This window comes from Cricetulus griseus, chromosome 4 (assembly GCF_003668045.3).
Source record: "Cricetulus griseus strain 17A/GY chromosome 4, alternate assembly CriGri-PICRH-1.0, whole genome shotgun sequence".
NCBI classification, from domain to species: domain Eukaryota; kingdom Metazoa; phylum Chordata; class Mammalia; order Rodentia; family Cricetidae; genus Cricetulus; species Cricetulus griseus.
The window spans coordinates 12,154,967-12,227,055 of record NC_048597.1 but is presented as its reverse complement, the minus strand read 5'-3'; the positions used below and the strand labels follow the sequence as shown (position 1 = coordinate 12,227,055).

At 42.1% G+C, this 72,089-nt stretch overlaps 1 protein-coding gene and 1 non-coding gene across 4 annotated transcripts; one reads left to right on the top strand and one right to left on the bottom strand.

Annotated features, from left to right (window-relative positions):
* Positions 1–21,941: 21,941 nt before the first annotated feature.
* Positions 21,942–63,429, bottom strand: Mrpl39 (mitochondrial ribosomal protein L39). Of its 3 annotated transcripts, XM_035444363.1 has the most exons (12): positions 63,292–63,370; positions 62,922–62,993; positions 62,600–62,806; positions 60,953–61,092; positions 59,623–59,722; positions 58,639–58,706; positions 56,260–56,372; positions 53,347–53,412; positions 51,955–52,108; positions 46,787–46,834; positions 45,521–45,586; positions 21,942–21,960 (listed from the first exon to the last, which is right to left on the bottom strand). In XM_035444363.1, exons 1-11 carry the CDS (start codon positions 63,353–63,355, stop codon positions 45,521–45,523), a joined length of 1,098 nt encoding a protein of 365 aa, XP_035300254.1. In that variant the 5' UTR covers positions 63,356–63,370; the 3' UTR covers positions 21,942–21,960. The 3 variants fall into 3 exon arrangements, with proteins under 3 accessions (XP_035300254.1, XP_035300253.1, XP_027268179.1); XM_035444362.1 differs by lacking the exon at positions 21,942–21,960 and having other exon boundaries at positions 45,483–45,586; XM_027412378.2 differs by lacking the exons at positions 21,942–21,960; positions 62,922–62,993 and having other exon boundaries at positions 45,483–45,586; positions 63,292–63,429.
* On the top strand, positions 41,488–41,577 carry Mir155 (microRNA mir-155). Its single transcript, NR_105132.1, has one exon. It is a non-coding gene; the product is annotated as a microRNA mir-155 (primary transcript).
* Positions 63,430–72,089: the final 8,660 nt, after the last annotated feature.

Here is a 72,089-nt window from a genome sequence, read left to right as displayed (position 1 = left end):
GGCTTGGTACACGCCAGGCAAGCCCTCTGCTAATATATGCTTTAATTTTTCAAAGTTTAATAAACTAAATTACAAAGACAAAACAAGACATAATAATTGCAAACATTCTGATAAATATCCAATAGATAATCTTTACTATTCTTCCTTTATACAAGGTGGTATTTGCTTGTGAGACCATTGTGTCTTCACTCTATGGCCATGAAGACACCTCTCCGATTCTAATGTAGCGGCCAACGTGCTGGCTCAAATCTTGGCTTTGCTTATTTCTAGGTCCTTGGTGTTCTGTTTTCAATGCTTCTCATCTTTTCTGATTGCTTCTTAAATCCTCACTTCATTCTCACTTATATTTTTAAAGGCAATAACAGCATCTGTGTCATGGGCATGGGACAAGGATTACATGATCAAATCTCTGAAAGGACTTAGCCCAGGGCCCAGCAGATTCTAAATGTTCCATAAACCTTTACTAGTTTTTTAATCCCTTTGCTTCGAAAGCTACACCTCTTGTAAACTGAAGCGTCACAAGATAATCTACAAGTCTTTCCACCTTTCATAGGTTAGGAACTAGTGAGAGGCCCTACATAGGAATGAACAAGTGGACATGAGAAGAAATGCCATCCATCCTACCATGGTTGATGATACTTAGGTAATGGCACAAATGATCACAGATACATTTAAGACAACTGGGAGACAGACATATGCAGGCCACTACTACCAGGTTTTCTAAAGTGAAAGTTAAGATACAGAGTAAGAACAATTGTGCTTCTCTGAATGTTGCCATTTGGGAAGGTTTTGAATCAAATCGTCAAGTATAGAGCAGGCTGCTGATCAGAGATGGAGTAGCTCTCTAGTCCGAGAGCTACTGTCATAGCCTGCTTTCTGTTGCTATAACAAAATGCCTGAGACCTGGTACTTTATAAAGAATAGAAATTTCTTTGGCTATAGTTCTTGAGAAAGTCCAAGAGGATATGCTAGCTAGCATCTTGCTGCATCACAGCAGGGCAGAGGACATCATATGCTAAGACAGAAAGTTTGATAGCTTGAGTCTCTCTCTTCTTATAAAGACACCAGTACCACTCACTGTAGGAGCCCTACAACACCTGTAACACTAATTGTTCCCAATGGCCCCATGCCCAAGTATCATCAACATATGAGTTTATTAATTCAGCTTCCATAAATTCTGGGGGAGGGGGGAAAACACTCAAATCACATTAGCCGCTTACGTCATCTACACAAATACTTCCAACTCAGTTTTCTTACCTGTATAATAGTATTAGCCTCCACCTCCCAGCTTGGGGTCTACAACAGTTAATATTTATGAAGGGCTTACAATGCTTAGCAAACTGAAACCATTCGTAGCAATTTGTGAAACACAAGGAAGAAATAAAACTTTCAAGGTTTACTCTGAGCCAAGCTGATAAGTCGAGACTTTGGTCTACCTTCCCTCGGTAGCTCTCCAATGCTTCCCTTCCACTCCCTCTAGACCTCACATGTATGCCACTCTGCCTCTAGTGATGCAAAATGCTCCCTGAAAGACAGCACACCAGACCTGCCCTCCCACATCCCAGGTGCTGTCCCGGAAACCCTGACAAATTAACATATACTATGCTTCATTCCATGTCGTGTGAAAAATTAGTCTTCTCTAATCCATAGTAATGCTTTTCCATAGTAACCCATAGCTTTTCACAGGCGCCTGACATGGTTCCTCCTAACAAAGCCTTCTAAAATCTGCATTATTGCAGGAAGAGACACAGAAGATCAAAATTCAAGTTGGTGCCATTTCTTTCTTTCTTTCTTTCTTTCTTTCTTTCTTTTTTATTAGTTCTAGTTAGGGAACAAGCTTATTTCAAGTCCCTTCTCCCTCTCCCTCCCCTCACCCCCAAACTTCCTCCCCCCCCCAGCCTACCCCCACCCCATCCACCCACCACTCCCCAGGCAGGGTAGGGCCCTCAACAGGGGCTCTGCAAAGTCCACCAAATCTTCCTATGCTGGTCCTGGGCCCTTCCCCATGAGTCCAGGGCCAGAGTGTAACCCTTCATATGGGATGGGCTCTCAAAGTCCCTTCTTGCCAAGTTGGTGCCATTTCTTTGACAACTGTGGGCATTTTCTATCAGAACAACCTTACGATTCTTAATAACAATAAATATCCAACTGATTGAAAAAAAAACAAAAAATCTCTATTCTGCTTCTTTATGTCCAAGTAACAGACCAAAAACACAAAACAAAACAAACAAACAAAAAAAAAAACAGAAAAACTGAGAGGAATATATTGTTACTCTTCCATTGGGTTTTAATTTCTCCAAGGAATAGTCAGGAAACTGCTGTGTGCAACCCATGCCTCCCTATGTTGAAAAGCTTTCTATTTCTCAATGTTCTGCAAGCATCGGAAACATTTCCTCCCTCAGTCCTCACTCTGAATTCCCCTGATTGATTCCAGGAGCAACCACATGGCATGCAGGCACCCAACTGAGTAAACACGTACACACGGAACTGCACGGTCTTCCTTACTTCTGGCCCTGTAATATATTACCCATTTGTTTTTTTTTCTTTTAAGACTATTCTTAATATGCAAAAACTGTGTATCCCTGGTGTCCTTTGGATCAAAAGAGAGTTCCGTTAGAATCAGAGATGAGCCATTGTTGGGCCATGTCAGGTTTTATTGAGGATATAATATACAGGCATCCTGGAAGTAATGAGACAGATACTCAATGACAGTTGAAAGAGCAACAACCCATGGTTTCTCTCACCACCTTTAGGAAGATTCATTTAACCTGCACTTGTATTTTAGAACTCGGGTGTGGACAAATCATGATAAACAGAAGTAAGTCTCTGGTCTTCTGAAAACACTGAAAAGTGAGTAACCCCAGAGTTACAAACCCTTTCCCTTCTCTTCCCCTAAAGGCATCTGACCTATCAAGTATGGCTTATACTATGGATCATTTAGAGTTTGACTCTACCCTCTGGGTCCATGTATTTCAGGAATCTTCTGCAACTTATGAGCACTCTCCAAAGGCCAGCAGGCACTATTCCTGTGAATCAAGGAAACAGGATGCACTCTCGCCATAATAAAATCACAAGAAATGAGTAGAAACTTGAAGATTGATTTTAAAAGAGCACCGCACCTTATGATGTAAACCTGTACCAACCAATGGCTCAGGAAGTCCAAGGAATAAATGACTGCTCACACACAGAAAGCATCTCAATAAAAACTGAGTAAGTTTAGACGAAAAGACATCCAATACAGACCTTTCTTCTTCCTTTAACCCTACATAGAACTGTTTGAAATTCATTTTTTGTCAGTTCTGTTAATTTTTTAATTTAAATTAGAAACAATCTTATTTTACATATCAATCCCAGTTCCCTCTCTCTCCCATCCTCCTGTGTCCCCCACTGACCCCTCCCATCCCATCCCCTTTCTGCGTCCCCAGAAGGGTGAGGCATTCCATGGGGAATCATCAAAGTCTGTCCCATCATTTGGGGCAGGGCCTAAGCCCTCCCCCATGTGTCTAGGCTGAGAGAGTAACCTTCTATGTGGAATGGGTTCCCCAAATCCACTCGTACACTAGGGATAAATACTGATCCACTACCAGAGGCCCCATAGATTGTCCAGGCCTCCTAACTGACACCCATGTTCAGGGGATTTGGATCAGTCCTATGCTGGTTTCCCAGTCTGGGGTCCATAAGCTCCCCTTTGTTCAGGTCAGCTGTTTCTGTGGGTTTCTCCAGCCTGGTCTTGACCCCTTTGCTCATCACTCCTCCCTCTCTGCAAGTGGATTCCAGGAGTTCAGTTCAGTGTTTAACTGTGGGTATCTGCTTCTGCTTCCATCAGCTACTGGAAGAAGGCTCTAGGATGGCATATAAGGTAGTTACTCTTGGTAAACCATTACAGAGATGGAGTTTCTTGTGGACATTTTAAATGTGGAAATGCACTTATCACTAGGTTGTTCTTAAAAAGACTGAATACTTGAAGTCACAGAGGGGCCTGCCTCCCAGAAATGAGTTCACTAGATAAGAGCCATCAACCTGCGTGCCATCACCCAGTGCCTCCGCACTGAGCCCTCTCTGGAACTACCCCATAATTTACTCTGGAAGAAATCCATGGCTAGCTTTGGCTCCACTCACTACACCGTCATGCAAAACTCAACAACATCCATGTCTTTGTTCTCCAAACCCAAGTTCCAAACATCTCATGCTTTCCCATTCCTCAGCACTGGGAAGCAAAGTCCAGGATAGAACATGAGTTGCTCAACCCATGTGGAGAAAAATCAAATCGGGTTTCTGTATGGCGGCTAAAGGTAACATTGTCCTTAACCTGAACAAGAGGCCCCTGGACTGCACCCTATGCCCAGCCTATTTGGGAGACATGATAAGAAATCTGAGACACTGTGACAGTTCCACCTGGCAGCCGGCACCAACAGCCAACCTTGTAAATGAGCTGCCCTGAGTGATTCAGTAAAATTTGCAGGGGCCTCTGCCAGTCAATAACACAAGGCAGAGCCACTCAGCTAATTCCATGAACTCACAGAGTTTCAAAAGGAAACAGGCAGCTATTGGTGTATTAATCCCAGGTTTGTGGTAGTGTTCTATGGAACAATAGGTTAACAAATCGTGGAAAACAGGAGATTTTTAAAGAATGCATTGGGCATTATGAATATATTTTTCTCTAACTTCTATTCTCAAACTAAAGTTAATATGATTTTTCCATCCTGAGTGAGGTAACCCAGACCCAGAAAGACAAACATGGTGTGTACTCACTCACAAGTGGATATTAGCTATAAAGTAGAAGACAATCAAGCTGCTGTGCCAGACAGGCTAAGTAACAAGTTGGGCTTAAGTGAGGATGGAGGGATCTCCCTGGGAAGGGGAAAAGGATTTTGTGGGTTGACTGGGGCAGATGGGGTTGGGAACAGGAGGGATCAAGTTGAAGGCAGGAGAAAATAATGGGAGAAACAACTGTGGATGGGGGGCATTTTGGGGGTGGCGTGGAAACCTAGTGCAATGGAAACTACATGAAATCTACTAGTGTAACCCTAGCAAAGACTCCTAGTAATGGGTGACACACAGCTTGAACCCACCATCTTTTGTAACCAGGCAAGAACTCAAGTGAACCAGGCAAGGCCTCAAGTGGAGGGATTGAGACACCAATCCAGCCACAGGACCTTCATCCTATAGTTTGTCCTGCCTGCAGTGTGTTCTGGGACCAGAGTCTAACATCCTCATCAAAGAAACCAGAGAGGCTACATCCAGGAGTTTGGCTCGGTGCTTAGCTGTGTTTCTCTACTTCTACTTCCACCAGCTACTGTGATGCATTTCCGGAAGTCATCAATCTCATTTTGCCTACCTATTGGACCCCCTTCCTCCTGATGGCTACCTTGTCCAGCCTAGTTCAGCTTTAGTGTGATGCCTGGTCTAGTAGCAGAATATTGTGCCATGTTTGGTTGATGTCCCTGGGAAGCCTGCTCTTTTCTAAAGGGAAATGGGGGGAAGCAGGGGAGGGGATGAAAGGGAAACTGTGATCAGGGTGTAGTATATGAGAAAAGAATAAAAATAACTTTTTTAAAGCGTTAATTAGATTTTCAGGTATTATTTATATCATTTGAGTATTGAGGAAAAATACTGAGCTAGACAAAGAGATTTTTTATGAACTATACATGAAGTAACTACCAGAAATTCTGAATACTTAGCACAAAGTCATTCTTCTCACATCCTTCCCCCCAAAATCTAGGCTTTGTAGTCTATGAAATCAAAAGCAAATTTTCAAAATACAGCAAAGTAAAAAAAAAGAAAGAAAATACTTGGAAAAACTTCCAATGATATATAAAATTTTTAATATTGTGGCTGGAGCTAAGCAGCTGAGAGAACTGGCTGTTCTTCCAGAGGACTGGGGTTTGGGTTCCCAGTACCCACTTGGCAGCTCACGACTATCTGTAACTCTGGTTCCTGGGCATCTAACATCTATTTCTGTCCTCCAAAGACACTGCATGCACACGTGTGCAAATATACATGCAAGAAAAACACAGTATACATGAAATCAGACATGTAAATAAACAAATGAAATCTTTTACAATTTTAATATCTGAAAAAAAATCACTGGAATTTTATGGTTAACTCCATATCCTTTTCCCCACAATACTGCCTGCCAACTTTCCTTGTAAAATATATAATTTCTAAGAAACCATCAGTGGTTATGCTATCGTTAAAAGAAATCACTGTGCATCTAGATTCATGCCTGTATCATGATCTGTTAACAAAGCCCAGGTTCCTGAGTGTACAGATCACATGTCAAGGGTGAGGAAGGAGGACTGTCACTTGTTGAAGCCTACATTTGTTACATGGTAGGTTTTAGGCCAGCCTCAGCTACATGGCAAAACCTTATCTCAAAATAAACAAACAGAGAAACTTGACATGATAGTAAGTACATTTACAGAGCCATTCCATTTTGATTTAGGGGGCTAACACATGCTGTAGGAGTTTTGCATCTCCACCAAATCCTCTTGGCCTCTGGGAAATGACCACACTTGTTCTGAGTCAGTCTCTCTTAACAACAATGTATAATGCTGCCAACTTTGAATCAGTGCAGCTATTTTCTCTCTGCAATTCAGACCATTGGCTAGTTTGCATCCTTGACTGTCCTTCCCTCACGTTTAAAGACCATTTAACTAATGTTAGTCATGGCAGAGCCAGATAAGCACTTAGCCATCCCTGACTCCAAGTAGGAATTCTAACCGGATATTTTTATCCACCCACCAGATAAACTGATAGAGCCATGAAGAACACTGTCACTTTTCCACGAGCAAAATGGCCAGCATTCTGAGCTCATTGGTTGCATCAAGTAAACTAAGGTGGCTGCCTGCTCCTTCTTCGGCCAAACTGTGGTCCACAGGAACTAGCCAGAATCCTAAACACCCAGATATTGCCTCATTGATTGATTTCTACAAAAGAAATGAGCCAGACCTTTGCCCCAGTCATCTCCAGCAAGCACATCAAAGCTGAAACACAAGTCATCCAACTACAGAGCAAACCCCACCTTCAAATATCAGAAACACTTCAATCCCTAATGCTGGCTTGAGCTAGAACTTTAAACTCAGTCTCTGAACAAAGCCAGTAATTTAATTTTTCTTAAAGTAAGTATTATTTAAATACCTTCACCATTTCTTTTACAGGAATATAGATATATTACTTTCCCATTCTCTAAAAGAATATATAACCTATTTTCTTATGTTGATGGTATTGTCTCAATGAAAACATTCATTAAGAATGACATGAAGCCATTTAATAAATTTATGTTAAAGGAAACTGTTTTTGGCAAGTTACACTGTGTATTTTAACTGAGAAAAACTTACAACTATATTTTCATTGTGTCTGTTTAATCAAGGAATTAAGATTCAGTAATAAAAATCAGTCATTTATCACCTTCTGTAACATAGGATTGCGTTCGATTGAATGGTTAATTACATTGTGGTAGCTTTTCAGAAATGATTTAACGGAAATACTATTTTCGAAGTGTGGTTTAAATGGCTAATGAGTACAGGTTGATCTCAATGTCCCATGCCATTTATAATCTCAGCTCTGCTCTGTGTCGCCAGAGGCTAATGGCATGGACAGCAGTTCCAAGCTCTTCTGCTCTCTGGCTTAGATATATCACATGTTTATTTTCCACAATGTCACCACCCCACTTGCTTAGCTGTGGCTCTTGTGGTGGCCTTCCTTTAAAGCCACAAGTCATATAAGGCCACTTACCTTCTATAATTCAAGCACCTGATGACTTCATTGAACACTTTATTCTTACATGGGCCTGTAGGGGAAGCTGCAGCCTACCTGACTCCGTATTGGTAATTTCCTACTATATGGGCCTTTTAACTTCCCATCATTTCTAGTTCCTGGAGGTCTCTTGTTAGTTCCAAATATGGCTAACTATATGTACCTACCTGGATCAAAGGAGATACTTAGTGAAACATGTGTGGGATGGTTCTATGAAGATGTTTCTTGATAAAACTAACATTCAAGTCATAGAAAGAGCAAAGCAGACAACGTCGGTGATGTGGATAGGTCTCAACAAAAGACTGACTTCCCCCCTCACAAGGGGAAGAGAATTCCCCTGAGTGACAGCCTTCAAATTAAGACATCAGCTTTTCCTAGCCCTGTAGCAGGGACTGGGACATCTATGTGGCAAATTTTGGATTTTCCAGCCTCTGCAATTCTGTGAGCCAACTTATTAAAATAAACCTTTTAGAAATCTGTTGACTGTATTTTTCTGGTAAACTCTGACTAACATGTTGCCTTTGCTCTTGCTCCCACCACTTTCTCTTCACTAACTTGTTTTAAATGCCTTTTGGTAAACCCCCTGTGTCAGCCAGCCCCCTGTGTGATATATCAGTGTTGCTTGCTGTGTTTTTCACTCCACATTCCCCAGAGATAATCAATTCCGGTCCTGCAGGACTCATAATGTTACACCTGTATCCCTATTTTGCATCCTTTGCATGAGACTTTTATTATCAGGCTTCCAAAATACACCAGACTGGTAAAACGGAAGAGGATCAAGACTGGAGAGATGAAGCCCTTGCAGCTCTTGCAGAGGACCTGGGTTCAGTCCCTAGCACCCACATGATGGTTCGCAACCATCCCTAACTCCAATGGGAGGGCTCCCAATGCCCTCTTCTGGCCTTCACAGACACTGTATTCACTATAGTACACAGGTACATGTGATGAAAAAAAAAAACTCATATAAATTTTTTTAAAAAATCTTTTTAAAGGGGGCAGAGGAGATGATCAAGAACTTCCCCCTGTAGAAATCTCAAGTTGGAGATCTTCTTTGGGTCCTTACCCTTGGAGGTAGGGGAAACACACAGAAGATGGGGAGGAAGAATTACAGGAGCCAGAGGCATCAAAGACACAATGGGAACAGGCCCACAGACGTCAGCTAAGCAGAGCTCTGATGCAGTCACAGAGCCTGCAGAGGCCTGAGATAAGTCCTCTGCACATATGCTATGGTTGTTAACTTGGTTTCCTGGGACTCCTAACAGTGGCAGTGAGAGTTTCTCTGACTCTTCCATCTGAGCTCGGGACCCTTCTCATCTAACTGGGTCGCCTTGCCCAGCCTTAATATAAGGGTTTGTGCCTAGTCTCATAGCATCGTATTCTGCCTTGTTCGGTGGATATCCCTGGAAGGCCTGCTCTTTTCTGAAGGGAAATAGAAGAGGAATGGATCTGGGGACGAGAGGTGGGGGGAGGGGCTGGGAAAAATGGAGGAAGCAGAAACTGAGATCAGGATGTATTAAAACAAAATGATACATTTAAAAATAAAGAATTTCCCCCCAGCAAAGTTTAATTTAGAGATGCACTTTTCCCCTACGTACTTTAGTTCACTTCCTACTGTCCAAACTGTACGCAAGTGAGCTGGAGACATTAAAGAAATTTCATTTCCAATTTTCTTTTAAACCACCACATTCAGAGTCAGGGTCCCTGAATCATATCCACAACTTTCATGTTGGTGTGACAAAATGCCAGTGATAATTAAAAACTGGTGGGAGTAAGTTCTGGCAATCAGGTTGGGCAGCAAGCACCCTTACCAACTGAGTCATCCTGCCAGCTCAATCTACAGTGTTTTCAAGTGCTCTTGAGCCATAGCTAAAACAAACTATATCCTAGATCAAAAAGCAAGCCTCAATTTACATGTAAAATAATATATAACTATATGACCATGATGTTCAATAACAAAAAGCTATCTGAGACTCTCTCCCTCCAAACATGGAACTCTCTATTATTTATAAATAATTGATGGAACATAGAAAATATGTCATGGGTCATTTAAAAATATTATAAAACTAAATGAAAATTATGCGACTAAAGCACCCCTCAAAAGGACATTTTTAACCACTAAATTCTTGCATTTGAAAATAAGAATAGAGTGGGGAGAAAAACAAATCAGTATCATTCAAGAGTATTGATGCAAAGACTCCCAACAAAATACTGGTAAATTAGTTACAGAAATATATGAAAATCATTCTCTTATTACTAAGTGTATTTTATTCTGGGAAGGCAAGGCTTGTCCAACATTTTAAATCGACCAATGTAATACACTGTTTCAATGGAAATTTTCCTCTTTTATTTTATGTGTATGGGTGCTTTGCCTGCTTGTACGTCTGTGCACCACATACATGCAGAGACTGAGGAGACCTTTAATGGCCCATACCTTTAATTCCAGCACTCAGAAAGAAGAGACAGGCAAATCTCAAATTCCAGGCCATCCTCGTCTATACAGTGAGTCAGTTGGGGCTACACATTAAGGCTGGGGGAGGGTCAGGGAGGGGGGGCGGGTGTTGTTGGTTCGGGTGCAGGGGGAATTACCAGTCCCAGGCTGGAGAGATGGCTCAGAGGTTAAAAACACTACTGCTCTTGCAAAGGACAGGTCAACTTTCAGCACCTATGTCTGATGGCTCACAACTGCTTGTAGCTCCAGCTTCGGCCCCCAGGGGCTCCTCACACACCTGCACTCACGCATGTATAGACACACACTACACACACGTACATAATCATTTTTAAAATCTTAAAACCTCGGCAGTTCATTTTTATCATGGGTTATAAAATATTAGCATGTGATTAAAAATCCACAGAAATGAAATGAAATGATATTTCTCTGGTCTGTTTTGATAAGGAGTCCACAGGGGTGTCGCCAACAGTGGCTAGCTATCACTGCCGTGAAAGAACAGTGACACCTGTATTGAAATCATTGTAAAACGCTTGCTTCTCCAAAACCAACCTCAATCTATATTCCCTAATGAATTTGCTGTTGACTTTTTAAGCCGTGGCATGTACAAATATAGAGAGTGAGAGAAGCATGCAGCACTTTTCCGTTCTCAGGGACAACCCACAGCAACCAGGTACGTTTTATGGCATCAGGGTTCATTCTTGCATGGCTGCACTCTGGTTCTCACCAGATCAGAGAGGGGTACACGCCACCAGCCTGTGTGGAAGCTTAGGGATGCGAGGTCATGCCCAGTAAGGACACGGACTTGGGCCACAGTTCTCGTCAGCTCTGGCACCTGAAGCCCGTGACTCGGTGTCATTTCTGTTGCAGTTTGTCCTCTGCGAGACAGGTAAAAACCGCTCCTTGGCAGCCACGCTAGGGAGATGCGTAGGTAGGGGTTTCTGTTAGGTAAAATGATGGGAGAACTTAACCTCAGCTGCGCAGGGAACCTGGCAAGCCATGTTTCTTCTCATGGTTCAGTTTTCATTGTTACTCAGGTTTCTTCAATTTCCCCCTTGCATCCTTGTGTCTTTTTGCAGGGACGAGCAGAGAGTGGGGGCTACTCAGGCCTGGGCGTGTGGCTGAGTAGGATGGTGGGCCCAAGGAAAATCCCTTTGTGTTCCACGAGTCACCTTAGGGGAAGAGGTTGCTGTCAGTTGGTGGTAATAAAGGGCTTAAGAACGAAATTTTATTTAAATTAAAAACAATCTTATTTCACATTGCAATCCCAGTTCCCTCTCCCTCCCGTCCTCCCATCCCTCAACCATCTCCCCATCCCACGCCCCATCCACTCCTCAGTGAGCGTGAGGCTTACCTCCCGTGGGAGATCATCAAAGTGTGTCACATCACTTGAGGCAGGCCTGAGGCCCTCCCCGCTCTATCTAGTCTGAGAGAGTACCCCTCCATAGGGAATGGGCTCTAAAAAGCCAGTTCATACACCAGGGATAATTACTGGTTCCACTGCCAGAGGCCCCATAGACTGCCCAGGCCTCCTGACTGACACCCGCTTTCAGGGGGCCTGGTTCTGTCTTACACAGGTTCCCAAGCTGTCTGTCTGGAGTCAGTGAGCTCCCATTTGCTCAGGTCAGCTGTTTCTGTGGGTTTCCCAGCATCATCTTGACCCTTTGCTCATCACTCCTCCCTCTCTGCAACTGGATTTCAGGAGTTCAGCTCAGTGCTTAGCTGTGGGTGTCTGCTTCTGGTGTCATCAACTACTGGTGTAGGCTCCATGATGCTATTTAAGGCAGTCATCAATCTCATTATAGGGGAAGGGCATCTAAGGCAGCCTCTCCACTATTGCTTAGATTCTAGTCAGGGTCATCCTTGTGGATTCCTGGGAATTTCCCTAGTGTCAGGTTTCTTGTTAATGGAGTACTACTCAGTGGGGAAAAAAAATGACATCTTGAAATTTGAAGGCAAATAAATGAAACTAGAAGGAACCATCCTGAGTGAAGTAACCCAGTCACAAAAAGACAAACACCGTATGTACTCACCCATATATGGATTTTAGACATAGAGTAAAGGATTACCAGCCTCAATCCACACCACCAGAGAAACTAGGAAACAAAGAGGACCCTAAGAGAGACATACATAGACCCCCCTGAGAAGGGAAATGGACAGGATCTCCTGAGTAATTTGGGGAGGAAGGGGAGGGGGAGTAAGAGGAGGAAAGAAGGTGGAAAGGAAACCATGAGGGATCAGGAAGGTCAAGTTGGAGGAAGAACAGAGACGGAGAACAAGGAAAGAGATACCTTGATAGAAGGAGCCATTACAGTATTTTACATTTTTAATTGTACTTCATAAACTTAAACACAACGTTTGGATCCAAACAATAAATATATTATTAATTTATTTACCATGATGTTTGGTACACAATAAAATTTGGTAATTATTAATACTATTATATTTGAGAACTTTATAAAGAGGAAATAAGTCATGCAGAATAGTCAAAATCTATGCCTCTGTTTATTGGGGAGTGTGTGTGTGTGTGTGTGTGTGTGTGTGTGTGTGTGTGTATGTCTGTGTGTGTATGCATGTGTGTGTCTGTGTGTGTATGTGTGTCTGTGTGTGTGTGTGTATGTGTGTATGTGGTGTGTGTGTGTGTGTGTGTGTGTATGTGTGTCTGAGTGTCTATGTGTGTGTGTGTCTGTAAGTGTGTATGTGTGTGTGTGCATGTGTGTGTGTGTGTATGTGGTGTGTGTGTGTGTGTGTGTGTGTGTGTGTGTGTGTGTGTGTGTGTGTGTGTTTGCTTCTGCGAATGCCCATGTGCATACATATGTGATTGGGCATGCTTGTGCCACATCTTGCGTGTGGAGATCGGGGGACTACTTTCAGGGATTTGTTCTGTCCTTCTACCATGTGGGATGGAACTCAGGTTTCAGGCTTGTGTGGCACGCACTTTTACCTACTGAGCCAGCTCTCAGGTCCTCTATTTCCTGTTTTGATACCTACACTCTTCAACTGCAGTCAGGTTGTGCCTGATTTCTGTGCTGCTATGAAGCGATGCTTATTCCTTTTGAATCACTGCTTTCATGAGTCTTGTCTTCTGCACTGCTTTCTAAATACTCACTAGAGTGAATGTGGTTTTCTATACTTCAAATTTAAATTACCTAAGGAAAAGTCATTCCAATTAGTTAATTTCCTTTTTTTCTTTTTACTCTTTATTATGTATAAAAGAGTGCATGCTGGGGTGGAGGAGGCATGCCACAGCATGCATGTGGCAGTCAGAGGTCAGCCTAGTAGAATTGGTTGACAAACTCTAATTTCTAGTTACTCATCTTCTGGCATAGAAGGCTTTGATACACATGCCCAAAAATTCACAATGGACAAAAATGGGTACTTTACAGGGAGGCTAGTTTATTTACTTGGGGAATGTTTTCCTTCCGTGAATACTACGGGGAGTATGAATCTTCAAACCTTCTAGAGAGATGGTTCTCCTGTATTTCTAAGAGCATTTTGCATTTGTGGCCATAAATGTTCAGTTTATGACATGATACAGTTCAGGCTAACACACAAGAGGTAATGAGTAGAAACTGAGTTGCTCAGAGAAAGTGTGAGGTCCCATGTGTTACTAAAATCAAGGGACTGCCTTGGTTTAAAAAGAAAATTTCTGAGCACACTGTAAGTGGATCACTCTTTGTAGAAAAATCTCCCCACCCACATTGTTCTCTGAAGCATGTCTCAGAGTCCAAACCTGCACCCCCCATTCCTTAGCACAGAAAACATGTTGGTTTCTTATTCTCAGATTACACTGTCTCTAAAGTCAAATATGTCACATTCAATCCTGGGACGTTACAGGAAATGTGATCAAGCTTCTTCTCGCTACTCTGACACAGTGTGAAACAAAAATCCCCCTCAGTGCCCTGCTTGTATTCCTGTTTAAATATCAGCAATTTAGTAGATCTTGCCCCTGTGTGAGTATATAGGGGACACTGCCTTTTACACTGGTATTTCTTATACTGCAGATCAAACTTCAAAGAAATAAAACCAGGTCTGTTCTTTTGAATTAATACTTAATAAGATGTACACATTGTTTCCACAGATAATATGACAAGACAAAAATAGAAATATAGGGAGGTGGTGAGGTGGCTTATTGGAGGAAAGTGCTTGCAATGAAACCCCAATGATCCAACTTTGATCCCTGGCTCATGCATTGGAAGAAAGAACGTTTCTAAATTTATTTTTATTTAAATTAGAAACAAGCCTGCTTCACATGTCAATCACAGCTACCTCTCCCTCCCCTCCTCCCCTGCCCCCCACCATCCTCCACCCCACCCCCCCACCCACCCCGTCAGTTCCCCAGGGAGGGTGAGGCGCTCCATGGGGGACCCCCAAAGTCTGTCACATCATCCTGAGCAGGGCCTAGGTCCTCCCCCATGTGTCCAGGCTAAGAGAGCATCCCTCCACATAGAATGGGCTCCCAAAGTCCATTCACATGCCAGGGATAAATACTGATCTACTACCAGAGGCCCCATAGATTTCCAAAGCCTCCTCACTGACACCCACGTTCAGGGGTTCTGGAACAGTCCCAAGCTGGCCTCCCAGACATCAGTCTGGGGTCCATTGTTCAGGTAAGCTGTTTCTGTGGGTTTCCCCAGCCTGGTCTTGACCCTTTTGCTCATCACTCCTCCCTCTCTGCAACTGGGTCCCATGAGTTCAGTTTAGTGTTTAGCTGTGTTGTCTGCTTCTGCTTCCATCAGCTACTGGATGAAGGCTCTAGGATGGCATATAAGGCATTCATCAATCTCATTATAGGGGAAGGGCATTTAAGGTAGCCTCTCCACTATTGCTTAAATTGCCAGTTGGTGTCATCCTTGTAGATCTCTGGAAATCTCCCTAATGCCAGATCTCTTCTCAAACCTATAATGGCTCCCTCTATTATGGTATCTCTCATTCTGCTCTCCTCTATTTGGAAGAAAGAACTTATTTCTGAAAGTCCTCTGACTTCCATATGCACGCCATGGCATCTATACACACACACACACACACACACACACACACACACACACTAACATACACACGACATTCACAATCACACAGCAATAAAACAAATTTTCTAAAAATCGATTTTTTCCCAAAACTGAGAGCATGTATTAGTTTATTACTTTTATCACTCTCTACTTTTCACTGAAATATTTCACATTTTAAAGAACTGTGAAAGTGGATTGTTTAGTAAGAGAAAATAAACATTGTGAACACTTCTAGCTGTTTAATTTTAGTCTGCAAGAATTTGAATTTTAACTTAACATAGGAATGAACACCAATATTTCATTACTGAGCAAAGTGTTAAGGAAATGAGTAATAGCTCTCATTAAATAGGATAAACCTAAATTGCTCATGTTGCCATCTTAGGAAGCCCGCCTAATCATGATGCTGTTGGGCCATTTTTCCTGTTTACTGCAAATCCAAGACTTCTAATGGAGCTAAATAAAACATTTTACTTATGTTAACAAAATGTCTCTCATGCCTTTGAGACTCTTTTAGCAGTGTAGTCCATAAGCTTGGTGATTTTTTTGCATAAGATATTTGGTGCATTTTTCATGAATACAAATATAATTTGAAAGGCTGTTCACTGTTTACATATGGTTGATGGCTTGCCTGTCATTTCTTCTTTCCTTAAGATTATTTTTCTGTGCCAACTTTCCTGTAGAGGAAAACAGATGTAGCGTCTTTGACTCTAAACCCTTAGCTCACTTAAAATATGAATGATAATGAGCATCTTCTAAACCTGTAACTGCCTATGCTGAAACTAATTGAAGAATAAGGTGAGACGTGAGCCAGTCTTGCAGGGTGAAAACCAGTGGCTAATACTACAGAGCACCAGGCAGAAGGTGATGTCTGCACTCACTGCTGAAACACAAAGGGGTTTGTCACAATTACTCACTGACACAAATTCTACATTTTACCCATGTAACCTTCAACATCAGGAAAAAGTCAGTGGGTTAGAGACAAAGTGAGCTGTGCCTAGAATTGAAAATTACAGTTAATAACAGACCACAGAGAATTGCATATCAGAAAATGTCACTTGGGACTCAGCCTGGCTGGTAGGGAGAAGCGTCCATGAGGTAAAGCAAAAATGGAAGCAAGGATGAGCAGGATGTCACAGACAAGACAGCTACAAAACAAGAAATCAAAGTCTTACATCACCCAATAACTAAAAACAAGAAGCAGGTTCCTAGGGATCATGAAGTGCACAGGTGGTCGGTCCCTGATGATGCCCAACTTCCTATTCCTTGGAACTATCAATGTTCTAGGTCACCTTTTATCACATGCCAATAAGAATTAGGTAATTAGGGTAATTAGGGTGGGGGTTGCTGTTTAGCTGGATATTAGCTGGGAATATCACCTGCAGTGACATACCTCCTCTAACACCTCCTAATCTTTTGCAAATAGTTCCACTAACTGGGGACCACACGTTCAAATACAATACATGAGCCTATGGAGCCATCCTCATTCAAAGCATTATTCTACCTCAATGCCAAACATTTATCAGTCACCCACCAATTCACGCTCTTTGCTCTTTGTCTCCTGAGCTGTTGCAAGCTAACTGAGTCATCCACCTACAGTGCAAGGTTATTTTTCCTCAGAATATGATAGGATGGGGCAAATAGGGTAAGGTAGGATAGGGTAGGGTAAGGAAGGGTAGGGTAGGGTAGAGTAGGGTAGGGTAAGGAAGGGTAGGGTAGGGTAAGGAAGGGTAGGGTAGGGTAGAGTAGGGTAGGGTAAGGAAGGGTAGGGTAGAATGGGATGGGATAAGGGAGGGTAGGATAGGGTAGAGTAGAGTATGGTACGGAGTAAGGTAGGGTAGGGTAGGGTAAGGAAGGGTAGGGTAGGGTAGGGTAGGGTAGGGTAGTGTAGGGTAGGGTGGGATAGGATAGGACAGAAGCAAAGATCCAACTGGGTAGACTGGGACACTAGTTTACAGTTTTAGAAGAGATTACAGAGCTCAAATATTCTGTATCTTTTGATGCTATAAAAACACAGCACCAACAATGTAAATGGGTCGTAAAATACCTTGTAGCAAAATCGTAGACTAGAGGGGAAGTTAAATATGTCAAAGGTGGACACTGAAGCAAGACTCTTGCCACAGTCTATCAGAAAAGATCAAATCTCTAAGCAGAACCAGAAAGCCTGGGAGCCACAGAGAAAGGAACAACGTGAGACAAGAAGAGGGAAAAGAGAAGAAACGACACACACCACACAGGAAAATGTGTCTCGATATTTTATTTTAAGGTTCAGGAAATATGCCAAGGCTACAAGAAACACAGCTCTATTCTTTGTCACTAAGAAATTCCTTTACGGATTGTCATGTAATTCAATCGTGTTTGTAACTCAAATAAAAAAAAAAAAAGAGAAAAATTCCTTTACGTTCTTAACTATATAAACATTCGTTTGTCATTTGTATTATCTCCATATTTTACTTTTCAAATTAAGTGAAATTAACCTAGAATGATTTATTTTAGTTGTGGAATAACAGGACAAAGCTAAATTTTAAGCAATTGTCTCAAAATAATCCTTTAGTGAAACATCGATTTAATAGAAATGAATATAATAAAATTTCTAGAGAACCAGATGGGAGTGACTCACTACTCTAATTTATTTTTGATGTGTCACTTATAATTAATATACATCCATTTCTGCACTTCCTTTTGTTTCTGTATTTTTGTTTTCAATTTTACCTTATAACTTACTACTAATAAACAAGCTCTTTTTTAAAAAATGTTTATATATTTATTCACTTATTTAATGCACGTGAGCATGCGGTGCAAACAACAACGACTATGTAGAGGCCAGAAGAATACTTGCAGGAGTCAATTCTCTCCTTCAACTATATGAGTCCCAGAGATTGAATTCAAATAATAAATCTTGGTGGCAAGCACCTTAACCTGGTGAGCCATCTCACCAACCCAAGACACCAACTCAGTTCCTAAGTATGTCCCTAACCACCCCCTATAAACACACATGATATGATTCTTCTATTCAAACTGTCTGCTATCCATTCTCATTCACTGATTTTTCATAAGGGACCTGGGCACATTAAATGGGACTCATTTTAATTCTTGGTCAATCATGATTACTGGAACAGGCATACAATACAGTATATGCTTACTTGGCATGTGTTAATTATTTAACAACAGAACACAAGAATGAGTACACAGATACTAGCTACACATTTTCCTCCATCCCAGGGATAACTTATCCCTAACACTGTGTTTTCATTTCCAAACTCTTCAAAACATATTTCTATATCAGCATGCTTAATAAAAATGCTGTTTTAATTATCTTAACCCTATAAAGTATTAGCTTTATAGAATCATTTTGCCAAATCTTTGTGGACCTCAAATGTTTACTATTTTAATTCAAGTATGGCATAGGATAAGCAACTTGGCAAGGAATTATTACAACAAATCTTCATACATTTGTTGCCATGATAATCTGTGAAAGCAGAAATTCCTTTATCCAATATAGGTGAGGTCTCCAGTGGGTACTGAAGGTAATGGTTCCCTCTCCCTGACTCTATCAGTGGTGAATAGTTCAGCCATGTGGGTAGGGATCACTGAGTCCCTTTTCCATCCATGCCTGGGTGTTGATGGGCCCTGTGCAGGCATCCATAGCTGCTATGAGTTGTGACTGCAATGCCTGTATCTCGCTCAAAAGAAAACATTCTCTAGCCCTTCTCCCTATCTTCTGGCTCTTACATTCTTCCTGGCCCCTTTTCCTCAGTCTTCCCCCGGTCTTAGAAAAGAGAGACTGTCTTGTTCACCACTTACTCTCAACACCTTGAGCAACCATTGAGTCTGCATCTAGAGACTTCTCCAATTACAACTGAGAGTGGTATATGCCTATGGTATGTCTACAGGTATAAATATAAATATTTAGAAGGCAGTTTGATGCTGTCAATTTTATAAACAACAGCATTCAGTTCTCCCGCCCCCCCCCCCCCGCCCCAGAGCCTATGGTCTCCCTTGTATATGGTTTTTTATTTGTTGGTTTTTGGATTTTGTTATTGTTTTCCACATTTATAGTACTAGGCATAGATTCCCTCTCTCCAAGTGTGCCTCAAATCCAACAGGTGATTTTGCCATATACCTTCTTTTTAACATTATTTAGTTTTAAAATACTGCATGAAATTGTTCTTTTAACAGGAATTTTAATTCAGATATAATTTGTGTGATTTCATATTGATTGTAACCATTAGTGTTGTTTTAAATAATTTCTTACTTATTTTATGATGCTTTAACTATCTTTGCTAATCTTAATCAACAAATCTGTCATTTTTAAAAGTTCTATTCATAGTTGCTTTGATATTTTACAATAGTTTGAGGAAGAATATGCATCCAATCACCAAATATACTCATCCCTTAATCAACAAATATTCTTATCCCTTAACTCTATTCCATCTGCTATGATGAAACAAAAATATTAGGTGAAAAAAAAGAATCTGTAGGCACACCTGTAGCCAGCCTACAAGAATCTGTTTCAGTCTCTACATGACTAAAAATCTAGTTAAAATATAAGCAATTAAATAAGCATTTATAACACATTATTAAAGAGAAAGTTACTGGAAATGTGTGTTAGTTTCTTGTCACTATGACAGATAGTGAGATAATCAACTTAAAAACATAAAAGCCCTATTTTGTATACCACTTTTGGAAGTTCCAGCCCATGATCAATTGTTGCTTTGGGTTGGGGACAAGGAAACGCAATGTGATAAAAGTGTATGGCAGATCATAATAGTTCACTTAATGGTCAGAGGGTGGGAGAAAAGAGGCAAAAGGACTATGTCCCACAACTGCCTGCCAGAGCATGCCCCTCCCCACAACCTCAACAGTAAGACACACCTCCTCGCACCCCAACTAGCACCAAGCTGAACATCATGACTTACCCCAAACCTGCTGAAAACAAAAGATGTAGTTGTTAGTATTCAGGCATCTGCACTGGCCTGTCCTTGGGATTCTCACAGGACACAACCTCAGCTGCAGCGGCTAAGAGCACCACCCGTGCACATTCACTGTTCCCTTTTAAGAGGGCCCTGCCCACCTCCATCTTTCTCTCTCTTTTTTCTCTCCTCTCTGTCTGTTCCCCATCTCTCTCCCTTTTTCCACTCTCTCCCCCTCTTTCCTTTCTCTTCTCCTGCTGTTCCTGTCTCCAGAGGCCAGTCTGCCCCCTTCCCTTTCCCCTTTTTATGATCCCATTCCCTAGTAAAAACCCCCTGTGCTTGAACCCTGTCACTTGGTGTCTTTCTCTTGAAGGCCATTTTTCCTAAATTACAACAGTAGTAGTCACTTCTCTCATCACTGCAAGAGAATATCTGGGAAAGACAACTTAAACAAGGAATGGCCCCTTTGTTGACACAGTCTATCACAGCAGGAAAGTACACACCAAAGTAGGAGACAGCTGATCATATCGCACCCACAGTCAGGAAGCAATAAATGCTTGTACTTAGCTCACATTCTTTTTCTACAGTCTAGGACTCCAGGCTATGGAATGAACCGTCACATTTAGGGTAGGCATTCCCAATTCAATTAAACTAATCTAGATAAGCCCGACAGACATGCGCAGATATTTGTACCCATGGTGATTACAAATCCCATCAAGTCAACAATCAAGATTAAGCATTACAGATGGTTAGGTTACATAGCCATAGGATAGACGAGAAAGTTTCATGAAGAAAGTGACATCTAAGCAGAAACCAGAAGTTTGGTAGGAGTTAGTCAAAGCCATCTAACTATCCTTTTGACCACAGAACATGCCAAATCCTTGACACAAGAAACAAACATAGATGCAGAGACCCACTAGTTTGAACACTCAGGAATCCCATAAAAACACTAAACTAAAAGCCATAATATATACATAAAGGACATGTAAGAATATACATATATATGTATGTATATAATTTTTACTCTTTTATAAATTTTATCTAAATTAGAAACAATCTTATTTTACATATCAATCCCTGTTCCCTCTCCCTCCCATCCTCTCCTGTCCCCCACTGACGCCCCCATCTCATCCCCCACCACACCCTAGGGAGGGTAAGGCCTTCCATGAGGGATCATCAAAAATCTGCCAAGTCATTTGGGGCAGGGCCTAGGCCCTCCCCTGTGTATCAAGGCAAAGAGAGTATCCCTCCATGGGGAATGGGCTCCCGAAGTCCGTTTGTGCCCTAGGGATACACCCTGGTTCCACTGCCAGAGGCCCCATAGACTGCCCAGTGCTCCTAGCTGACGTCCACTTTCAGAGGGCCTGGTTTGGTCCTATGTTGGTTTCCCAGATGACAGACTGAGGTCCATGAGTTCCCACTTGCTCAGGTCAGCTATTTCTGTGGGTTTCCCCAAGATTGTCTTGACCCCTTTGTTTGTCCACCCTCCCTCTCTAGAACTGGATTCCAGGAGTTCGGCTTAGTTCTGAGCTGTGTGTCTCTGCTTCTGCTTCTATCAACTACTGGATGAAGGCTTTAGGAAAAATTTCATTTGCAAGTGGTTATAAAATGGAGATTGCTTCTGGGTAAGGAGTGAGGTCCTTTGTCCACTTCTCCTCTCAGCTCTAGGACACTATCTGGTGTAGACCTGAGAAGACCTTTTCATGCTGTCTCAGTCTTCGGTGAGTTTATATGTGCACCAGTCCTGCTGTTTAGAGGGTCTTGTGGTCTTGGTGTCCTTAATCCCCTCTGGCTCTTACACTCTTTGTGTCTTCTCTTTAGTAGGGTTTCCCGAGCCCTGTGGAAAGAAATCCCATAATAGGACTAAGTATCTCAGGTCTTATTCTCTGTATAATGTCTGGGTCTCTATATTTGTTCCCATCTGCTGCAGGAGGAAACTTCCCTGATGATGACAGAGCAAAGCACTGACCTATTGGTACAGAAGAATGTATGTCACTAGGATTCATTTCATATCTCCTTTTTTGTGCTTTTCAGAATAGTGGTATTTGGTTTTGCCCTAAGTCCTGGGCTATAGTCTCAGGTTCTGGGTCACCACGCAGTGTTGAATATGAGTTCCATCTTGTGCAATGGGCCTTAAGTCAAATAAGATATTGGTTATTTCCACAGCTTTGTGTCACTATTGTACTAGTATTTCTGGCTGGCAGGGCACCATTGTAGATCAAATGGTTGTGGATGGGTTGGTATTTGCATTTCTTTTTTGGTAGCATACAGGGTACCTTCCCGTACCAAAGACACTAGCACATAGGGGTTAAGACTCTATGTAGATACCAGGTTGACTTCTTCAAGTTCAATGAATTGCCTTGCCATAAGTTTATAGGGAACAATCTAAGTCTTGGGGGTTCGCACGGGGACCCTTTGGCAAACAACTCAATTAGATGTAACCCAATCCTAATACCAGAAGCTTCATTTGGTGAAAAAAGATGTAGTTTTGTCTCCCCTATTATTTGGTGATTTTACTTAGATCCCCTTCCTATATGTATATATTTTACAAAACTTCCACTGTCTTGGGTTTTCATACTACCCCTCAAATGGCCCTTAATTTTAGCTACCTCTCCTTGAATTCCTTCCCTCACCCCTCTTTACCCTCCCCATTCCCACTCAATTATCTCTTCCAGCCCCCCCTACAACTATCTGTTCTATTTCCCTTCCCTATATCTATCTATTGCCCCATTCCAGTCCCTTACTCTCTACCTACTCTCTGTGGTTATACAGATTGTATCGTGGTTACCATTGACTTAACAGATAATGGGCGAATACATAGGTGAATACATGCTCTATTTGTCTTTATGTGTCTGAGTTACTTCACTCAGGATGATTTTTTTCTAGTTCTATCCATTTATTTGCAAATTTCATTATTTCATTTTTAATGACTGAGTAATACTCCATTGTTTAAATGTACCACATTTTTTTAAATTCTATTTCTTTATTCTATTCATTCATCTGTTGAGGGACATCTAGGTTTCCGGTTTCTGGCTATGATGAATAGAGCAGCAAGTGAACACGGTTGAAGGAGTGTTTCTGTGGTATGTTGAAACACCCTTTGAGTATATGCCCAGGAGTGTTATAGTTGGATCTTGAGGTAGATCAATCCCCGTCTTCCTTAGAAACTACCTCACATTGGTTTCCATAGTAGCTCTACAAGTCTTCATTTCCACCAGCAATGGACGACTGTTCCCCTTGCTCCACACCCTCACCAACATGAGCTGTCATTTGTTTTATTGATCTTGGCTTCGGTGACAGGTGTAAGATGCAGTCTCAACATAGTTTTGATTTGTGTTTCCTTAATGACTAAGATGTTGAACATTTAAGTCTTTCCCAGCCATTTGAGTTTCCTCTGCTAAGAAGTCTTTTATTAGATCTGTACCCCATATTTTAATGGGATTATTTTCTTGATGGGTTTTTTTTTTTTTAGTTCTTTATATATTTTGGATGTTAGCCGTCTATCACGTGTGTAGTTGGGAAAAAATCTTTTCCCATTATGTAGGCTGCAACTTTGAATGGTGGTTTCCTCTGCCATACAGAAGCTTTTCGGTTTTATAAGGTCCTATTTATTAATTGTTGGTCTTAGTACCAACTAATAGTGTTCTGCTCAGAAAGTTCTTTCCTGCGCCAATGAATTCAAGGTTATTACCCACTTTCTCTTCCACTAGGTTCAGTGTGTCTGGTTTTGTGTTGAGGTCTTTGGTCCACTTGGACTTGAGTTTTGTGCAGGATTATAAATGTAGATCTAATTGTATTCTTCTATATGCAAATATCCAGTTTGACCAGTACCCTTTGTTGAAGATATTTTCTTTTTTACAGTGTGTGTTTCTGGCTTCTTTATAAAAAAAAAATCAGATATCTATAGGTATATGGATTTATGTCTGGGTCTTCAATTTGATTCTATTGATCAATGTATCTGTCTTGTGAATATATGCTGTTTTTATTACTAGAGCTCTGTAGTACAACTTGATACCAGGGATGGTGGGGCAGGCAGCAGTTCTTTTATTATTCAGAATTGTTTCAGCTATCCTGGCTTGGGGGGGTTATATACAAAGTGAGAATTGTCCTTTTAATATCTGTGAAGAATTGTGTTAGAACTTTGGTGGGGGTTGCATTGAAGGTATAGATTGCTTTTGTTAGAATGGCCATTTTTTACTATGTTAATCCTACAAGTCCCTGAACATGGGATATCTTTTTATCTTCTGTTATCTTCTTAAATTTTTTTCTTCATTATCTTGAAGTTTTATCTTACAAGTCTTTGACTTGCCTGGCTAGAGTTTCCCCCCAAGTTATTTTATATTATTGAGGCTATTGTGAAAGATTTATTTCCCTGATTTCTTTCTCTGTCCATTTGTGCTTTAAATATAAAAAGGATATTGATTTTTGTGAGTTTATTTTGTATCCAGCCACTTTGTTGAAAGTGTTTATCAGCTGTAATTTTCCAATGGAATTTTGGGGTCACTTACATATACTATATCATCTGCAAATAAAGATACTCTGAGTTCTTACTTTTCAGTTTGTAACCCTTTGATCTCTGTCAGTTGTCTTATTGCTCTAGCTAAGACTTCAGATACTATATTATATTGAATATGTATGGAGAGTGGAAAACCTCATCTTGTTACTGATTTTAGTGGAATGTCTTGGAGTTTCTCTCCATTTAAGTTGATGTTGGCTATAGGTATGCTGTAAATTGCCTTTATTATGTTTGGGAATGTTCCTTGTACCCCTGATCTCTCTAGGACTTTGATCATAAAGGGGTGTTGATTTTGTCAAAGGCCTTTTCTGCATCTAATGAGATAATCCATGGTTTTGTCTTTTCAGTTTGTTTATATAATGGATTACATTTATTGATGATGATACATTTAGTGATGATATTGAACCATCACTGCATATCTGGGATGAGGTCTACTTGATCATGGTGGATGACCTTTTTGATGTGTTTCTGAATTCAGTTTGAAAGCATTTTATTTAGAATTTCTGCATTATGTTCATAAGGGAAATTGGTCTATAATTTTCTCTACCGTCTAGTTAATTTGGATAGGGTTTGTCATTGCTTTGAGGAAATATTAAAGGTTAAATGAAGTTGTAAGGGTGGTGTTTAAAGCCAATAGAACCGGTGCCCTGGTGTGAAGAGGCAGAAAGAAATCTCTCACTACATGCACACAGGAAGAAGAGCCATGTGGGCACAGTAAGAAGTTGGCCCTCTGGAAGCCAGGGAAAGAGCACCTTCCAAGGATCTAATAGGTCTCACAGATTAGATTAGACTTCCTAGGTCTAGAATTGTGAGAAATAAAATTCTGCCAGTTTAGCTACTTTGCCTCTGGTAGTTTGTGGGAGTAACTATAGCAGAGTGATAAAGATGTTAGTGTTAAGAGAAGGAAGTTTTTGGAACTGGGTTCCATACAGAGCCTGAAACATTTTCAACGTACATGCTGGGAACATGGATTCTAGTGATGTATAAAATGGAGAGAAGTAGAGCCAGAGAGAAAGACTTCATCTTGTTGGTGAAGAAACTGCTGGTAGAAATATGTCTGCTAAAGGCTATTCCAGTGAGGACTCAGACAAAAAAAAAGTTATACTGTTAAAAACAGGAGAAGAACCCATCCCTGTTAAAGTGGCAAAGAACTTGCCTCAAGTGTGCCTATGGTATGGAGTCTTAAGGAACAAAATGAACAACAAGAAACATAGACCTTAAGGGTGATGGAATTGGCTATTAAGCCGAGGATTTATCTAAGCGGGGTGTTGAAGGAGTGGCTGGATTACAGTAAAGTGGGAAACAAGAGTGAAGAAGGAACTGTCAGCCAAAGGAAACAAGAAGACTTGGAAAACTGCCAGCATATTGCAAAAATAAGAGGAGGACACTATGGGTGTCGCTGGACTGTAACTCAGCAAGGGGCCTGTTCAATTAGATAAGCAAATCATTTTCAGATTGAATTGAAACAGACATAGGGAAGATGGGATAAAGGAAGGCTGCCTAACTCCTTGGCTCTGGTAGGACAACAGAGCGTTCTATCTATAAACATAGCTCATTCTTCAAGAAGGAAAAAATGGCTTAAAACGTGATTCCAAGGTCATCAAGACCACTGCCTTGATTTCCCAGGGCAGCTGACCTGCCACCAAGCATTAGGGCAGGATCTCCTCCTGGAGACACTCCAGGGCTCTGCCAGCCAGTAGGTCACGAAGGCCGAACACTGAACCAAAGAAGACCACTCTCAAGCATTTCAAGCAACTGAAACATGACTTGCCAGCTTTTGAACGCCTGGCAGCAGGCCACCTCCTCTCCGTTCCCTATGTTCTTTTCAGTTTTGAATACGAATATATGTCCTTTCCCACCATTTTACTTTAGGAGCAAATAACTTATCTTGTTTCGGAGATTTACAGACAGAGAGGAAAATTGCTGCAAGGTGAATCCTTCCTGTAGCCTCTTCTGTATGTGGATTAGGAGGTATTCAGGCAAGAGAGTGCCACTGGAAAGTTGATTCTGGGATGAACTAAGACACTGGACAGTGTTTAGCATGAAATATCCCCTAAGAAAAGGACATGCAATTCAGGGAGAGCACAAAATGCTGTGGTTTGAACTAAGGTCTCCCTACATTCCTGTATCAAAGCCCTAACTAACCACGATGTAAATATACTTACATATAAGACTTTCAGCATGTAGTCAATGGGTTCATAAAGGTGGGGTCCTCATCCAATAGAATTAGTGGCACTATTAGAACAGGAAGAGAGATAGATTGAGAAGGTTCTAGTGCATAGTCCGTAGGATGCTGGTCTTCAAGCAGAAACAGAATCCAGAATAGACATTGCTTGTGCTTAAAGAAGTCTCTCCACTATTTCATGGAGGAAAGAAAAAGGAGACAATGGGGTGATTTATTATAAGTGACTCATCACTCAACAAGTAAAGCTGAGAACACTGGGCCAGGCCAGTTAAGATAAGAGTGTAGCTAGGGTCAGATACTGAATAAGCTGAGTGCTGTGGGGGGTAGGCAGAGGAATTTGCCCTGTATGTGGTAATGACAGAGCCTAAGGCAAGAACACATCCCTTCCCATGGTGCTCATGAAACAAAACATTCTGAGAATTTCGGTCTAGCTCCCAGAGCCCCACTCTTCCTTCACTGTAGGAAAAATTCATGGCACTGTGAACATGGCTTCCCAAGACTTTAAAAAGATGACATAGGCCAAAAGGGAAAACTGCCTCCCCAAAAGCTGAAACCTGAAGTTTACAAAAGAAATTATCTACAGAGGCACGTATGTACACAAGGATCTTGAGGCCTTGGTTCAACAACTAACTTATTGCAATCAATACTGTCTCCTTGGTGAAAGCCTGACTTCACTCCACGACTGTTTGAAGACGGATGAATGGAAAAAAGAAGGTTGGAAGATTGATGGTCTCTAATCTGTGAACTTCAACTACTGGGTAGACAGGGAAAGCGACCACTTTATCCTCTGAAGGGACCCCAGAAGCTGAGGGCCACAGACCACTCTAAACCAGTGACTCATTTACAAAGGAAATGTGGGTGAAAAGCATAAAACTGTAGACTTCAGACTGGGGCATCCAAAATGTTCCAAACAGTGAAAGCAAGAAACATTAAATTATGATAGGAAAATAAACACAATGCTTTGTTTGTGACAAATAAATGAACACCATTAAGTCTGAACATCTTATGAAGGCCACATTTTTAGCTTCAGGCATTAATTATGGTTGCTCCACTGATGGAGTCCAGAGGAAGCCTATTCAGTCTGCTTCATCCCGGGGGACAGGGAGCATCTACAAGTTCACAGAATAATTAATAATATCCATGCTATTGTCCAACCGAGTTAACAGTGAGCTGAAACCTTGGGCTTCATTAAATAAAGTGGCTAAGCCTGACACCCGGGTCTGTTTCTTCACCCACTGTCTAAAATGTATTGCAGGCTCTGAGAAATGTCCCTCTCATATCCTTCCAAGGGGCCAAGTTGCAAGCTGTGTTTGGTAATCACCAGGCCTGAGTTTCAGCACTCAGTTAACCTTAAAAGATTATTTTTTTCCACCATTTATTTTTTTGAGGAGGGAGACAAGAGGCTGGCTTCTAATGGTTCCCTATGATGATCATGAATTCTGCAGAACTTCATGGACTTGCTAGAATATTTCTAGCAAGAATTCTTCACTGTTACATAGTTGGCCAGTTGCCATAATCTATAATAGGTTCATCCAATCTATAATAAGCACTACCAACGATGCCCACATTTATTTGGGAAGCTACTGGTGGTGCACTAAGGAGTCAGGAGGAAAAGGAGGAGCCAAAGCCCAATGAGCGCCAGGTGCACTTTTCTGCTACCATCACTTTGCTAGGGTCACTAGGACCCAGGACAATGAATTGGATGTGAATCACATCACAAATACATCCCTGTTCTCAAAGCTACAAATCCAGGTTCAAAGCTGTGGAGGGAGAATCTGCAAGGCAAGCCTGCCTACCTGGCTCACACACTGCATCTCTTCTCATTTGGGTCTTTCTGTACATGCCCAGTTCTCTTCACGATGACACTGGATGCACTGGATGCAGAGCACAGCCTACTCGAGCGATCTAATTCTAACCAATTATACCATTAAGACCTTATTTCCAAATAGGGTCACAGTCTCATGGAGTACACACTGGGGCTTTAGGCATGGATGAGGTTTCTGCCCACAACCATATCCATGGGATAAACGTGTCCCAGCAAGTCGGTGGCCATTATTTGGAACAGTTATTCTGTATTAATCAAGATGGGTTCAATAATCATCTTATCATTCTCTTAGTCAGCTGGCATAACAATATGTATTCGCTGGGTAATTGAAATAACAGACTCCTGATTTTGGTGGGTGGGAGACGATAGAAAGCCCAAGATCAGGGTCCAGCAAGTATGCTTTCTGGGGGAGATTTGCTCCCTGGCTTATAAGCAATCACCGTGTCACACGTGTCACACGAATGGCACCCTCTTTGTAGAGAGGGAGAGGAACAGGAGAGAGAAAACAATCTGCTACCCCTTCCCTTCTATACATAGGGTCACTATTGCCAATCTGTTTTCAGATGCCCTGTTAGGACCTTACTTATCCTTGTCCAGCTATTTACTGGCCCCACATTCAGACTGACTGAGTGCTAAGAGGAAGCCTTTAGTGTTCACCTTTTAGGATTAGACAGCTCTGTTCACAACCATCCATTGTCCTCATTACAGAGAAGGATACAGTCATGTAGAGAAATTAACTCTCAGTTTCCATAACCAGAACTAGTATGAAACCCAAGTGGATTTGGCCGCAGAAGTCCATTTCTATGTCCACTAAGCTGGGAAGTCCCACTAGGAACTCAAACAGAGATGAAAGATGGAGATTGCAGTTGATGGCATTTCTTTCCCTGAGTGATGGAGGGCTGTGAAATATAAACTCCGCCTCTTATACACAGAGTTATAGGAACTTGTTCCCTGATGGATGAAAAGTGGGTTCACCTAGTCTAACCCACAGGAGAAACGGGAATTTTTAACAAGCCTCATAGGTGTCTCCAACCAGCAGAGGGTGTGGCCTGCCTGAGTGTGGTCCAGTCTTCCTGGCTGCACACCCAGGCCACTTCCTCCTGCTGCCTTATTCTCCAGGGCTCCCAGATACCACAGGGATCTAGAGAGACTAGAATTCCGGGACTGGAGCTGGATTTCATTCTCAGCTTGTTCAGTCTCCACAAGCTAATGTAAACTGTTTTATTCATCTCTCTGTGCCTCATTTTCTTCCTCTCAGAATGTCCCAAAGACCCAAAGAGCAAACTCGTATGTGGAGTTTTAGGGGAAGGCCTGATTTGTGTCAAATGCTTTATAAATATGAGTTATAATTGACATGGTCACTCTTTGAAATATACAAAAGGGAAATTTTATGCCTTAAAATCAGAGGTTCTTAGAATGCTCACAAGTTCCTTAACCAGCCTGGGCAGTCTGTAAGTTAACTATAATTTCCAACTCTGCATTTATCCAGGGGTTTAGAAAGCAAGGTTCTCAAATCAATTACACATGAACTATTCTAACATGTCTTCTGACATTGGGGTGGAAGGTCCAAGTGTTGGACAGTGGTGCTGGAATGCAGAGTGAGCCACCTGATCTTTAAATTCGTGTATTTGAGGTTGGCTCTGTCTCCATCCTCTGCTCCCTTCTGTTCCTTCTTCCCGTGAGCTGAATGGAGGCTCCTGACCTTACTCTCGCTTGCTAGCTTGCTAGGATGAACTTTGTTCGTTTCCACTGGACCTATCAAGTGGCCTGCTCTACGAAAATGCCTTCTTTTGGTAGACGGAAGGAGGGTGAGAGGGTAAGGAATAGAGTCCTGGGTGGGCAGGAGGGAGGCAGGGGAGTGAAGGGAGGAAGGTAACCTTGGTGGGGTCGAAATGCAAGAATATCCAAGCTGTGTATCTTTGAATCCCCACGCATAAATGCAGGTCCTAGCAGGTCTCAGACCTGTTTGCACATTCCGATCTGGGGTCTGGAAGGGTCACGAGGGAAGAGGGCCCCACACCAGGATGCCCTGAAGCCTGAAGTCTGTCCCAATGAAAGCTGGGGATACAAGTCTTCCACCTGGGTCCTGGAGTTGGGCCCTGCCACCCAGCTGCCCGAAGTTAGCAACTTCCCCCTCCAGCCTGCTGGGCCAAGTCTGGCTGTCATTTGAATGTGTTTCCTTTAAGATAGAGCACCGCGGAGCAGGTCAGGAAAGTACGCGGAGCGTGTCAGAGAAAACACGCAGTGACCCCCGAGGAAGGCAAAGGGGAAACACCGGGTCCTAGCGGCGCTGGACTTTTTTCGACTTTTCCTTTAAAAAGAAAAAAAGTTTTCGAGCCCTAGGTTCCAAGAACAGGCGGGAGGGGGGCGAGGCGGGGGCTTTTGCAGCCGCGCCGGTCGGTTATGAGTCACGAGCGGGTTATAAAAGGGTCGCCGGTTCGCAGCGCGGGCTTCCTGTGCGCGGCCGCCGCGGGCGAGCGGGCGTCTGGGGACACGGAGGCAGCCGAGGGCAGCGGAGGCCGGGGACGGCTGCGCAGGTACGGCGGGCGGCGGGAGGGCGGCCGGCCCGGGACGCGGGGACGCAGGGGATACGGGGGACGGGCGAGCGGCGGGCGGGCGGGCGGCGGGCGAGCGGGCGGGGTTCCAGCGCGCACGTGGCCGGGGACCTGGGCCGACAGAGGTGGGGTGGCCGGTGGAGGAGAAGGAAACCTGATGGAGGGGAGCTGCGCGGTGCCTGCCCTTGGGGACAGAGGAGCCCAGGACGGCTTAGCGAGGCCGGCGGCAAGTGTGTGAAGTGGAGGGACGGAAGGGATTGGCTTCGGCTACTAAATAACCCATCCGAAAGAAATAAAGTTAGGTTCCTGTAGTTTTTAATTAACCCAGTGAAGCCCGGCCAACCTTCTGTACCTACTCCTGTTGTAGTGAGGTAAGGGTTTCTTGAGGCACCTTGGTTGTCTTTTTTTTTTTTTTTTTCTTCTCCGAAATCTCCTGTGAGTGTAGATCGTTCTCAGCTTTCAAGAATGGGACAGATCTTTTGGATTTTGTACCATCTAAAGCAGAGATATTAGGGTGATTGATAATACACCCTATTTTGTAAATCCCATAGCTGACAAAAATAGGGTCTGGACTATACTAAAAATGGGACGCAGAGGACCAGACAGGTGAAGTTACTTCTCCAACATCACAAAGCACATCCAGGACGAGCTGTGATTTGAAGAGCCCAGTGGCACCTGACGATGATCGCAGCTTACATTTTGTGTCAAGTGGATAAGGGGAAGTGCACACTATAGATGCCTTCCTAAGCAAAAGTTACTGTTTATTGCCTCACCTTACATCTTCAGAAGTCACCCCTCTTTCTTTAACTTTACCATCGTGTATATTCTAATTACCAGCACGGCCAAATGTGCAATAATCATAGGATTCGTCTTTAAAAGTAGGTGTGTGTGTAAAGTAGTTCACTGCTTGTAAGTGAACAGTAATATATGCTATTTAATTTTCAGAGCAACTCCCTGTGTGCCATCTAATTGGGTGGTGACAATGACAGGAAATTGGCAGGGTAACTAGTGTTATCTCGTTTTTTGACAATGTGGACTGGGACTTGAATTTTCTCTGGTAAGATCATGGATTGCTTAAAGTCTTCAGTTGAGTCAAGTGTGGGCTGGGTGGTGTGCAGCCTGGAGACAGGCAGCCTGCGAGCCATTCTCAGTCAGGCTGGGTTTCATGCTAGCTTGTTGCCAAGGGACCAAAGCACATTTTAAGTACTTTGGCTGCAAGGGCTGTTCCTCTCAAGGGGGTTATAAGAAATGAGTTCCCTTGAAGAGTAGGTCAGCTGGCCATGGCTGCAGGACCTAGCTTCCTGAACACACAGGTTGAGAGGACAGTATCAACCCTGGGTGACACACACATCCAAGAGATACAAGGCATAGCAATGGTCTTTGCCCCAAACACCACTGTAGGTTTAGCTTGAACATTTACTAAAATAAACATAATTTATTGATCTTTACCTCATAAAATCCCCTAAGTGCCACGTTCTCTTTCTGGAATGGCTCTTGTCACATTCTACAGTGCCAGGACATAACACTGAGCCTGACGCCAGAGACCCAGATGATCCCAATAGGCACAGCACCGCCCTCATGGATGGAAAGTGGAAAAAACGGCTAACAGGATGCTGATGAGCTATTTGATGATTCCAGCTTCGGTAAATCAAACACCCAAACTAATTACCGTGTGCTAAGAATGCTGACACTATTTACTTCCCATGTGTCAGTGGGATAAATCTGTAACCTTTGCCCTTGTATGTCAACAAATGATTCCTCTAAATAATAAGTCCATTTTAAAAGACCCAGATTTTAGCCTCTGGAGCTTTCTCATCAGCAGTTATCTGTGTTACAGCCACGATCTGCGTGAACATAAGGAAGTCTTTTTCAGGGTAGAGTAATAGTCCTTAAGCCCCATTTTTGTTGTTGTAGTACACCTTTTGGATTCTAATGGAAATCATATAGGCTTTTTTCCAGAGATGAATCGGAGGGGTGGGGACTTCCACACACAATTCTGCACTTCACACCAGCAAGTCAGAAGCCGAGACTGTAGTCCTCAGCCATGACCCTCATGGGTGGTCCATTTACTTAGTCCCTATTTTAAACTTAAGAGGACTAAAGGGCTTGAGGAGAGGAGAGTGGCTTGTGCATTCTTCACTGTGACTAGGTACCTCTATCTTGACTTTCTATTTTCTGTACCCTGAGTTATTGCTTCACTGAAGCTATTTGTTTTAATAGCGTTATTGTTTGGGCATTAGCCCTCAACTTACAGAAAGAGCCTAAGACCTGCCAGTGTTCTTAGAGCCCCCTGTATGCAATGGTCCTGTACCTCATTTCCACTGGGTCTCAGATAAGTGGCTGGGACTGAGTTGTTTCTAAAAATCTCTTAATCTGAGATATTATATGATTCCACAGAGACCATCAAAGTCTATTGTGTATAGCTCCTAAGACTCCTAGGAGTACATTTACATCCTTTATGTCCAAAGAAAGTTCTAGTGTGATCACTCCTGGAAGCCATTATCAAATGCATCTTTGTCCTTTTCTGGGTCTTCTGGGCTCTCTAAACCAGCAAACATTTTTCTGATAGTGGGAAGAATAAGAACATGAAATATTTTGTTTTAAATTATAAAACTTCCAAAAGCCTCTTTTTAATCCCTTCTTATTCTCATATACTAGCTACAACTTCCATGTATACACATACATGTATATGAGAATACATATATAAGAAAATATATATTACAGATAAAAAGCATAACATATGCGCACACACACACACACACACACACACACACACACACACACACACACCTTTTAATTTGAGATCTTCTCTATAATTCTTTCTTACAATGAAATCCTTAAGGCCTGCTCAGCAGTGTCTTTGAACTTATAGTATCCAGCACCTCCAACAAAACCACCTCAAAAGAACATTACCTTCAAATTAGCTTGTGCCATAACCATCAGCATCCTTACAACCCCAAGGCTCTTGGCTATGTAAAAGAACACTAAAATGACCAGCCTTGAACACAATGACACACTTGACAGAAAATGAGACTTAGCATCCTTAAGCAGCTGTAGCTTAGCATAGATTGTAACTATTTATGCTGGCCCTGATACACAGGGAACCACGTAGACAGACAAGGTTAAGACACTGGCACAGGAGACGCATGAAGAATATCAAACTGTTAATGAAACTTGAAAGCTGATGTTTAGATAGGACTTCTGTCATTTTGGATGTTCTATATAAAGTTTTTCCCCTGGGTGTCTTAACCCAGAGACGTGGTCCTTTATTTGTCCATTCACCATCAGATGAGCCAAAAGTGGAGAGTGGGCGAGCTGTTATGCATGGTTGTCCAGGCACATGTCACAATGGTGTCCTTCCTCTCCCACTGTTTGACATTGAGTTAGATCAGCTGCCTGTGCTCCTGTTCCTGTGTATACAGGGCTAGTGCTCCTTCCCACTCTTGTGAGGAGTAAAGCAGTGGGTTAGAATGGTACTGGCTACCCAGGCCATCCACAGTGCTTGCTGTTATTACGTATAAGTGTGTGGTGAACGTGTATATGTCAGCAACTTGGAAAGCAAGATATAAATGCAGTCTGAGGCTGTAAAGAATATAGGCACAAAGAGATCTCTAAAAATTCTTGACATGGTAAAAAAAAATTAAGTGTTGAAAGGTTTTAAGAGTTGGAAAATTCATTCATCTCCTTAATGAAAAGAAAATAATAAAATAGTGAGAAAAATATTTTCTGGGGCAACATTTTGACCTTTTAGCAACTACTTCAGAGATCAAGAAAAGAAAAAAAATGTTTTATATAGGATTTGTGTCACCTATAGCTGGAATTAGGATTCAACTATCCAGTGGTAAATATATTTGCATGTGTACATTTAAAATGGCAGAGTTAAAGGTCTCCAAGTTGGCAGAATGCTTGACCAGAAAGCATGAGCCACATGAGCCATGGGTTTGATCCCCAGCTCCATATAAAATGGAATGGCAATGTTAGCATGAGATTGATTAATGTTCAGATAGTTGATGTCACAGTGACTGATAACCTTTGAGCCCTGACTGGAAACTTGACACTGGTGTCACTTAAGCTGCACAATGAGTTTGTCAGTAAGCTCTACCATTGTCTGATTTTAAAGAAAAGGCTAAGACTTAGAGAAGTTAATGAGCGTGCCAAATACCAAAGATCTGGCAGCTTTGGTTAACATCATGGATGAAACTCAAATTCCAAACAGAATTATGAACACGCCTAGACCTTTCGGGTAGACTTTTTGTTACGCTATCTCCCTACCACTGTGTATCTATATCTACATGAAGAAATGGCTTCTCACCCCTAAGTGCTTTCACACAGATCCCCTAAGAATAACATAATCCTAAACAACAAAAACTCATGACGATGGCCTCCAAGTGTGGTTTTCAAAGTACAGATGAAACTTAGTTTTTACTCACCAGTTCAGACGGTGACACCTACTGGTTTTCTCCAGATTTACTTTATAATGACTACTCTCTGGACTGGGATCTCAGTACAGAATCCTCTAAATGGGTTCATTCTCATCTGGAATGCCAACAAATTTATTAATATATTTCCACACCTGAGCTTCTACCTCACTAATTCAAGAGCGTTTTCTATTATTTCAACCCCACCGGAATGTTCCAGTGGCAATCTAAGCCCACTGTGCAGGGAGAAATGCCTTTAAAGGATGTCTAATGTTTATTCTGGACTGAGTGCTCTGTCCCAAGCACTGAGACCCGATTTCTGCCCTCATACAAAGCAGGTTAATAGCAGAAATGCAAACACCAATTCTCATGCAGGGTCAAGAGAGAATGAACCACCTGGGCAAAGACAGGATGGTCACATCAAGAAGCAAGTAGAGTCTATCCTCTGGGAATGTAGAGTGCATATGCTTACTGCCTAAGTGTGTGGTGTCCCATAGGGACATCTTGGAGAGAAAAAAAAAAAAACAAAAAAACTATATTCCTCATTTGATTTCTTAAAAAATTGGCAAATGCTATCATGTATATAAAATAAATGGTATGGACTTTGCCTTGTAGTTCAGAGTAATCACGTACCTGTAACTCACACAACTAATTTTTAACAAGACAAAAGCAAATCCTTCTATTGTAGGAGCTGACATAATTCTTATTACATAAATTCTTGCACACGTGGAGCCATTATACTGTATGTGAAGAGAAAAAATATGAACTGTTGCTTATCAAGGTGTTTTAAACATGTGGCTATAACTAACAGATAACACATGAATTTCAATGGGGAATTTTATTAAAATTAATTGGTGACAATGTGTGAGCCCAATATACAGAGGAAGTTCATGAAGAGCTGACCCTTAAAGAGTGATAAAATATTATAGAATTAGTAACTGCCATGCATTTATTTCCCAAGATGGAAAAAAAGAGAAGGTTCTCAAAGTGAAAAGATGAGAATAGTTATTAAAATCTTCTTACTGGAGTTATGGCATTACAAAGTTTGCCCAGTACATGGCAAGCCTTTGTATAAATATGAAATAAGGAATAAAGCGATAGATCACATCTCACCAGTGAACTCGCCCCTTACTGTCTCTCTTTTTTTATGTGTATTTCATAATATTTTAGCCAAGCTTTGGGCCTTGACTCAGCCAGTGAAGTCACTGAAGTGAGGCAGTTGGTCCCTCCCTGTGATGCACTGATGTGGGGAGAAAGCTGGACTCGGGCTCACTCCACTCAACATTATCTGCTCACTCCACCCCCAGACTCTGGGGGAAAAAAATCCTGTTTTTTTCCATATCCTTATCTGATGAGTGAAGATATTAATCACAGCCCATAATAGAACTATTAGGAAGGTTACTTCAGTTCCACAGGTCATTTTATAAAAGTATTCTAGTTGTAAAACTGAGAAAGACAGAATCTTTTAAGGCCATTATTTTTTCTCTTTTCTACATTCATAATTAAATGTTCTCTCAGTATTATATTTCTATAGTGATCCCATCATAGCACATGGGCACTCTTCTGAGACAGTTCAAAAGTATGCCATATTTTTGCTTGTATATTAATCTCACTGGAAATTCTCAAAATACATAAAGGTATGTATATTTAAGCTATTTAGTATCGTTGTGGCCTCTTTTAGTAAGGAACTTTAATTTAGAAATGTTAGGCATTTTCAATAAAGATCTCTTAATTAGAAATAAAGAGCAGAGAAGGAATTAAGAGTTTTATGAAAGAAAATATTATGATACAAAGAATTAATAATTCCCCACAGAAATGGCTTATGGAGGGATTTCTCTTAAATGTAAAATTAAATATGAAATGTACTCTTACCTAATTGACCCTGAGTTCAGAATACAGTTTATTACCATAAAGCAATCATTTTACCTTTTTGCCTTTAGAAGATACCGTTGTGCAGCTCACACCACACATCCCTCTCTGATGATAAAACTCATGGGTTTAAGAGGAAGTAGAATACTAGTTATTCCATTTCCAGAAAGCAGAGAAGGAGATGCATCCTTAAAATCAGTTGCTGAGATGTGATACAGGCTAATAACGTTCTAGAGAAAACAAGCAACAAACTTCACAAAACACACTTTAAACAGCAGAAACTGAAATACTCCTTGAGACAAAAACTATTAGTCTGTATATGAAGCATTATTGAACTATGGTCTCATGGTGTTTACAATGCAGAGAAGCTGAAATACAGAGAACCACCAAAGCTTGGAGACACCACTCAAAAGTCTAATTTGTAACTCTTTTATGTTGAATGTAAGATTATTGACCAAGTCATTCTTTTTTTGACCAAGTCAAAGTCATTCTCACTTTTGACCAAGTCATTCTTTTTTTCCCGACTAAAACCTACCTACCACCGTGTGGGACCTTTCTCCTCAGCCTCTGCTTGGCACCATGAGGGGCTAAAGTGCAAGCTGACTGAGGACCTAAGCCCCACCCACCCCTCCTCCCCACTGCACTTCAGGAACTTAATGTTGAAGCCTTTCCAGCCCCCTAGTTCTCCCACACTCAGAGACTCAGACTGAGAGTGGAAACCAGGCCCTAGGGCAGATGAAGAACTTTTGGAGGTGCAAGTACTTAGTGCATCATGTTCAGTCATCTTCAAATTTCATCTTAGGGCAAAAGGCAACCAAGAAATTAGCCAACTATGACTAGCCCAGAGTTTCCCTGGGTCTTGGTATTTTTTTTAAACATCTGCATTAACCTTTACTTCCTACGTCCCTGGTCTAACCCAGAACCATAGCTTCAGAATACTTAGGTTCAGGATAAATTCTGGTGGGAAAAACCAGATGCTCCACACATGCAATTACATGCAACTGGTTGTAGTAAGTAGATCCATATGGGATTCAACTCTGAATTTTATCTTTGTCGCTATGTTTTTAAAGGTAATAAAAGTAAATGCATAAAAGCATGAGAAATTAGTTAGATGAAGTCAACTGAACTAAATCATTTTAATTTTCAAAAGCATGGCTCTGTTTTCACCTAGTAACTTTAGAACTAAAATTTGTGTTGTTCTACCAATACACAACCATGGCTTTCCATAGAAGTGGGTGTACATTCACTTCAGAAAATCAAGTCAGTTTCTAAATATTTGTCTATGTCAGAGTGAATAGGCAGGGCTGTCCCACAATAACTTTGGTAGGAAATACAACCACTGGCTTCCTATACATAACATTTTTTAACATGCAGTTTCTTTGGCATTAACTATCACATGGTCAGTGCTGAGAATAAACAGAAAAAAAAAAGAAAAGATGAAGATACATACAATTGTTTGTTTGCTTATTTGTATGTTTGTCTGAGACAAAGTCTCTCCCAATATAAACTAGTGTGGGCTGGAACTCCCAGACATCTGCCTGCCTCTGTCTCCTGAGTGCTGAGATTAAGGGTGTATACCACAACACCTGGCCTAGAACTCATGATTTTTTTTTTTAATAAAATGAGACCCTCACCAGATGAAAGATGCTATTTGAGAAGAACAGTGGGGATGGATGCAGAGCATTTACAAATGTGTTGGAACTCAATCAGAAACCTAAAACTAGTTACAATAGCAAACTTTGTATAAATGTTTGACCACAAAGAAATTACAGAAAATAAAACAGGCCATGCCTAGGACATATTCTCTGAACAGATTACCTGATAACATCACCCCTGGCAAATCAATAAAGACTAGAAAGGCTGTGAAATCCTATGCCCCCCTCATAGCTCAAAAAATTGTCATGCATTAAAGCCTAATTAAAATTTCCTGGAGTGTCCCTTAGGTTCAGATCATACTGCAGAGAAAGAGTAACGTGCTATTGAGGGAATGCTATGTTGTTGGTATTTGTCTGAACACTATAGTGCTTATCACTGGTCTAGATTTCTACCCAAGTCAAGAGTTGTTTTCAGGAACGGTGAGCAGCAATTCCATGGTGTTATGTTTCGTTATTTATTGAGACAGGAGCTCATCTAGCCCAAGCTGACCCAAGGCTGAAATTAGTTGACAGCCGTCTTCAACTGATGGTCCTCTTGAGTCCATCTCTCAAGTCCTGGAGTCATAGGCCTGTACTAGTGTCCAGTGTGTGTGGTACCTGGAGATTGAACCTCAGGTTTCATGTATTTGTTTTACAGATAAAATATGCCAGGTGTGGTGGTATGCAGCTATAATCCCAGAATTTGGGAGACTGAAGTATAAGATCATGAGTTCAAGGCCATCCTGGGTTACAAAGGGCAGCCTTTCTACCTATACTAAATATCATTTATTCAGATGGTATCTTTAAAGAATAAGGCTTACAGATATCAAAGCTAGTCATGTAATAGAATTGAGTGTGTGTGTGTGTGTGTGTGTGTGTGTGTGTGTGTGTGTGTGTGTGTGTGTATTCTCCCTAGTGGGTCAAATAACATTGCCTGAAGTAGAATAATAGAATATTAATATATTTGCTGACCATTTACTGTGCCCAAGGCACTATAAAGGGGAAAGATATTATTACAATCTTGTTTTGGCTGAAAGTCTGTAAAATAAAATCCTAGAGCTGAGCAGTGGTGGCGCACACCTTTAATCCCAGCACTCAGGAGGCAGAGGCTGGTGGATCTATGTGAGTTTGAGGCCAGCCTGGTCTACTGAGTGACTTCCAGGACAGGCTCCAAGGCTACAGAAAAACCTTGCCTCAAAAAACCAAAAAGAAATAAATTAAATAAATAAATAAATAAATCCTGGATTGAAACTGTGTAATGCAAAGGTTTTCATCATGAAGCCAACTTATCTGAGAAAACAGCAAAGTTTAAAAAAATACTATCAGTAAGTATGATATATTTCCTTGGTTTGGAAATTTCCAAGCCACGATATTCTGCCGGTCAAAATATATTCACTGGGGAATTTTTCACTTGATGCATTTCTTTTGAACTTAATCACACTTCTACATCTAGCTGGTTTCATTATTAAATGAAAGAAAAGGTGGTTCCCCTCTGGTCCTGAAGGGGACCACAGCCTTGAATGACGGTCTAACTTCTAGGTTCGCCTACAGTTAACACCGAAACCAGAAACTTGTGGGAGAAATGTCACTTGATCTGAGAGAGTACAATGCAACTCTAACAGGAAACAGCAAATTCATCTCTTTCTTTTTCTACTCCCCTGACTCTGCTGGAGACAAGTCCCTTTAGTCAGTACTCTTTTAAGTCACACTTCCTTTCCACACATCACACTGAAGTCACTGCCCTGTGCTTTCCCCAAAGGAATCCCGACAGAGCAACAGGAACCTTTGCAGATAGAGTCTTAGGGCAGACCTGTATACTCTCTATATCACACACGCTACCTGAAAGAAATAAAGAGAGGACCTCAACCCCTCATTACAGAATGAAAATGGGCTCATTGAGTTATACCTTTCCTAAGTCATAAAGCGCTATTAATATCTGGGTTGTGTTCTTGGATGGTCCAGGGACCCGTAGGATATAAATCGGGTGGCAGGGGGGGGGGGTTTAACACTACATTGGAACTGAAACCATGTCCTCTGAACTTTAGCAGTTGGGAACTGTGAACAGTGGTTTTAAAGATGACACGTGCACAAATTATTCTCACCTACAAAACAGAATTTAAAGTGTAATTTTAAAATTGTCCTTTTCATTGCAAATCTTTCCGAATTTTTCCAAAACTTAAGTGTAAGCATTTAGCCAACTCTTTGCTTTCAAAGCTGAGCAGATTCAGCTACTCGGTCTTTAGAAGCGCATGCGCATACACAACCATTTCTTTTTCTCTTTGCAGGTGTGGACCAGGAAGGGGAAGCGTGTGGTTGCTGTGGCGCTTGCCTCATCCTCTGGATGCTGCGGGCTCACTGGAGGCTGTATGCTGTTAATGCTAATCGTGATAGGGGTTTTTGCGTCTGACTGACTCCTACATGTTAGCATTAACAGGGTACGATGCCTGCCTGCTACTAACATTCGCCTGGAACAAACGGCTGCCGTGGGAGGGTGACAGCGCCCTGAGTCACTCTGCTGGACGAGCATCGACTTCAGACTCCATTTCTTAATGTACTCATCAGAAGCCGGTTACTAGGCTGTTCCACTGTGTTAAGATAAATGTCATTTACAAGATTTATCAGCAGTATCCCAAACATCTCAACTTCAAGCCCACAACATGTTTATTTTTATCTTTAATGGAAAATGAAACTTTTGTATCATTTTTTAATTCAAAATGATGCTCATAATCACTTTGGGTGACTCAACCAGAATACAGGCTGAATATACTATATATAAAACACATTTCTATAGTATCTCTGTAGTTAAAAGTCAGGGCTGCCATTCTCCACTGTCATCAAGGGTTATCTGGAAATACCTCTTATTAAGACTTGGAATTGGCACTTTTTTTTCCATGTTACCATTTCTTATTTAGTCAACTTTGATGTAAAATTCATAACTCTTAAATTGTGCTTTATTTTAAGGGATAATTGAGACAACACTGAATGATTTTTAATATGAAGTCTTAAATGAAGTAGTAGCCAGATGGTGGTGACACATGCCTTTAATCCCAGCACTCAGGAGGCAGAGGCAGGCGGATCTCTCTGAGTTTGAGGCCAGCCTGGTCTACAGCGTGAGTTCCAGGACAGTTAGGACTATAGTGAAAAGAAAACCCATCTTGAAAATCCAAGAAAATAAGATAAAGTATTAAAAACTGACATGATAAGTAATTTCTGAGAGCTACCTGTATTTTCCTCACAAGGCACAAAAAATTAACTTAGCAAAGTCCTCATTTGAAACAAAACCCCAAATCTAGGTTCAAGTTAAATAGCAGAGCCATACAGTAAAGCTGCTGTCTCCGTTTCCTCATTTGCTTAATGGAATGAAACTTTACAGGGTGGCGTGAGACCCAGACTATTTGTAAAGTAGTAAAGTACCTCATGAATGCTCTCTTAAAATTAATCCAAAACTCTTCCTGCTGCTTTGTTATAGTTAATTATTTAACAAAATTTAATGTTTGAATTCCTATGCCATTTTTCTCCATAATATCACTTATAAACTATATACAGACAGTTGTATTATTCTATTTAATGTCTACCTGTTCTGATAGTTTTCCTGAACATTTTGTCAAGCAACTTTTTCCGCTACAAATAAATTTCATGAGTCTTTAGTTGGCTTTGAATACGTGTGTGTGTGTGTGTGTGTGTGTGTGTGTGTGTGTGTGTGTGAGTGAGTGTGTGTATGTGTGATGATGATCCTTTTTCTTTTGAAAAGCACAGAAGGTAATTTCAGAAGATATTTACACAAAAAGATGACAATGGAAAAAAAGTTATAAAGGACAGTAAGGGGAACATTCCTGCCTGCCAGGACACAGTATTCCTGTGGAAGGGCACCCCACTCCCCATCCCCCACCCCCACTGCTTTCTGCTGTGTTTGCTGCCAAGATAAATTCCTTCTCTTAACCCTTGGATCAACCTTGTGGCTCCACAGAGGTTCTGTGGAGGTGAATCGCACTCAAGGTGTTTCTTTGACTGTTATTTCTTCCGCCAGTGTCTAGCTTCAGGAGTCCTTGCTTTGAGTCTCAAATCTTCAAAATCGTTTTTTGTTGCCATGGTCACAAAGTCCCAGCATGCTAGTAACAGACTGGGTTTCCTACAGTACCTTCCTGCAGTTCTAAGTCACAAGCTCTGAACATCACAAGGCACTTTAACGAATTCTTGGAAGAGCTCTGGGCTCTACTGCATGCCTAGGCAAATTACTCACTCTGAGCCTCAGTTTCCCTGTCAGTGTATATATCTCATCTATTTGCAAGGATGGTAGGCTTAGATGAGATACCACAGAATAGAGTGCCATGTCTACCAGCATTGTTAAATACAAGCTTTAAAACATTTCCACCATCTAAATCAAGACAGCTACCATAGCAGGTATCCCTAACACTGGCTCTCCAGCCATAACCCCACTGTAACAGTCCACACAACCCAGATACGGCCCAAAGGCTCAGTCGTATCTACTGCCCAGCTCTCCTAGGCTTCTATTTGTTGACCTCTTCATCAGAGATGGGATTGTTCCTGACCAGCATTTCCAGTCATTCCAAAAGTTCTTGGAGCATGAGTAAGACTGGGTGTGCTTGGAGGGGCCGGTAAGTAATGAGGAAGTGTGAGTGTGCAAATGTGGCCGAGACTGATTTAATGAAAGGCAGTTGTCTGGGATGAGGAAGGAAACAGCAACCCAGTTTGTACCCAGAAGGCTGAAGTGAATGAAGCACTAAATTATATAAGATATCAAAGAATTAGCTAGGTGCTGACCCATTCTCCCAGACATTTATGAGTTAGAAACTAAGCTTTTCCTACTCATTACCAACAACTACATAAACCAACTAGCAGAAGAGGTGGGGGCAGGGAGTTGGGAGACTGGAGCAAAAAAATTGTGCCAAACTGAGATATTCTGAAAGCAGATGGGAAACTGGAAGAGAATCCATGCAGGCAAACTACGCATGCCCACCAAATGAAAATACCTTTACACTGCTTTAAGCAGACCCACTAAGGTACCAAGAAAAATAACTGAGACTGACACAGCTATAGAAGGCTCCAATTCTATAACAAACACAAGCTCCCAGACGTGTCCAGAATGTGCTGGGACCTGGGGGTGCAGAGCTTCAGGCCCCAAATCAAACAAGAACAAACCGTCAGCCTCATTAGCACCGTCACTTGCTAGATGGCAACTGGACTACTTCTGAGTGCTGATAGGAAACTGTTTTTCAAATTAGAATTCTGTATCTAACCAAACAGCTGCTGAAAGGAAAGCACAGGGAAAAGCCAGTGAGAAACCCGGTTCACCTTCTCTTAGAGACTTTCCTGCAGGAAGGATCAGAAAGATCAACTCCAGGAAAATGAGTTGGGCGAGAAACAGACAATAGACTAGAGGAGGGGTAATAGATATCACACGGGAAATAAAATCTTCAGACGAAACTTGGCCACCAGTTCCAGAAGTGTTCAGGCTAGAACAGGAAACACATTTTGTTTTGGCAAAGGCTTTCAAAAAAACCAATAGCCAAAGTCTGCTCAAGGGTGTGAGGAGCAGGTATTTTCAAGCACTGTTGTCAAAACCTGAGTGCAAGTAACAGACATGAGTTATGTCAGGGGATGTACAGCGAATTTCTTTTCTAGCTCTAACGCTATCTGGGCTTTTCACATTTGATAATGGTTAAGTGCATACAAAATATATTCAATAGTTAAAGTATGAACATCTGATGGGACACTCCATGGCCTCCGTTCTGAATGGCTATTCCAACTGCCTTGAAGTTCACTGAGTATGTGTACAGACTTTGGGGTCAGTTAATTTGGGTGAATACATTTTTTTTATCTGCAACATTTTTATAAAACAGAATCCTTTGGGGGCTAGCGTCTGGTAGCATCTAACAGTAGCTCCACTACCAGACTCGCACCCCTGTGCAGGTATTCATAGGAGAGGCGGCATAAAGCACAACAGACAGAGTGAAATCAACTGCATTCAGACTCCTTTCCTCACTTATATGATGGAAACACTGTTTCTCAACAAGTTGTGAGAATTAGAAGGCTCACACCCCAATTCTAACACTGCATACAAGTTCCAGGCTAGGCTTAACTGCATGCTGAGACCCTGCCTCAAAGAAAACAGAAAAGCTTTGTGTGGGGACTTAGCACCCTGGCACAAAGTGACTACACGGTTACCGGCATCTCCCATCTACAAAGGCATTATTTTGGACAAGGATGTTCACCACACACCACTGTTTACAAAAGCAGACAGTGGCAATACACAGAGTGTACTTTCAAGTGTTTATAAATGGAGGTTGTGGGGCGTGGAACTCCCTGAAGTATTCACGGAGCAGAAGCAAACACACATTATATTAAAAGCTTTTATTTTAATTTACTATACATACTTAAATTTTCGAAGGCTCTGGGGTAGATACAGTGTCCTCTGTCTGTCTAGTTTCATCCTCAGTTACCTGTAAAGACACCGACAGCCTTAGTCCAAAGTGAAAGCTTCCAGTTCACCCCTTACCCACAGTTCAGCCTCCACGCCTATGAAAACCTGCCCCACTTTTCTTCAGGGATTATTACGGACGGAAAGTTAAACGAGAAAAAAGACTCAATCACAGGCACGTTACATGTAGGCTTCCCAAGTTTCTCACCTTACTCTTTCTGTCTACAGAACAAAAGCATTACTAAGCAAAAATCACCAGAAGTGAAACACAGGGTGTTCTTAATCAGTGTATCTTGTTTGGAACAGGTTGTATTGCAGACCTAGTGTAAAGAGGCAACAGCACATCCCATGGTCCTATTCCATGGACAGAACTGTCATGAAGAAATAAGCAACTTGAAAATAAACTGGTCATGTGCTTAGTATATCTGCTGGTTAGCCTTACATTATTGTCCCCAGAGTGACTAAGTCGGAAGAGCTGAGGCAATGATCACAGGGCAGCTCTCTGACATGACTGCAAGAGGGAAGTGCTGACGTCAAGAGACGTGACACTCTTGCATCTCGAAACCTTAACTTTTCAAATGCTCGTCAAGTTTACAAAACTGAGAAAAGGCCTCAATCAGGACTAACGCAGCCGCTAAGAATAATTACCACCGTATCTTCTCTTCCAGTCCTACACTATCATTTTTATGATATTAACAATTTAAAAGGCAAATTATAGTTCTATTCTTGCCAAAAGAACATCAGTGAATAATCACTACTAGCAAGACAAGTTATTACTGTTTTCTTTGCTTCCGTCAGGCTCCCACAACCCTGTTTTTTTTTTTTTGGGGGGGGGAGTACGGGTAGAAGGTCTGCCTCAGCTCCCCCTCCTTCCTCTCCAAACCCCACCCCTCAGAAAGTCCAACAAGGGGAGGCTCCTCCCCCTGAGACACTTAAGACCTTGCTATAAGGTATTGAAGACCCAGACCCTAGGCCTGCCTCGTGTTTCCACACCATGACCCGGGTGTTGTTTTGTTCAGATTAAACCTGGTCCTATTAATTTGGCCTGATCTGATTTATTACATTGGTGGAGAGACTTAATATCAGAGTACAGAAACCTTTAAGGGAGGTTTTGGGTTTTTTTTGTTTTTTGGGTTTTCTGGTGTTTTGGTTTGGTTTTTGGTTGTTGCTTAATTTCTACGAAGTTTCTTCATAGAAGGAAATTTCTGCAGTGAAAACTTACCATTTTCCGAGATCTTTCCAATAGCTTGTCCCATATTGTAAAATGTGCCTGAAAAGAAAATATTGGCTATGAATGGCATACAGAAGGTAGCTGGAGTCTTTAGATTTATTTTTATGTGTGTGTTTCACACCACATCTACGCCTGGTGCCTGTGGAGGTCAGAAAGGGCCGTCAAATCCCTGGAACTAGAATTAAGGGCTGTTGGGAGCCATCACATGGCTCTGTGAGTTGAACACAGGTCCTCTGCAAGAACACATGCTCTTAACCACTGAGCTATCTCTCCAGCCCCCCAAAAGTTTTGTAAAAGTCCAAATCTTTACATAGCTTTTTAAAATCATATCCATGTGTATGTCTGTATGTAGGCATATGCTTGTGGAGGGTATCCAAGAACGCTAGAAGCCTCAGATGCGCTGGAGTTGGAGCCTCCCTGTGTGGGTGCTATGCACCAAACTCCGGTCCTCTACAAGAGCAGAATGTACTACTAACTGCTGAGTCATCTCTTCAGTCCCTTTATGCAGCTTTTTAAACCATGTAAGAAGATATGCAGAACTACAGTATGATTACAAATGTGAATAGAAGGCTTCTGTAACAACCCCTACCCTTGCCCCACGCCCAACCCACCAAAAAGTAACATCCTAGAAGGGAAGCTATCAAAGAGAAGTTTTTTTAAAAAATGTGATAAGGCAACCAGCAAAAAGCAAAAGTAAACGGAAAGATTCCTAATGATGATTTCCTGACTGGAGCCTAACATAGTCATCACCAGAAAGGCTACATCCAGCAAATGATGCAGACAGATGCAGAAACCCTCAGCCAGACAGCAACAGCTCAGGGAACACAGCAGAAGAGAGGGAGGGAGGACTGTAGGAGCCAGAGGGGTCAAGGGCAGACACTACGAGAAAACCCACAGAATCAACTAACCTGGTCTCATAGAAGCCAATAGAGACGGAGCGGACAATCAGGGAGCCTAAATGGGTCTGACTTAGGCCCTCTGCGTATATGTCACAGTCGTGTATCTTTGTCCTCTTGAGGGACAACTAACAATGGGAAGTGGGACCGCCACTGACTAGTTTGCCTGCTTTGGGGACCCTTTTCTCTTACTGGGCTGCCTTGCCCAGCCTTAATATGAGGGAAGGCACCTAATCTCACAGCTACTTGGTGTGCCATGTTTGCTTGGTATCCCTGGGAAGCCGGCCCTTTTCTGAAGGGAAACAGAAGAGCTGTGGATTGGGGGTAGCGGGAGAGGAGAGGAGGGAGAGAAAACTGTGGTCAGATGTAATATATGAGTATGAGGAGAATATGAGAGAAGAGTAAATTTAAAAATTTTTTAAAAAAGAAAGAAAAAATGTGTGATAAGGATATTAAAGTATAGCTCTCCACAACTGATGGAGAATGGGGGTGCAGGTGGGGTGCAAGGACTCAGTTTTCTTTACGGGGCTGACTACTGGGAGTTTGACCATGAGTAGATGGGCAATACAAATTGAACTTTTTTTCTTTCTTTCTTCCTTTTTTCTTCTCTTTTTAGTTTGGAGGAGACGTCACAAGGTAGGAGGTGGACCTGGGAAGTAAGTGTGATCACGATGCATTATATGAAATTCCCAAATAATCACTACAAACACCAGATAGATTAGCATGAACAGGGGGAAGGAACTGCACAGGACCCCCACTTCACTTGGCAGGGGTCTGCCGACCCTCCTCCTGTCCTGTCCATCATGTCCATTGTGTCAATCTCTCAAAGAAAGCATTCTTTCTACTGGGAAGCAAAAACATGCCCCACTTTCCAAAGACTACCGTTCTCTCCCTAACTAGCCGATTTCACCCCGCTAGAGGTCATCCTCTAGATCATACCACAAGCAATCACAGGGGGTGTCATCAGGACCCCCTGCAATATTGTGACACTCAAATGGCAGACCCACGATTCAGAAAATTATACCACCAAAGAATGGGCAGAAAGGTAACTGATGGTGATAGTGAGGTACAGAGGCCGTCAGTGACTATGTCACACACACACACACACACACACACACACACACACACACACACACAGTGGTCAGTGAATATTACACACACACACAGTGGTCAGTGACTATTTCACACACACACACACACACACACACACACACACACAGTGGTCAGTGACTATTACACACACACACACACACACACACACACACACACACACACACACACACGAGCTTAGAAAGTCTGTAATAAGAGGCAACATTACTAATCATCTGCATGCAAACCCTTCTATAGACAGCATGATATGCCAAAGAGGAAACTTAACCCTCCTGAAGCAGAAGGGACAACTGATGCAGAGAACTCGGCATGTAGCTGGGACAGAGCAGACAGAGGAGGCAGGGACCTGCAGTGAGGTCAGCCAGGCAAGCAGGGCGCTCCTGCAGGGCTGTGACACAGGACAGAGCTGGGTTTGCTTGAGGGAGACCACTGGAAAGTTGAGAAAGTTGAGGCATGAAGAATTATACAACTTGTATATAGTACACACCTCTAATCTCAGCTTTAAGAAGCAAAGGCAGGAGGGTCAGAAGAAAAATCAAGGTCACCTTAATCTACACAGTGACTTCACGGTCAGCCTGACTACAGGAGACCCTGTCTTCAGGAAAAAAAAAAAAAAAAGGAAACAAATATTGGACTGGATCAGTGGCTTGGAGATTAAAAGCACCGGCTGTTCTACAGGAGCCAGGTTCAATTCCTAGCACCTACACGCTAGCGCATAACCAGCCATAACTCTAGTTCCATAGGATCGGATGCCATCTTCTGGCCTCCAGTGACCACATAGTGCACAGGTATACATACAGACAAAACACTCCTACACATAATAATTTTTTTAAGTGACCAGCCAGGCAGTGGTGGCACCCCCCTTTGATCCCAGCATTTGGGAGGCAGGGCCTGATCTACAGAGCGGGTTCCAGGGTAGCTAGGACTACATCAAGAAACCCTGTCTTGAAAAAAGTGAGGAAAAAAAAACTAAACAAATTAGAGCTACACCATGGAGGATAAGGATGACAGAAGAATCAGATTGTGCTTTGAGATAAAAGTCAAGAGGATTTGCTAATAAACGGGAAGGAAGACCGTCTCAAGGACCATCTCAAATAAATCAAAATGGGAACAACTAGGGAAAGAAGCACGTGCTCGGAGAAAGCCAACATGCGAACATGGATGTCATCCCACTTGTGAGAGTGGATTCCTGATTCTGTCCTATTGTCCATCCCTTTCAGTACCACAGTCTCCATTGCTGCAGCTACAAACAGGCTGTGAAGTCAAGACGATGCCTCCTCCCATGTTACAATCTAGCAAAACTGTTTCAGCTACTATAACTCCTCTACCCTGCAGTTCAACTTTAGGCTATGTGTGCTAAAAAATTTCAAATGAAAAAATATTTCTATAAATGAAACAGAGATTCCATATTAACATATTAGAAACTGAACATACTAAAGATAACAATTCTTTCCAAACTACTACAGAGATTTAGAGAAATTTCTGTTATGATCCTAAAAAGATTACACTAAAGTTAAATGGAGTGCAAAGGAATTCCAGTAGTTAAATTTTTATATGAATACACACACACACACACACACACACACACACACACACACACACACACAGGAAGCTTATAAAACAGAATTCCATGTGGCTCTTCCAAAAGTCCTGAGAGTAAGTTGTTCCCCTCCAACCTTCTCCTCAGCCTACACTCCCACCCCTCTCTCCACCTCAACCGTCCTTCCCAGTATCCCGCCTTCCCCTGCCTGCCATGTGCTGACAATCCCTCTTCCTTTAAGGTCTCTCTTCCCTCCCCACCACTGTCCCCCACTCCTAGCTGGGCAACTGACAGCTGAAGGGGAGGAAGAGTCAGTACTCCTTTTAAGGGTGTGCCCCCCGGCAAGTCCACCACTCTAATGGATGGCCTCAGACCCATGAGTACATGGGCAGCACAAGCTGGACTTGGTGGGAAATATAAAAAAAGGATGACACAAAAGTTGGAAAGGAGTCAAGAAATAATGGATCTGAGAGGAGTTAGGGGAGGAGGGGGAGTAAATATGACCAAATACATTGTATACATGAAATGTTCAATAACTGAAATTAATTAATAAAAACACATTGGCCAGGCATCATGGCACATGCCTTTAGCCCCGGCACTCTGGAGGCAGAAGTAGGTGGATACCTGTGAAATCAAGGCCAACCTGGTCTACATAGTGAGTGCCAGGATATCCAGAGGTATGTAGAGAGACCCTGCCTCAAGCAAACATACATACTGGAAAAATAATAAAAATGCAATTTTGACAAAGAACAATAAAATGGAAGAAATTATTGACCTTATTCAGTGCCCTATTTATAGCCACGGTAACTAACACTGTGGGTATGGTAGAGAGATGGGTGCGTGTGATCAATGGAACAAAACCGAAACCCCAGAAGCAGGACTGCCCGCCCAGCCCATGTTTCCTAGAGCCGTGTCCATACCCTAACTGCTACACTGCACTGTTTTCTAAGACATCACCACTAAAGAAACCAGACACACGAGCATGACACCTACTATTTCTTGTAACTACAGTTACCACAAAGGCCAATGTTAAAAACAGAATGAAAGACAAAGCATTACAAAAGGCGGAGGCAACGTGGGAAACAACATCCTCCTTGATTCACGGCGGATCCTAAGGGTAGAGGAAGAGGGCAACATGCAAGGCCTTCCGGACGCCCCACTCACTAACAAGCACCCAGAGCCCCTCAGTTCATCATCACTTTTTTCTCCTACGCTACTTTGGAAAATTAAAAAGGCTACCTCAGTTTGATTCCGTAGACGAACCTTTAGTCCTGAACAAATCTGTTTTACATTATGAAGGAGGTTGTAAAATTATTAGTGGGACACAAGGAAAATGAAAATGCTTGTTCTCCCAGTTTATATAAAATCAAGTCTAGAGCCAACCCACTCCCAGACAGAAGCTATCTGTCTGGGATATCCCATTCCACATAGAGGGATCCTCCCTCAGCTTAGACACAAGGGGGTGGGCCTAGGCCCTATCCCAAAGGACATGACAGACTCTGAAGACCCCCTATGGAAGGCCTCACTCTCCCTGGGGAGCAGAAAGGGTATGGGATAGGTAGGGTGTTAGTTGGGGCAGTCAGGGGAGGAGGGAAGGCTCTGGCTTTACTTACTCTCAAGTGAGTGGGTAAAGACAGGCCCTGAAATCTTCGAACGAGGTTTGGCTGAGTGGGGTGAAGATTGTGGACTGCTGACACCTCGAACTGGAAACAAATACTTGTTCTCGGGATAAGAGGGCCTTCACTCACATCAATGAAGTCACCAATTCTGTTTTGGTAGAAAAAAATAAGCAAAGAAAACATTAATATCAAGTCACAGTAGCCTGAAAAAAAAAAATCTACTTCTCCTTTTCGCTGTATCTCAATGCAAAAATAATCTGCCCAATCCATCAGTGACAAACCCTGGCATACCATGCCAAGAGAATAAACAATGGGAAATTGTAAGAAGAATCTTTTTCTTAATTGGGATTCAGATAAGCATAAAGGATTTCAAGAGTCATGAACACATCATGCTATCAAGCACATCCAAATTGTCTAAGACTGACAACCCACAACCTTACAGTAACCCACAGTAGCCACGTCTATAATTCTGTATGCAGGGCAGAGTAAATGCAGAAAAAAAAGGACTGTTTCTAGAAGAAAAACACCCAGGACTGTGGAACTGGAGAAAAGGCTCAGAGTTATAAGAGGACTTGATGTGCAAGCATAAAGACCTGAGTTCAATGCCCAGCACCCATGTAAAAGGCAAGCATAGCTATGCATGCCTGTAACCCTGTTTGTTACATGGGGTCAGAGATGGATGAATCCCAGGACTTCACTGGCTAGCCAGTGTAGCTGAAGCCACAAGCTTGCTGTTCAGAGAGCAACAGAAGAAATTCCATGTCCTCCTTTGGAAGAGAATGCACCGTGATCTCCTGTTCTCTCCCTTTCTCCTCCATCCCCCACTCCTAGAAATTGCTCTCCATAGGAAACCATCAACATAAGCAGTGGATTTTCTCCATCTTGTACCAAAGAGTATATTCCATTTTAATTTACATGAACCATAAATAAAAAATTATCGTTCGTGGTTTTATAGATAAAACTAGGGTCCAATTCCTATCTGAATGTTTCAACTTTCAAAAGCAACTCTCAAAAATTACATTTTTAACATTCTAAAATCTTCAACTGACTAAAAAGAAATCATAAAGTCACATGTGGTAGCATATGCCTGTAATCCCAGCACTCAGGAGGCTGAAGCAGGAGCATCACATATTTGAGGCCAGTTTACAAGAGACCCTGTCTCAAGCCAATACAGAAAGATAGAAAGTGCATAAAATGAAAAACAAAAGCACGACTGTCCTTAGAGATCATGTGAAACCCCCAGCTGTCACCGTCAACACTAACAAAGCAACAGAGTAAGGACACGACAACACTAAACAGAACACAGCATCCACTTTCCCAACACCCTTCATTAGGGGAACACAGCCAGGCTTACTGTAGCATGGCTACCCAATTTTAGACTCTTACCTGTGTAGCTTGACTATTCTCTCGGGATTCTGAGATGCCTTCTCTTCTATGAAGTCCACTTTATACCTGAAAAGCAGCACCAAAAACAAACTCAAACTCAAACTCAAACTCTAAATACACAAAAACACTCAAAGACGCCCTGTGTCCACTTGAGCTTCAGCGGCAGTTTCAGCTGGAGCCTCCGACGCCTCACCTCCCTCTTCTCAGGCTGGATTCCAGAGCTCCACCAACTCTCTCACCAAGCTCACATCACCTCATGGCTGCCCACTGAGTGGACACTGAGTGTGATCCTTCACTTTGCTCATCGCAGCATTCTCTCCACAGGCCTCGGTGACATGCCAGCCACCTGCTAACCTGGCTCTTTAGCCACCCCCCACTTCGGTCTATCTGGCTTCACCCCCATCTTCACTTAAGCACCTGCCTGGAAGCAGCTTCTTGACTTCAAGTGTTAGCTTCCGCTGACACAGTGGGATTCCCCCACACCCCTGCCCCAATCCACGGCTCTCCTCAGTGCTGGAGATCTAAACCTTCCTGACATCTACCAGGATGGATATCCCATAAACACCTTAAACCACCAGTCACCAAATGGGACAACAAAAAAGTCTCCTTTTCTAATTCAAACTGTTTTTCATGAATTTCCTATCTTATTATGATATGTGAAAAACCAAAAGCGATTCCCTTGATTGTTCTAACACCACACCCTGTATCCACTAGACCACCAAGTCCTACGAGTCCTAGTGTCTGAAGTCTCTGAGTTTACCCAGCTCTGTCAGTATAACTAATCAATACACATGCAGTACTCGAAGCCCAGGTAAATGCTTGCTAAGAACTTGTCCCTGTATCCTCAAGGGCCAAGTAGATATCAAGTGGGCATGAACTGGGGGTGCAGTGGGGAGCACTGATTTACACCTGTCATCTTTCTTCCACCAGACGCCCAATGCAGATGGAGGGGCCAATTCCCCTGACTATGTGTCTGTCCTAACCCTACTTTGTGTGGCATTCTTGTGTCTGTGAGGCAAAGCCAATGATGGTACCTTCATTTCTCTCAGAAGCAGAAAGGCCCAGTCACTAAATGACCTTCTACAGTTCACCATTCTTACCCTCCTAAATTTATCCAAAGCTATCCCCTTCCTCCCATCACACGAAGATAAGATACCAATGTCCCAGAATCCCCTACCCTCTGACAGTTGAGCGTAGAAAAGGAAAATTCCACCAAACCCAGGATGGATGCTTAAAAGTACACTGTGAGTAACACAGCTGGGGAGCACTTCAGATGCAGGAAGTGATAGAGAAATATGTCCTAAATGTAAATGCGCCCTGGACTCTGAGCATTTGGGATTGAAAAGAATATAAAATATTTAACAGCTTTGATACTGGCCATATGTTAAATTAACATTTTAGTATCACAGATTTTCTTTTAACATTTTTTATGTAGCCACTGGAAAATTTAATAAAATTAGATAAATGGCTTAATCATATTTCTGTTAGAAGCTGTGTGCCTCGAATATTGTCAGAAAGGAAACTGATAAGCTCTGATAACCCAGGAATTGTCTTACGCATCAATGCTACAAGATGGTTTGACCTATGGTACTAGGTACTAGCTATACTTTAGTTCAGTTAAACAATACATTAGTGCAAAGTGCAGTGAACTAGGAAATGCTAAAAACACTTCACAGGAAAGGGTTTCACAGCCAATCCCTTGGAAAACAGTCTTCCGCCCTTTGGGAGGCCTTGTTTTGCAACTGGGCTAACTGGATTTTTCACTTCAGCACTGATTAATGTCTCTGGAAGATACTATGAGGTATACTGCTTTGCAAGATGCCAAGCTAGAGAATAAGCTGAGGAACCTCTTAATACGGTTACAACAAAATATTCCTGTAAGAGTCTGTGAGTCCATTGCTAAACACCTTAGGAAATTCTAACCATGTCCTTTGTGAATTCCAAGTATACATTGTGGCTTTAGGCTACAATGCTTTTTGTTCTCAACACAGATACTCTTTTCCAAGCACCTTCTAGTGGATAAACATTCCAGTTCAGTTTGCTCTTAAAAAGACAAGTAGAAGGGAAGCTACAAATTTTAAGGGGAAAAGAGACTTGAGAAGCCAAGCAGGAATTGAAATGTTGGCAAATCCATCAGGTGGTTATTTCACAGAAAGAAAAGTATGGCCTAAATGCAGAAAGAGTGTCCAGACTACTTGCATTTCTAGTCTTAACCTTTTCTCTTGGAGGGGAGGAACAAGAGGTAAAAAAATAACACTGTTGTTTACAAGTTATCACTTCAGAGTGAGAAAAAAAAGGTAAACATACTATCTTGATAAAAAGAGAAGGGCTGGCCTGAAAATGGAAACTAAAACACAGTGAGAAAATTACTGAGGAAGTAGGGACCACTTTCCTCAAAGAAACAGCAATGGGATGAACACAGACAACACAGAAAGAGAAATGAAACAAAGCAAAACAAACAAACAAAAAAAAAAAATTTAAGGGCAAAAAAATTAAAAGGTGCCTTACGTAAATCAAAGATTAAAAACTCCTGCTGAGCATAGAAGTATAAGAGGACCATGAACCCAGGTGTAAGAAGCCCATGACTCCAGGTGTAAAAGGCCCATGACCCCAGGTGTAAGAGGCCCACAACTCCATGTATTTCAAACACTAAGACAGGAAAATGAGAACTTCAAAGTCTGCCTGCACAACTTAGTGAGACCGTGTCTCACAATCAAAAGTAAAAGGAGGGCTGGAAATCTAGCTCAATGGCAAACTACCTGCCTAGCATGCACAAGGCCCAAGGTTCAACCAACAGTGCCAGAAAAAAAAATAAATAAATAAATAAGTAAAATAAAATGACAAAATTACTTTAAAAAATTGAGTTTTTGTTATTATGTGCTATTGTTTTAGGAGAATGCAGCCAACACTTACTTGTTATGTTGAAATATTTCTAATGCCACTTTTGCATCAACTTCCAGAGTTTCAAAGGGAAGGTCCCTGTACATTAAAGCACGGGCATCTTTTGTGAAAGAACGCAGGTTCTCCTGAAAAATAATATAGGATTAATAGTTAGTAACCAGTCTCCACAGTGTGTCTCCATAAGTCTCTATAAGTCAGAAAGACAAGCACACACTCAGTGCTGCAGATCTAAGTTCAAAAGAAGGAAAAGGTAACTCATTAGAACATTTCTCCTTCACAGTATTTGAGTATGTAAACTATACACATTCTTTCAATTTCACAAACTCAAAATCTTGTAAGATATTGTACTAGTAAAAACTGTTAAAGACAATTCTGCAGAGAAACTTTTAATATTTCACCCAAAATACACAAATGTTTACTAAAATCAGAACACAAGTAGAAACACTAATAAGCATTGAGACACAAAAGAACATATGTGTACACACATGACTAAAACTGGGTTCAAACATGCATGAGAAAAACATCATTGTTTTCATCCCTCAGTTTCACTGGCCATGTACTATCAACATATCCCAGACCAATCAGGACCGCCATCATTTATGGAGCAGAAATACACAATTAACTGAGGTTTTTGTTATGTATGTCTTTGTTATTTTGGGTCAGTTTTTCATGTCTGATTCTTTAAGCACTCTCCGAGGGGAAAAACCGTGTTTTTTTTTTTTTTTTTTTTTTTTGGTTTTTGGTTTTTTTCTTTAATGTGTGTGTGTGTGCAAGTGCCCACAGAAGCCAGAGAGGGTGTCGTCAGATCTACTAGCACTGGAGTTACAGGCAGTTATGAGCTGCCTGGTGTAGGTGCTAGGAACAGAACCCATGTCTTCAGTAAGAACAGCAAGTTCTCTTTCCATTGCCAAGCCATCTCTCCAGCCTCATCTCTCTCTAGATACCCCTCCTGCATATACAGAACTCTCACTGTATGCAAAGCACTAAAATAGTTTAAGGTGGAAGTTTTCAGACTCTGCTCTGGGAATCCAAGTATGGCTCCAGGTCCCCTAACACAACATTAAGGAACAAGTTAAGCTCATACATACACACACATATGGTGTGTGTGTGTGTGTGTGTGTGTGTGTGTGTGTGTGTGTGTATGAGGTGTCGGTGTCGGTGTCTGTGTAGTGGGTGGTATATGTGAACCTGCTGAGGTGGGAGATACACACTGAGGCCAGAAGAGAGCATCAATTATCAGGCTCCTGCTCTATCACTCTTTAGCATATTCCCATCAGTGTAGGTCACAGGACCTGAAGCTAGACCATGATTAGCAAACCTCCAGTGATCCCCGCCTCTGCTCCCCCAACAGTGCAAGGGTGACAAGTAGGTGCAGTCACACTCAGGGTTTTACATGGATACTCAGAACCTCGTGCTGTCACGGCATCTCAGGTAGGATTTTTACTGTTGTGATAAACACTGTGTCCACAAGCATGGTCATGGAGAAGGAAAGTTTATTTCACTCATACTTTCGCACCACCACCCATCAACAAAGGAGGTCAGGGCAGAACTGGGAGCAGGAGCTGAAGCAGAGGCCATGGAGTTGTACTGCTTAATGGCCTGCTCCGTGGCTTGCTCAGCCTGCCTTCTTATAGCACCCAGGAGCGCCAGTCCAGGGATGGCACCACCCGCAATAGACTGGGCCCTCCCACATCAATCACTAACTAGGAAAACTCTATACAGAGCTGTCTACAGGCCAGTCTGGTGGGGACATTTTCTCAGCTGAAGCTCGTTCTTCTCCTATGACTCTAGCTTCTGTCGGTGACAAAAAGCTAGTCGGCACACAACAAGCATTCTTACTGAGCCATCTCTCCAGCCCAGCTTGTGGATCTTATGTTCTGGATGCCCTACATATACTACCTTGAGAAAGGCACCTCAAAAGCAAGGCATGGTGGCGCACACCTTTAATCCCAGCAAAGGAGGCAAAGGCAGGCAGATCTCTGAGAGTCTGATATCAGCCTTATCTACAAAGTTAGTTCCAGGCCAGCCAGGCTATACTGTAAGACTCTGTGTCATGCATAAAAGAAAAAAAATAAACAAAAAAGAGTAAGTTAAGCAAGACATAAAAGTGCAGTATGTCTGACTTCATTATTGTGAATACCCTAATCCAAACATAAATGGCAAATAAGCTGAAAAATCACCAGCAGATAGATGTGTTTACAGTATAGAGTGAGAAAGGATGAATGGGTGGATAGCAGATCGGTGACTGACAGACACATAAACAATAAAGACTCTCAGAGAGAGGTTCTCTTAAGTACCTTCAATGTACAGTACCATTCAGCATTAATAACAGCACCATTTAACAGAGTATAACGCACATTCAAAAAATAATGCTCCAAAGGCTATACTCACTTTCGTTGGCATCCATTCATCCAGTCTCTTATCCAAAACTACATCATAGCAGAAAGCCCCAGCAATGACTGTAAGTCCAACAGCAAGAAAAACAAGAAGCAAGACAAATCTGTTAGGGTAAGAAGTTTCTAATCTGCAACAACTGATTAGTTAGAGCATAGAATAAAAGTTAGCAATCATCCATAACTCTATCTATTATAAAATTATTTTCACTACCCCAGCTGCTTGCTAGGGCATCATAAAATTTCCCCTATCAAAAGCAGTTCATCTTTTGTCAATCCAAAAAGCTTGAGTTTTTCCTAAACATTCACACTCTTTTCAGGAATATTAACACTATAGGGTTCTCAAATGAATGCTACATACAAAAACTACCCAAAGACAAGAGATAAGTATATGAATGAGTAAACACACAGGAAATGTCCAATTTCTTTATCTATTACATATCTTAACTTATTTTTTGTTCTTAGAATCATCATCTGAGCTTCTCTCACATATTTTGGCACGTGTGTATGTGTGTGTGTGTGTGTGTGTGTGTGTGTGTTAATTTCACACATTGCTACTATCCATAAAGATGAGAAATCCCGATGTTAGCAAGGCTATAGACTCTTACCCTAGGGTCTCATCAATGTGGTGCCCCCCTCAGGTCATGTCTCTGAAGAATGGAACCACCCTTAAGTACAGCTATTCTTGGCAGCCTACCTATCTGCCAATTCCTCTCCCTTCCACAAATTCAATTTAGAAATAGTCTTAAAATGGAAAGAAAAAAAAAAAAAGAAACACTATGACAGTGCAATTCCATAACATTTGTATTCAAGAGTAACTAATTTTACTGTGTTAATTACTGACATCAGATTACTTCAGAGCAATTTTATTACCTACAATATATGAAGCATATATTACATAAAATCAGAAATTAACTCTGTACATAATCAAAATCAAAGTATCTATAAATCCTAAAAGTATAAATATTGATGTATATATTACCAGGGACTTCAGGTGCTCTGACCAAGCTGATCACATAATCATCTTTGAATGCTCTTTCTACTACACAGCCCATCATCATGGCACAAGAACGCCAATAAGCCTAAAGAAAGACATATACACATAAATATAACACACTAAGATTCACTAAAGATTCTACAATAGTAAAACTTAAATCAACTCTTGGCTTAGCACTGATTTTTCCAATAACTGCTCATTGATCCAGAGCAATTATGCTATAAATATAATCAAAATCGATTGCACTTTTGCCAAAATACCTAGGTTCACATCCAGACTTACCACTTCCTAACTAGTAACCTTAGTCAAGGTGTGGGAGCTCTCTTTATCATTTCTTCATGGAAATGAGAAGAAAAGCACCTACTGTCTAGAGTTTATGAGATCAGATGAACACCTGTAAATTACTTAAACAGTGTTACAACTACTAAAGCCTTCATCAGCTTCTTTTTGAAGTATGTCATTTCAACAGATGTTTATTGACTATTTCCTGAAGTGAAGGACTAGATCCAAAAAGGGAATTATCTCTGTATTAACAGAAGCAGGATTCTAATGCATCCTGCAGTAAGATGAAAATACTGTATTAGAGACACTAGCCAAGTGTTGCTAGATCCTAAAGAATTTTGACAGGCAGAAACCTAGCAGGTTCCACAGAGCAGATGGTGTTTTAGCTGAATCATAAAACAAAGAGAATTTTAAAGGGAAGGAAAGTGATCTGCATTGAAGGACGAGCACCAGCAAAAGCAAGGAGGAAAATAAAGCATAAGTCATTAGCCACCAAGTACTCTCCTGTGGCCAGAGCAAGGAAGAGGGGGAAAAGATCCAGTAGGAAGTAAGACTAAAACAGCAGGCTGGAGGCAGAAAGCCCCAGAAAGCCATGGTAACTTTACCATGTAGCAAGTTCTTTGGGGATAAATGATATGGCCCCGTAAAGTCACTAATAAAATGTAATAGAACTCTGAAGGGTAATGTTAAAACAAAAGGGAGGGGTGGCTGGAATAGAGTCAAAAAGTTACTAAAATTATCCACAGAAGATGGTCTGATTCAGACCAAATTCAAGTTCGATCAGTATGAGTGGAACTCCCAATTGTATGAGTGTTACAAAGGTTATGAGCATAAATGACACGCTGTATAATTTCCCAATTACAGACAAGTTGATGCCAATAGTATTTTGAGCTACAAAAATACCTAAGCTGAACAGTAAAACACTATCTACTAGAATACCACATATGAGTTTGGCCATATTTTTAGATTTTATACTTCATAGAATGCAGGTTTGATTTAAAAGAAGAAAAAACTGGAGGAGGGAGAAAAATACCTTATTCACTTCTGTTGGGTCAGGGTCTTTGAAAGTAAGAAATTTTATCTCACAGGACTTGGTCAAAGGCTTATACATGTCCCACGGCTGTCCGTCCACAAGAGCCAGAATGGACTTTCTGCAGTACCACTCACTTAAATCTAGGAATGCAAAACTGATTGATGATCTAAATCTAACAAAACCCAAACCTAAGAGTTACATGTTTAAGTGCTACATTCTGGAACAAAATAATGGAAAGCAAAATTCTGCCAATTATTTTTGCAGAAATATTAAATATTATACATATGATGAATTAAAAAAAAACATCAACATCAACACACAAAGGTATTATTAACAAATTACCCAAATCTTTAACAAAATTTATTAAACCTAAGTATAGTCTTGAGTTAATTTGCCAATTAATAAAATAATCTTCAAAGAGCTATAATTAAATATTCAAAGAGAAACAGCATGGATACATGGATTGATTCACATACAATCAGAAGAAAAGGAAATATACACATATGTGTATATATACACTCACATAAATCTGTGTAAATTATCCTTGAGTCTTTCTCCCAAACCAACTCTTTCTTCCATTACTGCATTACACAGACATTTCAAGTTAAATAATGTAGTTACCATTGTAAAATTATAAACGAGAATTCACATGCAAACCAATCCTCTCTAATCTGTTCCATTACCTCTAACCCTGATTACACATTACATACACACACACTCACAAAAATGATCAAACTACAGAATCTAACAAATAAACTAGTACATAAGTTCCATCACAAAGGTCTTAGAAGTCATGGTGAGGATAACTCAGAAACTTCGTCTCTGCACATGGCATGTATGGAGTTCCATTGTGGCCTTCGGTTTGTCTTACTCTCCTCTGAAATCTCCTACTGTCTATCACATAGCCCAGGCTAAGATCATCATCAGTGCTTTTTTAGTGTCAAGAGTAGAGTGAGACTGAGTTCACGAGCCTTAGACTAGTTTCAGCCGGTAAGTAACCCTGCCAGTCATTACTGACTCTTTTAAAAGTTTAAACAACACAGCCAATCATTCTTAGCTATCATTTGGGAGATAATCTAAATTCAAATATCAGATACATCTATCAAAGCTCTATCCAAATGTCTTTAGCCCCCTCATTTCCACACCAAATCATATATAAGCCCAAGAATCTCTCTAACAATATACAGAGACAACTAACTTTAACATTCACTATAGGTAACATTTCCATTCATACATACATTTAGTACCTATACTAAACAAAACCACAACACCAGGGACAGGTAGCAAGCAGATGAGAGTTTCATTCGGTTAGAAAAAAGCTAGAAAGGAAAAGGTAGAAAAAACCAAAAACTCAAAATACTTTAATGAGACCAGCAGGATAAATGCTCCCAGTAAATGGAAAGAGAGTCTCACTGGCATCAAGCACCCTAAGCTTAGTCATATTCAAGCAAAGTTGGAGACAACCTGTAAGCCACAGAAACGCTACATTATCCACAGTACCCACAAAGTAAAAGGAACCGTGAACGACAATAAAGCACCAAACAAATTCCATAGCTTCACAAAGCTATTTCAGCATTTTCCCCTCGGCAGTGTTCTACGTAGCTCGAGTAAAAATGGTCAGAAGTGTACACGGATTCTGCTACTTACGCATGGCGCAACTGTAGGGAGTTGAAATGTTTTTATTCATCACGAAGACGGTGCCAGGATCAGTTTTCCCAACATGCTTAACTTCGATCTTTTCTGTTCGGGGAGTTAACGATAACTGCCTACTTTTCTCTTTATTAAAAAGATCATTCCGCATTTCTGTCAGTTCGGTGGGTGACAGCTGAGCGGCTGGCGACGTCGCTATAAACCCTATGAAGAAACGAAAGACTGCGTAAATGAACAGCTTACTGCGGGCAAGCAAACAAGAGAACGTTGCAGAATACAGGCCACAGCATGAGTGGTTGAGCGAGCATAGGCCCCGCACCTCTGGTTTTCTCTCTCATGACCACCGACCTCCTCCTCGGCGGCATCCCGAAGCCAGGCGGAGGAAACCGGACTGGGTGGGAAGGAAGCAGCGCTGGCGTTGGAAAGGGGCCGGGAGGGGACAGGAGAGCCGAAAGCCCATGCCCAAACTGTCACTATCTGGCAAGGGAAATGCTGGACTTTTCTCCCAAGCTCCAAAGCAGGGGACTTGGCCGGGCAAGCACGAGTCCTCCCTCCCTGGAGGAGACGGGGGCATGTTTGCAGGAGCCTGGGAGTCTTCCCTAAAGCCCCGCGAGCGCCTCCCGGGCCCGCGCCCCTTCTCTTTCCCCGACTCCTGCACCCCACATTGTCTTCCCAGCAAAAAAACTCACTCCAGCGGGCCCCGCCGCCCGGCCCGGGCCGCGGAAGCAGCAGCCTCCCGACCGTCGTAGCCATAGCCTTCCAAGGGCGCCCAGGCATTCCCTGCGCGCAGGTCCTTGCTTCCCTCTTCCCCCCGGAAACTAGGAGCACAAAGCCATGGTTCCGTGCGACCGCTCGGTTCCGGAGCGGGCGCTGGGGCCGCGCGGCGCCACGCGGAGGCGAGCTCGCGCTTCTCCGCAGAGTGATCAGTGGAAAAGCCTGGAATGCTCTCCGAGGTGCAGGGACGACCCGGTGCGAGGCTGCCGTGCGGGGTAGCGGGGGTGTCTCTCCTGTGCAGGGGGGTCACACACGAGCCTTTGTCTTGCAAAGGTTTCTGCAAAGGCAGAAAAGTTAAAAGGGGGACTTTCTGCTCTTGCATTTCCGACAGTCCGGCCAGCCGCCCCAGGACACAACTCTAGATGGTGGAATAAAGAGTTTTGCACGGGTGAGTTTTTAAAAGTTCGGCTGCAGCGGGTCTGCGCCTGGCTCGCCATTTAATCGACCACGTTTCTGTTGTCTTGGAAACGCATCGCGTTGACTTTAGAGAGAACGTCCCAGAACTCTTTGCTGGTGACCTAGGCCAGGTTTGCATGGAGTCTCTAAGGAGAGCCCAGCAAACCAGATTTGAGTCTCCTCAATGGATGGATCCTGAAAGTGCAAACTGTACTGCACAGCGCTCAGCAAATATTTGTCGTGACTGTTCGAACAAAAACGCTGCTGGTACAGGATGTTACTGCTGAAGCAGCGTCCTACACTTATGCAAAGCTGAACCAAAGTAGTTTTGTAAATTTAGCCTGGGACTTCCGCGTGACTTCTTCTTTTAAAAAACTTGCAGTGGAGTGCACCGCCACCAGGTGGAAGTGTCAGCTGGGACACACATACTAAGCCTTATGCTGCAACAAGTGTGCTGTCTCCTTAGACAAAATAATACATGTTTACAACTACATAGGGAAAGTGCTAAGACCTGTCCTCAGCTCTAAGGTAAGAAATGTAAGTTTGGATTCCACCATTTTACTGGGCTGTCTCTCATGTAATGCCCTGATTCGGCCTGGAACGGTGACACACCTCTGCCATCCCTCCTCGAGGCTTAGGCAGGAGGACCAGGACTGAAGAAACTGGAGCTATTTGGCAAACATTTTCTCATCAACGACAAAAATTCTAATTCAAACCTGGAAAAGTGTACGAATGCGTGTGTGTGTGTGCACGTGCGTGTTACTTCCTTAAATATACTGTGGTTCCCCTGGAAGCTTTCCGTTTCACTAGCCTTTTAGAAACTGTCCATTTAACGCCACCTAGAAGGGCTGTGATTTGAACTCAAAGATCCATTTGCCTCTGCCTCTTGAGTACTGGCACTAAAGGCTGTGCGTCACCGCACAAATTTAAGACATTTTCTCCTCCCTGTGGTAGTCTGAATGTAACTGGCCCCAATAGGCTCATAGGGAGTTGCCCTATTAGGAGGTGTGGCCTTGTTGGAGGAAGTGTGTCACTGTGAGGGAGGGCACAAATGTGTTCAAGCCACACCCAGGGCCTTAGTTCACTTCCTGTTGCCTGCTCAAGTTGTAGGAACTCTCAGTTCCTTTTTCAGCACCATGTCTGCCTGAGTGCCGCCATGTCCCACCATGATGATAATGGACTGAACCTCTGAACTGTAAGCCACCCAGTTAAATATTTTCCTTTATAGCAGTTGCCACGGTGTGGTATCTCTTCACAGTAATAGAAACCCTAACTTAGACACCCCCTTTCATTAATTTTTTTAATTTAGCATACAACATATTGTGTTTGTTACAGTCATTTCATGTCAGTAAACATTTCCAACTATTCCCCACCCCCTCCTGTGTCAGACTTGTTGATTCTCTCCCTCAGATTGCCCGCTCTTTGCTAACTCAGTTTCTAATCTGTGTGTGAGTGGGGGCCTCTGAGGAACAAATTCAAAGGCAGAGTTCACTATGCAAAGATTTTAGCAACAGACAGAAGAATTAAGATTTACATACTAAAATGCACCAAGTCCATAGTAATGTTTAAAATAAAATGACAGTAGGGAATGAAAGAAAAGATTTCTTTACCAAGAAAAAAAATGCTGGATAATAAATTAAAACGAATCAACATTCTGCTGCTATCAGTTTCATAACTGGTTCAGGTGGAAGAAGTTGTCATGGAATACCAAAGTAAGGGAAGTTGCCAAGCATATTGGTACACGCCCTTAATCCCAGCATTCGGGACATAGGGGCAGGAGGATCTGCCAGCATGATTGAGGCCAACATGCTCTACATAGCAAGTCCCAGGCCTGCCAGTTACATAGTGAGACCCTATCTCAAAAAACAATAACATTAAATAGGCAAAGTTTGCTTGGCATCATTCATACAACCTATGTGGGTGTGTGTGGACATGCATGTGGGGGCCAGAAGTCAACTTCGGGCGTTCCCAGCTTCTTTTTTGAAACAGGATCTCTCACTGGCCTAGGACTCTCCAAATAATCAGGTTGGCTTGCTGTCTAGTCCCAGGAATCCAAATCTGCCTCCCAGTGCTACGATTACAAAGATGTGCTTCCAAGCCTGCCTGTTGTACATAGGTTCTAGAGCTCATATCAGCTGCTGATGGTTGTGTGGCAATCCAATCACTTTATTGATTGAGTTCTCTCTCTAGCCCTGAAATCCACCTAATCCTAAGTATCACTTAACCAGTCACAGAGCAACAAATGTCCATTTTCAATGGGGCAAATGTTGTGTGCTGTCTCTAAAGCTTTTCTTTTTTTCAAAACTTTGTATTTTTTAATCCCAACATTTGATTTTACATTTTGAATTATTAAACATTCACTTGAATAAAAAATTTTAAAAAAACTGTTAGAAGTGCATGGTGAATCATTTTCATTCTAGGTCTACACACACACACACACACAGGTTCCTGAATCTTCTGTAAACTAAGCCAAAAGTATATCTTTATTTTCACTCTTTTGATCCAAATGCAACTTAGTAAACATATGAGTCTGTGTCTGGGGAAACTGTATAGTGGATGTTAGTGGAGTCCACAGAATAGCAAAGTTCAACATGCAACTGGGAAAAGGCAGAGTTTAGCATGCAACATGTTAGTCAGGGGATGCCTGTGTTATAGGGCTTCTATTACTATGATAAAAGACAAACAGACACAACTTGAAGAGAACGGGTTCATTGTATCTTGCAACTCTCAGATCACACTCCATCAGTAAAGGCAGGAATCTGAAGGCAGACACTGAAGTGGAAGTCATGTTGGAGTGGCTTCTCCATCAAGCACACTGGCTTCTTTTTCCTGGATTGCTCCGTTTGCCTTCTTATACCCTTGGGACCACTTTGTCCAGTGGTGGCACTACTGGAAATGGCCTGGGCTCTTCCACATCCATCATTAATCAAGAAAATCCCCCCATTGGCTTGCCTGCAAGCCAGTTTATGGAGGCATTTCCTCAATTGTGACTCTCCCTTCTAAAAAACCCTAGTTTGTGTCACGTTGACAAAAACACCAGGACAGCTTGTGAAGGAAAAGAACAAGCAGCCAGGTAAGGCTGACCACACGTAAGTTCTGAAGGAAGGAAAATTAATAGACACATTCTTGGCCACTCAGGCAGTCTAAAGATTTGTCAGAACCATCATGGAACCTTGAGTCCAAGTCCACCATGAGTCAAGGTGTCCCATGAGCTAGCTTGCCTCAGCGTCCCTTCCAGGTTCAGTGTTTTACTGGGAGCAGCTCCTAAGAAGTGGGGACTGTAGCCTCAGAATACACATGGTAATGGGTTTTAGATTTCATTAGAAGGCTGAGGATCAGCTGTGGTACCTGTAATTGGAGGTCTCTGAAGCACATGAAATAAGTTGCATTTCAAAAGTCTATTAATTTATATATGAAATACATTTTACATGCCTTGAATAACACCACAAGCACACACACACACACACACAGAGAGAGAGAGAGAGAGAGAGAGGGGCATACACACACACACACACACACACACACACACACTTTTATCTTTTTTTACCTCAAGGCTCTATTTCCATCTGATTTCAATGACAAAAACTGCTGCAAAATAACACAAGATAAAAGCAAATATAAAAGTATTCCCTCTCGGAGGGTGATGAGCAAAGGGGTCAAGATCAGGCTGGGGAAACCCACACAAACAGCTGACCTGAACAATGGGTACCTCATGGACCCCAGACTGAGAGCTGGGAAACCAGCATAGGACGGATCCAACCCCCTGAATGTGGGTGTCAGTTAGGAGGCCTGTGCAGTCTATGGGGCCTCTGGTAGTAGATCTGTGTTTATCCCTAGTATAGAAATGGACTCTGGGAGCCCATTCCACATAGAGGGATACTGTCTCAGCCTAGACACACGGGGAGGGCCTAGGCCCTTCTCCAAATGATATGAAAGACTTTGAAGACCCCCATGGAAGGCCTCAGCCTCCTGGGAGAGTACAGGGGGTGGGATGGGGGGTTGGTGGGGGCAGTGGAAGAGGGGAGGGAGAGGGAACTGGGATTGACATGTTAAACAAGCTTGTTTCTAATTTATAGAATATATGTTCTAAATAAGTAAATAGGAAGGAAGGAAGGAAGGAAGGAAGGAAGGAAGGAAGGAAGGAAGGAAAAATGGAAAAAATATTCCCTCTCTGCTGATGCATAACTCAATGAAGTTGAATGATGGGTTCCTCTACTATCTTTCTTTATCAATTCCTTTGAGAACTGAGCTGGCTATGAACCTGTCTATATGCCCTATGTCCCTGGAAAGATAAAAATCTGTTGAATATATAAATGTACACAAAGCCAAATGCTTGCCTAGCATGCACATAGCTAGGTTTGATCCCAGCACTGCAAGAAGATTTTAAAAAAAGTTTAAAAAAAAAGAACAAAGATGCACAATAAACTTGACTCCATCAATTGTCGTTCCTGTTTACATCATGCCTGTTCTTCCTTAAGCCAAAAGAAAATCTACTCAGTTCTTTCCTAATACTAAAGAGGGAATCAAGGGTATAAACCATCAAGGTAGAGCATTTCTTGTAGATAGTATTTATTCTGTTTCATTTTACAAAAAGATAGATAATATTGTGCATACATGTATGTGTGCTGAGTTTTTCTGGCATACAAAAACATAAGTATTATTTATTAAAAATTATGATGAATTCAGTAAGTGCTGAAAATGACAAATAAAATCACAAGTTGAAGAGATTGTGCAGATAATTTATTCTACCCCTCCCCTCAGTTACTAGCCAGAGAAAGTGAATCATAAAGGGGCTTGCATTTGGCTCAAGGTCATCCAGAATGCTAGTATGGCATCTGGGTTTCTTGGAAACACTAGAGCATGCCAAAAATGCCAGGACTCCCAAAGCATGTGGCATGTGGTCCTTAAACCATTCAGAATTATCCCAGCGTGTGAAAGCCACATAAAAATCCTTCACTTCATAGTTTGGAAGGAACATCACAAGAATTCCCACTCCCATTTGTTTAAGATTTCAAAGATGTACTAATTTGTCAAACATATGTTCATAGGAATTTTCTTTGAACGAAAGACAAATATGTTCCCTTGAGATGGCAACCCCCATCCTTCTTCAGATTGAAAAAGCCTATCAGACCAATCAGAATACAAGCTCACATAGAGTCTTAGGATGGAAATACATGGGTCCTGGAGAATAGAGGAGAGCAAGAAAAGAGATACCCTACTAAAGGGAGCCATTATCAGTTTAAAGAGAAATCTGGCACTAGGGAAATGTCCAGAGATCTACAAGGATGACCCCAGCTAACAATCTAAGCAATATTGGAGAGGCTACCTTAAATGCTCTTCCCCTATAATGAGATTGATGACTGCCTTATATACCGTCCTAGAGCCTTCATCCAGTAGCTGATGGAAGCAGAAGCAGACACCCACAGCTAAACAGTGCCTCCTGGAATCCAATCGCAGAGAGGGAGGAGTGATGAGCAAAGGGGTCAAGACCAGGCTGGGGAAACCCACACAAACAGCTGACCTGAACAAGGGGTTGCTCATGAACCCCAGACTGATAGCTGGGAAACCAGCATAGGACTGACCCAGAACCCCGATTGTGGGTGTCAGTTAGGAGGCCTGGAACGTCTGTGTGGCCTATAGTAGTGGATCAGTATTAATCCCTAGCATATGAATGGACTTTGGGAGCCCACTCTACATAGAAAGACACTCCTTAGCCTAGACACACAGGGGAGTGCCTAGGCCCTGCTCAAATGACATGACAGACTTTGAAGATTCCCCCATGGAAGGCCTCGCCCTCTCTAGGAAGCAGAAAGAGGATGGGATGGGGGTCACTGGGGGGCAGGGGAGGAGGGGAGGGAGAGGGAACTGGGATTGACATGGTAAAACAAGCTTGTTTCTAATTTAAATTATAAAAATATGAAAAAGAACCTGCTTTTTTCTTAATTATTCATAATCTCCCCTTCATTTTCTTGTTGTTTTAAATTCTTGAGCCACCTTTCCTTGTCTGCAACTCTCCTGCTCTCCACTCTCTCCCCACCATAAAACTTTGTGGAAAGAGATTAGCGTAGAGAGAGAAACATCTACCTACAAAAGCAGCCAGTTTGTGGGAAGACTGGAAGCCTCTGCCCACTCAAACGTATAACTGAAGGAGCATTTGAAGACAAGCCCACATTCTCCAAATGTTGGGCATTGTGTGAATGGTTCATAAAAAGTGAAAACTCCTGGATCAGGGCCTTTGAATTTCTAACTGTTCCCAGTTCCCTAGTCTACCCCCAATCTTGGAAATTCTCTTTAAAAAAAAGTTCTCTCTAGAAGGAGAAATAGTCTTCTACTGAGATGAGCCCCTAGCTGGTTGGTTATCCAATACCAAGCCTTGAAAACGTGTGTGTGTGTGTATATATATATATATACATATATATATATATATATATATGTGTGTGTGTGTGTGTGTGTGTGTGTGTGTGTGTGTGTGTGTATGCAATACTAGAAGGTCTCTAATAAATGTGTGTGTGTGTGTGTGTGTGTGTTTAAGTACAATAGCAGTGAAAATAAGAAGGCTGTGAATTTGAGAGGGAGCAAAAGGTGATATGGATGGTGGTGGGGAAAGAAGAGGTAGGGGGAAATGGGTAAATAGATTTAAATTTTTAAAATTGCAAAATAAAATCTTCTCTCTTTCCACTGTTGTCTATTGGTCCTTGGCCCAATTCAATTTCGAATAGCTTCCCTCAGGACCCTATTCCATACCTATAACAGAGTCACAATCTTCCAAAGTAACTCAAAACCACAGACTCATGAGAGGTAGTGTATGAAAAGTGAGGTATAAAAGCCTAGGCTATATCCCAGCTCTCCAATTCTTTGCCCTGAAATAAAATCACTATTATTTATTACTCTCTCTGTCTCTCTCTGTCTCTCTCTGTCTCTCTCTGTCTCTCTCTCTCCTCTGTGTGTGTGTGGGGGGGTGTCCCTACTCCCATAGTATATTTGAGATTGGGAATTTTAGGGCAATAAGTATCTATCTGTCCTTCTGTCTATTTTTTTCTGCAAAGGTATGTGGAAGTGCTTGCTCAATAGTATATGAACCTACCATTTTGATAGAACTGCCAAGGTGACCATTAAGGGCTTGCAGAGATTGGCTACTTTTGCTGCATCTTTGAGTTTGTGTCTGAGGTCCAGGATCACACTTCCCCAGTCTTCCACCTTCCTTGTTTCATATGAAATAGAGCTTTTAAACCCAGGCTGGCACTGACCCACTGGGGTAATCACAGACTGGCCAACTCAGCCTCAGTCTGTTCGAAAGGGTTGTGGGCTCTCTAGCTCTCCTGTTACATTTTGTGCCACACAATTACACACTTTGGCTAGAATAAATACACCCACCTGGACTTGCTTAGTACTTTAGAGTCTTCTCTCTTAAGCTTGTTTTTTTGAACATTTTCTTTGTTTCACTTTGCACAATAACTGCTCTATAAAAATTCAAGCATTAGGAACACATAGAGAGGCCCTCCGCCTGCCACTTGAGATTGATGTCTACCTTGGTTACAATGCCTAGAGCCTTCATCTAGTAGCTGTTCGAAGCAGAAACAGGCACCCACAGCTAAGCACTGAACCATACTCCTGGAATCAAGTTGTAGAGAGGGAGGAGGGATGAGCAAAGGAGCCAAGATAGTGCTGCAGAAACCCGAAGAAACAGTTGACCTGACCTAGTGAGAGAGTGGAGAACCAAGTCATAAAGCTGGGGAAACAGCATTGGACCAAATCAAGCCCTCTGAACGTTGGTGCAAGCTAGGAGGCCAAGACAGTCTATGGGACCTCTAAGAGTGAAGCCAGTCTTTAACCCTAGAGCACAAATGGACTTTGGGAGCCCATTCCCTATGGAGGGATACTATTGCAGCCCAGATACAGGAAGGAGGGCCTAGGCCCTCCCCCAAATGATATGACAGACTTTGAATGTCCCTGGTGGAGGGCCTCACTATCCCTGGGAAGGAGTTGGGGGATGGGTTGGCAGGATTGGTGGGGAACATGGGAGGATGGGAGAGTGAGGGAATTGGGGGGGATGGATAGGTAAATATGAGTAATTAAAGAATTTAAATTTTTTAAAAAAAGAACATATAGAGAGAAAATACAAAACCCATCTTTCCAATCTTACTTTATTCTATCACTGTAGGTGACCCTCAACCCCAAGTTTTAGACTCTAACCACTGCACCATACATTATTCACACCATCCAAGTAAGTCTCCAGGAAGTAGCAAGACAAGGAATTTTTAAGGACACCGAGAATAAAGAATCAGTAACCCTCAGAACAATTCTCTCTGTGACAACT

What these genes read in the sequence shown, in the direction of transcription:
- Mrpl39 (XM_035444363.1), bottom strand. Translation starts at nt 63,355, where the DNA reads ATGGCTACGACGGTCGGGAGGCTGCTGCTTCCGCGGCCCGGGCCGGGC. An exon ending in CTTTACCCACTCACTTGAGA is followed by an intron (nt 46,835 to 51,954) that starts GTAAGTAAAGCC and finishes TTTTCTTTTCAG; the next exon opens with GCACATTTTACAATATGGGA. An exon ending in TGGAAAGATCTCGGAAAATG is followed by an intron (nt 45,587 to 46,786) that starts GTAAGTTTTCAC and finishes GTGTCTTTACAG; the next exon opens with GTAACTGAGGATGAAACTAG.